This window comes from Podarcis erhardii, assembly GCF_964252035.2.
Source record: "Podarcis erhardii genome assembly, chromosome: 3".
NCBI classification, from domain to species: Eukaryota; Metazoa; Chordata; class Lepidosauria; order Squamata; family Lacertidae; genus Podarcis; species Podarcis erhardii.
In genome coordinates this window covers 102,848,969-102,915,876 of record NC_138507.1, presented here as the reverse complement: position 1 = coordinate 102,915,876, position 66,908 = coordinate 102,848,969, and the positions used below count along the sequence as shown (strand labels likewise).

General features: G+C 43.0%; 1 protein-coding gene across 5 annotated transcripts; it reads right to left on the bottom strand.

Moving 5' to 3' along the window:
• Positions 1-10,737: 10,737 nt before the first annotated feature.
• On the bottom strand, positions 10,738-59,194 carry PPM1B (protein phosphatase, Mg2+/Mn2+ dependent 1B). 5 transcript variants are annotated; one of them, XM_081854844.1, is made up of 7 exons: positions 58,840-59,188; positions 36,934-37,070; positions 33,025-33,893; positions 32,244-32,361; positions 20,809-20,920; positions 20,068-20,125; positions 10,738-12,604 (listed from the first exon to the last, which is right to left on the bottom strand). In XM_081854844.1, the coding sequence occupies exons 3-7, from the start codon at positions 33,868-33,870 to the stop codon at positions 12,575-12,577; spliced, it is 1,164 nt and encodes a 387-aa protein (XP_081710970.1). In that variant the 5' UTR covers positions 33,871-33,893; positions 36,934-37,070; positions 58,840-59,188; the 3' UTR covers positions 10,738-12,574. The 5 variants fall into 5 exon arrangements, with proteins under 5 accessions (XP_081710970.1, XP_081710967.1, XP_081710968.1 ...); XM_081854841.1 differs by lacking the exon at positions 10,738-12,604 and adding an exon at positions 13,246-14,273 and having other exon boundaries at positions 58,840-59,193; XM_081854842.1 differs by lacking the exons at positions 10,738-12,604; positions 58,840-59,188 and adding exons at positions 13,246-14,273; positions 58,525-58,663.
• Between the last annotated feature and the right edge of the window lie 7,714 nt (positions 59,195-66,908).

Here is a 66,908-nt window from a genome sequence, read left to right as displayed (position 1 = left end):
TGATTCTATGATTCTATGATCCAGCAGGTTCTATTTTGGAATATTTTTTATTAGGAATTTCAACATAGCAATTTATCAAAAATACATCATCCTCTATTTTTCCCCTCCTCCCTCCCCCAAAAAGAAAAACACAACCAGACTTCCCTCAGCTCCTCTCTCTGGTTTTTCAGCACATGTTATTCTCTGCATATTATAAAATTGTAAAGATCCTTAATTTATCTATCTATATATTACCAATAAGGGACGTGGGTGGCGCTGTGGGTTAAACCACAGAGCCTAGGGCTTGCCGATCAGAAGGTTGGCAGTTCGATTCCCCGCGATGGGGTGAGCTTCCGTTGCTCAGTCCCTGCTCCTGCCAACCTAGCAGTTCAAAAACACATCAAAGTGCAAGTAGATAAATAGGTACCACTCCAGTGGGAAGGTAAACGGTGTTTCCGTGTGCTGCTCTGGTTCGCCAGAAGTGGCTTAGTCATGATGGCCACATGACCCAGAAGCTGTACACCGGCTCCCTCGGCCAGTAAAGCGAGATGAGTGCCATGACCCCAGAGTTGGTCATGACTGGACCTAATGGTCAGGGGCCTTTACTTATATTACCAATAAGAAATTTGTGTATGTTTATTCAAAACCTGCCAAGGAGTCCAGTTCATTTTGTTGTTTCTTTAAGTACTTTGTAAAAGGTTCCCATTCTTCTTTAAAGTCATAGTTGTCCTTATCACGTAGTATGTGTGTCAATTTTGCCAATTCCGCATAGTCCATCAGCTTCTCTTGCCACAGTTCTTTGGTCGGGATTTCCCCGTTCTTCCATTCTTGGTTCAGCAGGTTCTTCTTATAGCCTTATGTTCTTAGACATGTGAGTTTGGCAGCAGGGTGAGGAGGCCACGGCACCCTAACTCTGCCTCTCCCTTCCTGGATCCACAGAAAACTCAAGCCCTCAATAAATTAAGCCAGCAAACCGCAAAAACAATTGTGCAGATAGAATGCCGGCAGCAGTGTGTGGGGGGGGGGGTGGCTTTCCACTTGAGTTTTGCACAGTCTGTCACATGTACAAAATGTGACCTACCAGTTGGGCAGAAGTTGTGGGTGTATCCAAGGCGCAAAGAGTTCCTGGCTCTCCAGGAACAAGTTCGTTCCCACAAGCGGGACCCAAGCACAAGAGCACTCTCCCCTCCTGCTTCATCTGGGGAAAATTCTGCATGCATAACTTTCCTTATACGTAGCTCCACAAAGCTAAAAATCAAAATAAAATCTCCCTGCAAGGAGTAAAGTAGCATATCAAGGAGATGGCTGCAGTGAAAGCAAGCTCTCTGCTATACTAATTTATCACATGTAAGGGGTTTTTTATATGCAGAAGCATGTTCTTTTTTTCCTTTTTTTTAAGTGCAGAATTGTTCCAAGGTTCTATTGTGCTTATTACTCAGACCGTGCAAAGGTTGTTTATGCCCTGAATGTTTTGATGGATCAGAACTTTTTCTGAATAGCAAACACGTTCCCCTGCCAATAAATGGCTGCTCACATTTGCCGGCTGCCTCCCTTTCCCCTTTAACTATTCAGTGCAACTGCTACTAGAGGGGTGGCTGAATCTTGCCCTGAGGGGAGGGGAGAAGCAGCAGTAACGGCTCTTTTCTAAACAAACAGGATGTCTTTTCCATTATTTCATAACAGAGTTGTTTAACAAACACAGGGAACTCTGGGAATTGCGGCTGTGAATAGAATAGGGGTCTCCTAACAATGTCTCAAATCTTCCATTCTTGGGGAAGGTGATTGAGCGAGCGGTGGCCGAACAACTCCAGGCACGCCTGGAAGAAGCGGACCATTTGGATCCCTTCCAGTCGGGATTCAGGCCTCATCATGGGACTGAAACTGCCTTGGTCGCACTGGTTGATGATCTCCGGCGGGCTAGGGACAAAGATGAGAGCTGTTTTCTAGTTCTGCTGGATCTCTCAGCGGCGTTTGATACCATCAACCATAACATCCTTCTGGACCGTCTTGAGGGGCTGGGAGCTGGGGGCACTGTCATACAGTGGTTCCGCTCCTTCCTCCTGGGCCGTGTTCAGAAAGTGGTGGGGGGGGATGAGTGTTCAGACCCCTGGGCTCTCACTTGTGGGGTGCCTCAGGGTTCTGTCCTCTCCCCCATGCTTTTCAACATCTACATGCAGCCGCTGGGAGAGATCATCAGGAGGTTTGGGCTGGGTGTTCATCAGTATGCGGATGATACCCAGCTCTACCTCTCTTTTAAATCAGAACCAGTGAAGGCGGTGAAGGTCCTGTGTGAGTGTCTGGAGGCGGTTGGAGGATGGATGGCGGCTAACAGATTGAGGTTGAATCCTGACAAGACAGAAATACTGTTTTGGGGGGACAGGAGGCAGGCAGGTGTGGAGGATTCCCTGGTCCTGAATGGGGTAACTGTGCCCCTGAAGGACCAGGTGCGCAGCCTGGGAGTCATTTTGGACTCACAGCTGTCCATGGAGGCACAGGTCAAATCTGTGTCCAGGGCAGCTGTTTACCAGCTCCATCTGGTACGTAGGCTGAGACCCTATCTGCCTGCGGACTGTCTCGCCAGAGTGGTGCATGCTCTGGTTATCTCCCGCTTGGACTACTGCAATGCACTCTACGTGGGGCTACCTTTGAAGGTGACTCGGAAACTACAACTAATCCAGAATGCGGCAGCTAGACTAGTGACTGGGGGCGGCCGCCGAGACCATATAACACCGGTCTTGAAAGACCTACATTGGCTCCCAGTACGTTTCCGAGCACAGTTCACAGTGTTGGTGCTGACCTTTAAAGCCCTAAACGGCCTCGGTTCAGTATACCTGAAGGAGCGTCTCCACCCCCATCATTCTGCCCGGACGCTGAGGTCCAGCGCCGAGGGCCTTCTGGCGGTTCCCTCATTGCGAGAAGCAAAGCTACAGGGAACCAGGCAGAGGGCCTTCTCGGTAGTGGCGCCCGCCCTGTGGAACGCCCTTCCAGCAGATGTCAAAGCGATAAACAACTACCTGACATTCAGAAGACATCTTAAGGCAGCCCTGTTCAGGGAAGTTTTTAACGTGTGATATTTTACTGTATCTTTGCTTTCTATGGAAGCCGCCCAGAGTGGCTGGGGAGGCCCAGCCAGATGGGCGGGGTATAAATAATAAATTATTATTATTATTATTATTATTATTATTATTATTATTATTATTAATGTTCAAGGGACGTGGGTGGCGCTGTGGTCTAAACCACTGAGCCTCTTGGGCTTGCCGATCAGAAGGTCGGCGGTTCGAATCCCCACGATGGGGTGAGCTCCCATTGCTCAGTCCCTGCTCCTGCCAACCTAGCAGTTCAAAAGCATGTCAAATTGCAAGTAGATAAATAGGTACCACTCCAGCAGGAAGGTAAACGGTGTTTCCATGGGCTGCTCTGGTTCACCAGAAGCGGCTTAGTCATGCTGGCCACATGACCCGGAAGCTGTCTGCGGACAAAGGTCAGCTCCCTTGGCCTATAGAGCGAGATGAGCAGGCAACCCCAGAGTCTTCCGCAAGTGGACCTAACGGTCAGGGGTACCTTTACCTTTAATAACGTTCAGCACCCTGGGGGCGGGGGAACTACAGTTCCCAGAATCCGGGGGGGGGCACAGCTGTTTAAAGCGGTATGGTGTGAATGTGGCCCAAATATTGTCACGGTTCAGTGGTAGAGAATATGCTTTCTAGGCAGTTCAACCCTTGTTATTGCCAGCTAACAGGCTTGCCTAGCAGGTGAGGGGAAAGATGCACCTGACAAGACTGCCCATCACAGTGGACCATGTTCGGGTAGATAAGCAAAAACAGCCCGACCTAGAATAAGACAGTTTCCTGCTTAGTTTGGTGAGAAAGTTAAGTAAATCTCTCCCTCTGAAATGAACGGAATTCAAGATACTGAACTTTGGCTGGATTATGATGCCAAAAGAATACCCCTAAGGCAGTTGTATGTGCTTTGTAAATGATTAAACTTTTCATCCAAAATGGGCTGGTTAATCAGAACCACTAATCCCCCTTTTGCATCCGTAGTGGTGAGCACCTCTATCTTCTCCAGCATCCCTGCCATTATTCTTTCCTCTGACATGGTTAAATTACATCAGAGACTTTTCACTCTGCCTCACAAACCTCCTGCTTTCAGAGACCGGCCTTTCAGCTGCAGCTGAATCAGCATTAATTGAATCTACTGATAGCATAACAATTCAGTCGATAGTTAGGGAAACATGCAGGTGAGAGACAGGCATTCCTTAGCCCCATGCCTAAGCCCACACAACACCAAAGGCTTACAGTCAATTATTTGGCAGGTTTCAGAATGGTCAAATCTTTTGAGTTCAGTTTCTCAATCTTTTTTCAGTCTTGTGTGCAGTTCTCCACATTTCCACATCAGTTTGTAGCAATTGTGAACACAGGGCACTGTACGGTGCTGAGTAGTTTTTAATTCTCTCTTTAATGATTCTTCTATACAGCTTTATTTTTATTTATTCTCTCTGTGTTTTGCTCTCTTAATGCTCTCCACTTCTTTCTAGTCGTTTCTACCCATCCCCTCCTGTCACTTCCAATCTGTCCCATTCACCTTCTACCATCCAGATCAACAGGTTCTCAAAACATCCAAAGTAGTTGGATGTTGGGACAGTTTGGAACAGGCAAAAGCTCGCATCTCTTCTTGCAGCACATAGTTAACCTGCGGAACTCGCTGCCACAGGAGGCAGTAATGGCCACCAACTTGGATGGATTTAAAAGAGGATTAGGCAAGTTCATGAAGATTAAGGCAACCAGCAGCTACACTATTCTCTAGCCTCCACTGGCAGAGACATTATGCCTCTGAACACCAGTTTTCTGGGGATCGCAAGTGGGCAGAGTTCAGCTGCACTCACGTCCTGCTTGCAGGCTGACCACAGGTGTCTGGTTGGCTGCTGTGAGAACAAGATACTGGATTAAATGAACCATTGACCTGATCCAGGAGGGTTCTTATGTTCTTCGAATTCAGGAGCAGCTCATGCTCCTGCTGTTCTTCACAGACATGCCATGGACCACCTGAGTGAAGCTCCTGGACCACAATTTGGGAAATCCTGGCATAGAGAACACACCAGTAGACAGGAACTTTATTGTCTTAGACAAGAACTGACCCAGGAAAAGCTTCTGATATAACTAAGCCCAGTGCCTATCTAGCAGATATTGCTTGTCTGTCAGGGGAAGGTGACACAATTTGCTTCAGGCGGCAGATCTGTTCCTTTCCCTGCCGTTGTGCTGTCGCCGGCACCACTGGAGCAAAAGCAGCATTGGGGCACTTTGCCTACAAGGGCAAAACATCTCAGGATGGCCCTGCTCTCTAGTGATTAAACCATGCCTAGGTTTGTGTGTTTAAGAAAGCAACAATTTAAATATATATAGCAATGTTGTAAAGATAAAGGGACCCCTGACCGTTAGATCCAGTCGTGACCAATTCTGGGGTTGCGGCCCTCATCTCACTTTATTGGCCGAGGGAGCCGGCATACAGCTTCCAGGTCATGTGGCCAGCATGACTAAGCCACTTCTGGGGAACCAGAGCAGCGCACGAAAACGCCATTTACCTTCCCGCCGGAGCGGTACCTATTTATCTACTTGCACTTTGACATGCTTTCAAACTGCTAGGTTGGCAGGAGCAGGGAGCTCACCCCGTGGCAGGGATTCGAACCGCCAACCTTCTGATCAGCAAGTCCTAGGCTCTGTGGTTTATCTCTAAATCTCACGGGCATCCAAATAGCTCAAGCAAGTGATGCCTTGAGTGGTAACACTGTCACCTGTGTTTACAAGACGGCCTAGCATAGCCTCAGCAGATGCACTTGGGTTTTCAGGTACTACTTATGCATTTGGTTATTATACCTTCTCAGGAAAGGGAAGTTATCATTAGTTTCTGTTCTGCACCCCATGTTGGGTTGTCACAAAACATAGCTCAGTTGGTAGAACAGGCGACTCTCAATATCAGAGCCATGGGTTCAAGCCCCACATTGGGCAAAATGTTCCTGCACTGCAGGGGGTTGGACTAGATGACCCTGGTGGTCCTGTCCAACTCTACAAATTCTGATTCTATGAACTCTGTGTTCCACGTTTTCCTTGCAAAGTAATTGGGAGTCTACCCTGCCTTCTTCAAGTTGGGTAGGAAGTCTCTATGCTGGCACTAATTATGGTAGCTCTTGCAGAGATTTGTACCAGTTATAGAAACTCTAATTTGGAGAGGTATCTCCAATTCTCCATACCCTGGCCAGGACACTTCTAAAAGTCAAATATTTGTTAATTTATTTGATGAGATGGCATTCCACAGGATGGGGACTACTAAGAAGGCACATCTGACATAATGTGGAAAATGTACTCTGCTGAGCACTCTGGTTCGTCCGAGGTTATCTGTGAGAAACTGTTTGAGACATCCAATCTGGAAACTACGTATTTGGGTACTGAGTGTTAGGTGGAAGTCCTCTCCTGGTGGTGTTTTCCGCCCCCAAGCTGAAACTTGATCCAGCTCTTAAATATCTATGCAGATGCACGCTTCCCTCAGCTGCATATTCGTGCATTGCAGGGGGTTGGACTAGATGATCCTCGGGGTCCCTTCCAACTCTACAATTTTTATTTGTGCACAGGTAGGCTCATGTGATTCCCTTATGCCATGATGCTTCATCTTTTCCAATTCCATCTTGTGAAGTCAAGGTGTTGGGGATTCCAGATGGTGATGCCAAACCACACAATGTCAACATTATCACCTGTTCGCAGACCAGTGTCTCCAAACACCCCTCCTATTGTTTTCAGTAGTCCCAGTCTGGTAGCTGCTCCATGACCAAGGGGATTACCCAACTGATGACTTCCCATCCCGTATGCAGTGAACACAAATTGCCCCTTCCTTGTATCCAAGGCACTGCAGGAAACCATCTGAGCTGTGCAAAACTGCTCTGGAGAACCAAGTGGTCTGCAATGTTGTGTGCGTCTTCCTCAGAAACAACTATGAATCTATTTTGAAATTAATGATTGTGAGTACAGACTTAAGACACAGGAGAACTTGCCTCTCTCCAGTAAGAGAACAGAGACAGGAAACTCCAGGCTCTATTGAGATACCACATACTGTGGATTGGAGCAGAGGCTGCACATGCAGGGCTCACCCGCAAACATCCCTGGGTGTGTGGTCACCTCTTCAGAGCTCCTGAAGGTGGTGTCAAAGCTCCTTCTGTTCTGGTGAATTAGAAACCTCTCTGCAATCAAGAAGCCTGATCCAAGCACATTCAACAGAGCACACATAGAAAGCCCTTTCAGACAGCAACCCATGCACCTGGGGGTGTTGGGAGGTGAGCTTGCAAAGGCACAAGCACACTCCAGTGCCACCTGCTGTCTATGGCACAATGACATTATCCAGAGTCTTCTTGCTCTCTATTCAGATTAATTCAGAAAAAATAATAATTTATTTTCTAGTGTTTGGAAGGCAACTAGCAATTGCAGGACAGATCCCATGACAGAAAAGTAATTGGTTCAACAACTACAAGATGTTTTGTGAAAGGCTCTTAAGGAAATCTGAGCATAGAGCATCAACAGATCATAATGAAGTTGATTGTCAACTTCCAATGAACACTTCAAGACTTCCCTTGCCAAAGTCTTGCCAATTTTCATCATTCTTCTGTGCAATAATTCTCTGCTTAAGTGAGACTATAGTTACATTACGGTCTGGAATTTTAAAGGGATGCCCCTAGATTTCTTTTTAACTAAAACACAATATTGATTCCTCAGTATGTTTGACTTGAATATGACTCTGCTGCAGCCACCCAACTTCAAAACTGCTTTATGTGATTGATCGATGACATTTGTTATTTGGTAGCTTTGGAGATAACATTTCACCGTATAAGGAATATGACTGGATCATCATCCATGGCAGAACAAAATAAAGAATCTTGTTAAAGTGGACTGTGACATGTTACTTTTCAGAAGAACTGTGAACCTTCAGTGAGTTTGAATGGCATCAATGATTTTTATAGGCTACCATGCTGTTTGATGTAGTGCCACATTTGCCAAGGTGAAAACAATGTGAGAAACCCAAGTAGCCAGAAGGTCTGTTCCTTATTTCAGCAATGTGTACCTTGCATAAAACTCATCTTGTTGGGAAATACAAGGACCTTGGGTTACACTGTTGTGCTGAACAAATGATGGGCAACTATTCCTTTCTGTTGGAACTCATTTGATAAAATTCAAATCATTTAAAAAACAACACCATGAATAAAAACCAAATAGGAACAATTACAAGTAACGTTTATGCTTCTGAACAGACATGCACCAGTTCCACAAATTTACAGACACCCCAGGCATCAAAGAGAAACATTACAGCTTCATTAAATGGGGAATGCTACAGGATTTGGTAAATGAATAGAATTTTAAATCAACTAAATAGATTATATGTTCTGGTGGTGCTTACAGACCATCAAGAGCAGAAGATAGGCAAGCATTTGCAAAAAACACAAGAAGTAAAACAGTGCTAGCACCAGAGGAGACCACGTTAATGAGGATGGAGGAGTTTTCTAATAGGCCAAAATGAAACACATGTTCAGACAAAGCAACAAGACACAACCTTTTTCTTAACTGGGCCATTTCTCATCCCTTTGTATAAATGCAACTTCCATATATTGTAGAGTGAGTTCGGATGAAATGTAAAGCTGTCCATGCTTTAACCTTCCTTTTTATATGTTAGATACATACCACCATTTCTTCTTAAGATTTCAAGATGAAATTTATGACGGCTGTGTGGATTTAAAATAATAATAATAATAATCCAAAGCAAAAGCCAATCAAGAGTTTTAGAGCAACTCTACTGATCCAGATTGTTTTTCTAATAGTACTCTCTTTTGACACCCTAAGCAAATGAAGCCACCTGAACAGAGATGGAGCAGCTCAAGTCAGCAAGTGCTTCACAGTGGAGGCTTCACTTCAACCAGCAGTGCAATGGCTGCCTAAGATCCAAGCCACTTGGCTAACTGTTCCATATGGCAATTCAAACCACAGACAGCAGCTCATTGCATGAATCTTAAAACATTTTCAACAAGCTAATACAAATGAAATGGAATGGTGTGCACTGGTGCTATTTAAAAAGAGAGAGAAGCCCACCTGGTTCAGTGTGAGCTGCTGCACACAAACGCAAAGCACCATCCACAAAATTTGAATTGCAAGGTGTCATCACACAGTTGCAAGCTTGTGATAGTTACACCTTTGATTACAACAGAAACAAGTTCTAGCATTCCATGGCTGTTTCCTCTTTGCAAGCGGTAGACCTTACTTCCGAGTAAGATGTGCAGGATTAGGCTGCATACCAAACAACTTTTCACTTTTATTCTTGATCAATGGAGCTCATTACGCTCCAAGTCTCTGCACCGTTACTGGCAATTTAAAACCAAACACAGCAAGCAGAGGTGATAGCAGGCAGGAAGAGAAAAGGATTGATTTGGACATAAACCAAGACTTAGCTTAAGATCATGTTTCAGCGGAACTGATGGCCTGCCAATGAAGCAAACATATCCATAGTGTGGTTGGCAGAAAGCTGCTCTCTGGATGCAAATTAGTTGTGCGGAAAAACCCAGCTTTACTCTTCAATATGGAACAATGACTAAGAAATATTCAGGTGTTTTGATGCAACCCCCTTTACATCATCTTATTGGAAAAAGAAAAGAGAGTGGCGGAGCAACTAAGCTATAACTTAACTGGGGCTATGATATGGTGCTTCAAGGAAACAATTATCCATTATAAAATGCATTAGGATTTATCCTCATGTTTTAAACTGACAGCCCACCAAACAATTTGTACAGGTAAAACAATTTAGGCTGTAAAACATGTTTCTTGACTTTTCCCCAAACTTGGCCTACAAGATTTTGACAGTGAATTTTAGTTTATATTTGGCATGGTTATCTTGGTGAACAGACCAATCCTAGCAACATCCTTTTAAGTCTATTAGATATAAATATCAACAATACACAAGTGAACATTTTCGAGGTTCAGAAGAATGTGATTATATTAAACCTTTAGTGTTTACTGTGGAGTGAACAAAAAGGCATATTCTCAGGTATGGACATATAACAGTAAAAGCTATGAAAAAGAGTGAGGATCAACTGTCTGTGTAGCATCCTTCCGCTAAGGTTTAAGAACAGGCTGGCTTTAGCATCCATCAAAATAGCTTAGACCACACAAATAGGCACTTGCCTTCTGCCTTACATGTTGATGTAAATGGATCCAGCTCAGTTAGCAGAACACCTGTCAATAGCATTTCCTATGCAAAGGATCACACACTGCACATAATGGCAATAATTCAGATTTCTTTTCCCTTCCTGTACCTTGGGAAATCATTCTTCCTAAAGTTACGACCGTCTGAAAGTAAAACTTACACTTTGCTTGAGTAACACCAAACATTTTGCATAATGTTCAGTAATATTTTTGCAAATAGCACAGGCTGACTTCCACCAACATGTTATCAAGCACTATCACCTCAGCTTGTTTCACTTGCAGTTCAATTCATTTCTAACCTCCTGGACCAAATTTCAAGCAGCGATGATTCTCAAGAACTAGGTGCTTATACAGACTTCTGCAGTATTGATATGCAACTGTTCTTTGGAACCAAATATCACAGCAAAAGCCAGAGTTCTTATGCTCTTATAGGTCAACAGCATGCTGATCATACACAAAAAACCCAGTATTTACAATCACAGAAGCAAGTAATTGTTTCGTCACTAATTCCTTTCCCACAAAACTGCGCTTCTCACTGTTTTAGCAATCCTTTATTGAAGATAACAAGTTGGTTATGTTCACTGTATTGTATGAAACATCACAATATCATACTGGGAAGGTACTATCAGTACAGGATTGGACCAGAGCAGACAGTCTGAACAGTAAACCATTTTGCATTCTTCATTCCCTAGCTTTTAAACAACCCAAAAAAAAAACCCAGTAGGGACAAATACCTGTTAACATCATCATTTAGAACACTTTAACTTACAAGGCTAAAATCTAATGAATAAATAAAATATATTGTGGCAATAATCCTCTAGCCCCTCCCAACCGCCCCCCCTCCCCCCCAAAATCAGATACACGAAGAACCAAATGATCGGGAAAACTGGCTATAGGCACCAGGTTACAAGAGTGTACATGGATCTACACTCGAGTGTGTGTATGAGGGGGAAGCTACAGAAAAATACCATGAATTTCACACAAAACCAGTTGATGACTGTCGTTAGCTTAAACTACACACAAGGGCAACTACATCCTCGTTGAAACACAGTTTTAAACAAATAGGAAAATGTTTACAAGGCATCCACAGCATGTAAATCATGTACAAATGGATACATTCAATGTTTCCCCTCCCCAATAGCTTTTATTTATTTATTTTTTAGATAAATACTTTACTCTTCTCCACTTTCAGCATTAACTGGACTCAATACATGCACAACTCAAAAAGAATTAAGAAAAAAAAATAAGGTTATTGCAAAAATAGAATTAAACTAAGAATCTTCAAGTACCTTACATGACGGCCACTCTGTACCATGCCCATTGCTTATAAAATGAAAGGTCACTGAACCCATGAAAATATCTCTAATATTTTCTTAGATTTAAAATAGATAATTTTAGCTGTATTTATAGTAATCTCAAAGTGATAATTTGAACTTTGTAAATAATGCAAACAATTAAAAATTATACCCATATTACTCGACCTCTTTTAACAGCTGATAAGAAATCAAAGGGGGGGGGGAACTATAGAAAACCACATTTAGAACAAAATCACAATTTACATTATAATAAAGGCAAATATTCAGCATTAAAAAAAACCTGCAGCAATGAGTGAGATGTCAAAGCAAATTACAACTAACCATAAATTAAGTTGTTTGGTTTAAAAATATTTATTCTAGCAAGAGTTTATGGATGTGTTATACACATGCGCAAAATTCTTATTGGTTTTAGATGCCTAAAATCTTCTTATATTATTGCCAAATACACTTTATCTTAAGCAAGCAGTAGGCAACATATCACAATTTGGACACTGTAGGGAAAAACCTAACAGTCTGGTAATACAGGTAAAACTGGAAAATTTAAAATAAAATAAAAATACACATCCTATAGCATATTGCCCAACTGAAATGACTTTCCAAGCCCAGAGCTGCAAAAGCCTTCCATCTTGGTAAGGTGAAGTAAGTAAGTGTCTCATTACAATTATTTGCACTCAATTGTGCATTTATTGTAAGTTTTGTTAAAACATAGTGTGTCTTCAGAGTACAACTACAATCCCATGGTACTTTATGTACATTTAGTGATGTGCTCCCAGCATTATTCCTTCCTTGGTTTTTAGGGCTCAGGCTCCATAAAGATGTAACCAATGCGCCCAAGGCTGGTAAAAATACTGTAGTACAGGCAATGCTAAGAGTGGCAATATCAGAAAACACAAATATGAACAAATGATGGGAAATCCTAATAATTTCTTTCTGCCCATTTCACAAAATGTTGGAAATCCACCAGAATTTTTCCTTTGTATTGAAGAAAACTGATTAAAAGTTTTTCCCCCATTTTTCAGATTCAAAAGCATTTTTAGCAGATCTGTAAGGCTACCACGGATCTTCTAGATCGCCAGCACCCTACAGGAAAAGAAGAAGGAAACTGTTAGTGTTCTACTGGCCTAAAAATCCGCATTGTCCTGAATTGCAACAAGGAATAAACATAAAAGCAGGAGCTGGGACTTCTGGTTCCACAGTCTTACCAGACCATCATGCCCTCAGGTGGTTCAATCACTCTCCCTCCTCCGCTAACCCAGGAACATAATGGCAATAAAAGAAGAAACTGCCAGGAATACGAACCATTTGAAACTTGACCAAGCAAATTAGCATAGGCATCTGCTAGACAGTCAGTATAATTTTTTGGAAGTATGATAGCAACACCTGAAAGCAAGCCTTTCTATAAAGGTGAGCGAGCACAGCAATGGTCCTAACCCAAAGAACCCATAACCCAATACAAATTTTTGTACGTGTTAACACTATCATTTTTACATTCCAATGTGTAAACAAGTCAGTTATCCAATGGCAGAAAACATAATAAAAGTAGCAAATATTATTGGCCCAGGAGTATCACTTCTGAAATAAAATTTGTTCAGCGAGTTAAAACTTAATACGAATAAAGATCACTCTCATATGTTAACAAATTAGATATTACACATTCTGCTCTGTTTGATGGCAACTTGAACTACCCCAAACTGCTTAAATAAAGTCAATATGCATTCAGATTATTCCACACATATTTTATTTGGTCGTAGACAATAATAACTCATGTACTAAACACTAATGGTCAATACATTTTATCCATTGGATACATAGGTGCTATAAGTGCATCCTGAATACAATTTCAGAAAATCAGGTACAGATGATATAGTCCAAATTACAGCCTGACATAACACCGTATATTTTAATATAATGACTAACTTAACATGCCTTAAAACTTAAAGGGCTAATATGCCTTTGACATGACAAGAACTATTCACAATACAAACATGCAATATCTACATCACCGTAATAAGTAAAAGAAAGTGAGTTATAATCAACACACTGTAAATGCTGGATTAAGGTGACAATTTTAGGCTCTACCAATTTAATGAAAACCACAGAAGTTATAGCTTTCACTTGAATGCATTTACAATATGACATTCTTCTTAGACTATCAAATTCCAGCCCAATGCCATGAGACTAAAATCCGCAGAAACCTCTTGACCACTGTACAAGAATTTTGCTGCTCTGCTTCCTGCCATGCATGCAGAGGACAAGCAGTAACAATGCCTACGCCAGCAGCAGTTCTCGGGAAGAACTCTCCAACACACAAAACACACAGAGAGAAGAATACCTTTTATGCATTTAGCATGTACAAATAAATTTAAGAGGAAAGCTAACTGTCTAAGATGTAACAAATAGCAAGAGACCAAGACATTATAATCGCTAAACCATCAACTGTGTGAAAAAAATGAAGGTATTACAACTTTTTAGCACCCTGTTCATCGCCCATCTCAGAATCTTCTTGAGCACTCTGCTCACTTTCTGCTTTGGTGTCTGTCTCTTGGTCACTGGATCCATCAGAGGAATCTGAAGTAGAGGCTGTAGCCGATTCATCAAAGCCTTCTTCTCCCTGCATTCTAGCTAGCCTGTAACTAATCAGCACGTCCTCCAGAAGGTGGCGGTAGTTCCCCCTATGAGTAATTCTCACTTGTCTGAGAGCTTCCACCAACTTTCCCTGTGTTCCACCTTCTGCGGCTTCGCCAGGGTCCTTATTTAAGATTCAAGACCCCAGAATCAGTGGTTAAACTAGGATATTTCTCAATTTATTAATACATTAGACAAGCTATGAAGAATCTCTAGAGTTCTATGGTCTAGAAGTAAACTTTCAGCCAGTCTTAATGAGCCTTGGGGAGAACACTTATAGAAGTTAAGTGTCCTAAATGCTTATGGTTAAAGGAAGTTTATTAATTGTGAAAAAGCAATGTGGAACCAGACCTTCCTATTCTGCCATTTCATGGGCATTTTGTTCACTCAAGACAGTTGCAGATGGCTGGATAGCATATATAAATTTCGACCTTTAAATGTAAATTATATACCACTGGTGCTTTGAAACACAGCAAAAACAAAATAAAAAATTGTGAACAGCTTAAGTAAAATGAGTTCCTACTTATCTTGTTTATGAAAGAGATACTTTAGGTGTAATTGAGTAAGTCACATGAAGTTGCCAATGGAAAACTTATTGCCAATTGGGTTCACTCATGGGAAGACTGTAACACTTCTTTCAGAGTGAAGTACAAGCTAACTCTCCGCAAAAGTACAAATCTATCGAGAAATGCATCATGGCATTGTGAAAAGAACTTCGTTTTAATTTACAAATTCTTCAAAGTATATCCCTGGAGTTCAAGAACCAAAAGAAACTTTAATTTTAAGTCTGCTGAATGTTATGACTTTAAGATTTAGTATTCTTAGAACACTAAAACTAGATTCAGGGCTGGCAAAAAGTGGTACTTTACCCAGTTTTTTCAATTCACTGCCACTGGATTTGTTGGCAACCTTAAACTTAGGTCCTTTTAAGAGGGAGTTGAGAACCATCGGCGGCTACTAATCGTGATGGCTATATGATGCCTCCAGTATCTGGGGAAGCCTTTATTTTAAATATTAGTTGCTAGGCAACAACTGCAGGAAAGGGCTACTACCATCCTCTGGCCTGGATCCAGCATGGCTCTTAATGCTCATTATGTTTGATTACCTGTGCCTAGTAATATAAAGGATCTTTGATGAGACATACAGCTCTGGGATTGTCAACATAACACCCGTGGGCACAGATGTGCTCACCAAGACTCTCACTGGCACCTGCTGGCATCCCCACACTGATTACAGTGCTTATAGGGCTTAAAGGCTGCTTTCTATTGCAGACAACAGAATACTTCTTTCAAGCAAAGCTTTTGCATGGGGGGCGTTTGGAGGGTGGCACAGCTAGGGAAGGAATGCTTAACTCTCCTCTCCCTAGCTGTGACACCCCTTCACAAACACAATTAAGCTTTAAACAAGCCTCCTACAGGAACAAATGAAATGTTTTTTCCAAGCTTAACTGCAATGGGGGAGGAGTAACTGGGAGGCAGACAACTAACCCTTCTCTCCACAGTTGTGACCTCAAAAATTGCCCCAAGGGGGGAATCTTTCTACTTAAAGCCTGATTGCTAGGAGGGGGGAAGTGGGGAGGGGGTTGCGATGAGTGTGTGCTGCCCACAATAGTTTCTATAGTTTACAAATGTGCCCACTGGCTCAAGAAGGTTGGAGGCCCCTGTTATAGCCGAAAGTAGCAAAATACGCCTCTCAAAGCAGGCAAAGTGTCCTTCCCCAGTCACATATGTCATAAGGGCTTAGTAGTAAACCCTCTGGCTTTATCAACAAGGAATCATGCCCAATTCAAAATCACTGGTATTGCAAATTGGCCCATTCCAAAGAAATGGTACCTAATTCAGAGGCTTTTTCTTAGGCCTTTTCATTGGCTGATCCTTATACTTAGCTAAGGTATCCTCATACCTTAGCTAAGCCAAACACACTACACAAACTGATTAGGAACAATTGAGAGGCTATAGCAGCAGTGCTATGTCTTTAAGCACAGAACTACCATTATTGTGCGGACACAGTGGCAACCAATTCTGAAAACAAAAAAGGGGTGTGTGACACTATCAAGTACAGAACCTTCCTCTACCAACAGCTAACCTCCCAGATGTCCATCTACGGAAGCTCTTTTCTGCCAGCCAAGCACTTTTACCATCAGAGCTTCGCCCATTTATCCTTCTTGCTGTGCCCCATCTCCCATTTGCACCTCAAACTCACATTCTCATCATGACCACATGCAACTCAAAAGGTGTAGGATCATCACAGGAAGGCTACTGCACCTTGGAACACAAGAAGCTGATTATACTGTTCTGTTTCAGGAAACCTCAGTGTACTACCTTCATTCCTTTTGATGAGGTTTCTGCTGGTTGTGCCCAGAACAAGCCAAAATTATAGGGGAGGGACCTTAGCTGAGTCATAAAGCACATGCTCAGCATGCAATGGTCCCATCTACAGGGAGGGCTCGGAAAGACCAGTCTGAACATTCTAACAACTATTCCTTTGATGGTTCTTTCAGAAACTGTAGCTACCCAATTAGGTAAAGGTAAAGGGACCCCTGACCATTAGATCCAGTCGTGGCCGGCGTACAGCTTCCGGGTCATGTGGCCAGCATGACTAAGCCGCTTCTGGCAAACCAGAGCAGTGCACAGAAACGCCATTTACCTTCCCGCCACAGCGGTACCTATTTATCTACTTGCACTGGCGTGCTTTCGAACTGCTAGGTTGGCAGGAGCAGGGACCGAGCCACGGGAGCTCACCCCGTCGCGGGGATTCAAGTCCTAGGCTCTGTGGTTTAACCCACAGCGCCACCCGCATCCCTTGCTACCCAACTAGGAAAATATAAAATGTCAGCCATTGATACCACCTCCTCACATGAATCATGAGTCCCAAATACCTCGAGACTGAGGGTTGTAGCCAACTAAGTTTTACTCAGACATCCTTTAATTCCAATGACTCTACCAAGTTCATCACTTTCCATTAATTGCAATGGGCCTACTCTGAGTTTGACTAACACTAGATACAACCCTAACCTGCTCCGGACTTGGATGACATGAAGAACTATTATGCATTAATTTTGCATCCAAAGTGCTCCCAGTTTTCTACTGGTAAAGTCTAACACAAAACTAAATTCAGCAAATTACCCAATATTCATATGAAATTAGGAGAAAAAATTAGAACACAAAAAAGCAAACCTATGAAAAATCTGTTTCCAGGAAGGAAAACAGATTTTCTCAGATATGGATACCATGAGGACAGATAACCAGATATGTCAAATGTATTGTAAGTAGTTTGAGAACTGGCCTTGACAGATTTCTTTCCCTTTTTTTTACAGTGAAGTAGTATTCACAGAGTGCACATATATTAACGTGAATTGATACTATTTCTGATTTTGCCATGTTTTCTATATTATGGATATAAATGCCGGATATTTCTGAGTGTTGTGGGCCAATTCAGCCACATAAATAAACTTTCAGTAATGAAGTGGGGCATCTGTTAACATTGCATTAATTGCAACATAAGGAAGCCTCCACCCATTATTTCACAGAATTAAGCAAAGAAAATACATACTAGGCCTGTAAAAACCCACAGGGCAGGTGAGATTTTTAAGCCTTTATCAGAAATTGGAAACCTTGGATTTTAAATCTACTGCTTCTTGTATTTTTATTGTTGTTATGATAATTGCTTTTGTTTCTGATGTTTTCGATCTGTTTTATATTTGTTTTATGGTTCTCTTTTGTAGGCTATCTTGAAAATATGGATTAATAAAATTATGTGGGTTTTTTAAAAAAATAATGGAAGCCTTGCACTCTTTCCCAGTTTCTATCTCACTTATTCTACATTCAGCATGGCCCTATTCTGAGCCACCAAATATGGCAATTCAGCATAACACTGAAAAGCTCAATTAAGGTTCCTAAAAGAGTTAGAAGCAGCTGAGTGGGCCCATAACTCTGTGCAGAACAGTCTACATTAGTGGGAGAAACTACTGTTCTTCCTTCATAACTCTGAAAAAGCACATTCTTTGACTGCAAAAGGAACTACCGGTAAGTTCAATTAGCACCATCTCCAGATTCTGCTGAGACTTTCCCACAACTGCAACCCTGGTAGACAATGGTGAGCTAGATGGGAACAATGGTGTGACTCCGTATAAATCAGTTTCATTTGCTTTGGGAAACACAGCAAACACACCTCCTATGCTATTATGAGAGTGCAAAAAACAGAAGTTCTAATCTACTCTATCCCTGAAGGGGAAATGTCAATGACTACATTATTAGTGCACAATAATGTATTCATGTGGATCAATCTGATAGCACACTTTTTAATATCTGAAGGAAAGAAAAATGGGAAAACCTCACCAACAGCACTTCAAGACCAAGGCTGAGAACAGAAAATCTAATTCAATTGAAATTTATGGGACTTTCTTCCAAGTGAATTTATTAAAAATTTATGTTAAAAATGCTTATTTCAACAAACTAGAGATTGTGTACTTTTAGCACATTTTAATTAAGCTGTTCACGTTGGCACATTTCTACAAGCCAGTTTTTGAGAAACACACCTTTTACTATGCATCATCTAGGTTATTCTGTATTCTTCTCTGCAGTTATTACAGGCATTTACAATTCACATTTCCATATGAAAGTTTAGCTAACTAAGCACAACACCTATGCCAAAACTAAAACAGAACACAGCATACCAAATTCACTCTTTGGGGCCTAGATTACTCTGCTGGGAGTTCTGAATACTCATGGCTCAAAGCTTAAGCTATTTTACATCACATAGTAAAGTTAGCTTACTGAAATAGCACAGTGTTATTAAATGTAGGTGGAGTCAGGAAATAAGAAACTTGTGATTCCTTGCAAGCCTATACACCTTGCCAAGCATATCTCTGGCAGGGAAATCTAGATATGCTAAGAAAGCCTGGGAAAGTATTTTGAAACCTGTATACTAGTAGTGAAATTAAGATTCCTAGTTTGCCAATTCTAAGTAGAAAACAAGAGAGTCCAACTGGCTTTCATAGAAAACAGTTGGATTACTGGGAGAAAACTAATTAAGTATTCAAACCATAGCATCAGGTCTTACCTAAATTATCTCACTGTACTATTCCCACAGAAACCAGTGTTTCATATCGCTTAATCATAAATAGCCCCTCTCTTACTGTGTGCATAGAAGGCAGAGAGCCTTTATTGTGGTGGCACCTCAATTTTGGAACACCTTCCCCCAAGGAGGTATGATTGGTGCTGACACTACAATCTCTCAGTAACAGGGTGATATATAATAATAATTTTATTATTTATCCCCTGCCCATCTGGCTGGGTTTCCCCAGCCACATATTTGTTTATACATTTTACATTTATTTTATGCCCTCTACTTAATAGTTCCTATTTGTGTGTTTTTTAATTGCTTGAACAAATGAGTTGTTGTTGTTGTTGTTGTTGTTGTTGTTGTTGTTGTTGTTGTTGTTGTTGCTGTTGTTATACACTATCTTGGAATCTACTAGTTTAAGGGTGGTTTAGGAATTTAAAATAAATAAATGTATCCACTTGATCACCCTATTGCCTTTCTACTAGGCAAGTTGGCACAACAAATTAAATTGTACCTAACAGGATGACCAGTTGCATATTTGATAAAGGTCTAACAAATGAAGAAGTCTCAACATTAGGTGTCACACATTTATGTCCGTCTCTCACCTATTTACTGTAAGCATATAGTATTAAAGAAATGCTTATATTGGTGACCCTGCATTCTGGTATAGAGCAATAGCAGCAGTTTGCTTCTTCAGAACAAGATATCCCAGGAGGATCCATTAACCCTTTAAATTCAATGTATTTTATGGTGGCATGGAACAATGCACTTGCAAACACAGTTATAACACCCCCCACTGAAATATTATAATTTACTTGCATCAATAAATGCTAGCAATCAAATGCAGAACTTACCCCATCATTCTCTCTGTGTGGGTTCAGCCTGTTATAAACAGCTTCAATAATATTTCGCCTAGACAAAGGTAAAATTCTAAGTTATGTTTTGAGCAGGTTTTCACATACAAAAGTAAACAAGCTGCTCTATTAGTCAAGATGGCTAAACAGTGGGAATCTATTGCTCTGCTTATAGGCTTCCCAATTGGCGGCCAGAAATTCTGCCAATGGCACTGTTTCATGAGCTGTTGTGTAAATGTGCAAAACACTGGCTACATGGAAGACATTCAACAATTTGCCATCCCCACCTGCCATTCTGAAAGACAGCTCCAAAGCACTTTTGCCGAAGTGGCTCTTAGGTTTACAGTGTGGTCTTGGGCACACTCTTCCCCCTCATGCCTACCTACCACACAGAGCGTTAAGCTAAAATGCATCTCTGCCATGTCTTGAAGAAAGGGCGGGATAAAAATATAACTGAAACTGTTGGCTTCTGCAAGTAGTTAAAAAAAGATGCAGCAATAACTATATGCCCATGCCATACATTTAAATCAGTCACAAAAGAAGATTAAAATACATGCATGTGTCAACAAGCCCAGCCCAGCTTTCCTCCATTCAGATGTGTGGGAGTGATGATTGAATTACACTTTTATGAAATGAATAGCATGTAGAAGACAGGCTGAACAATTTAGCAATATAAGATGTAAGCCTGTATACACCGTTTCAAAGCCATAATTAAGAGTTTTATTGACATTCTGCACTTACTTGCCAGCTAGACCACCTCCTGGTGGTAAGTTTGGAATATTCTCTGCAGACAAAATGCGCATTACATGAGCAAGATCCGGCATTCCTTCTTCGCCCGACTTCTCCATAATTTCTAGTTAAAAGAAAATGCTCAAATTATTACAACCAAGAGGAGACACAGAAAACCCTACACGTGATACTCAATGCAAATATCTCAGACCTGGTACAAATACACGTGCACATCAAGAACTATATAAAAATGTTACCTGCATGAAAGTGTAGCAAAATAATACACTCAATAAAGTGTTTCGCAACATGTAGCAATTGTTTTCCATATATTTAAAAAAGGGGTGGACAACTTGTTATTTTAGTATCAGTCTGAAAGGTTGGCTGTGTTCCAAACCAAAGAGATTACAGCAAAACTTCAATTCATCAGCCTATACTGTGGGATGGTATGTGTATATTCCTTACTTTTGGGCACTAGTTTCACACATGCCCTAGAAAGCAAGCTTTACAAAATGACCACTAAGGGTGTGGGTGTGTGGGTGGAGGGTGTGGGTGTGGAGAAGAGATGCTGAGCACCTAGTATACGGAAGGCAATAGTTTTGTGTTCATGCCCACTTAGAAAATTGAGGTAATAGTGCACAATCCAACACTGATTAGGTTGGAGAACAGAATCAATAGGAATATTCCTGTTTTACTGCTCATATTAGAGGGAGAAAAAAATTACCAAGGTCAGCATAATTCTCCAACTTAGAAATGCCTGACTACACAGCTAAAGTGATCTCAAGTAGACATTGTTGGGCTTCTCATTCCCTATCTAGAGAATTCAACTTTATAGTATTTTGTACATGGCTGCAATGCAGTCATGGTCTCTCCCAAATAATGGCAGATGTACACACAGGCACATACAAACACTTCTCCAAGGTGTTCTATTTGCTATGGAAACTCTTGTGTGTAAAATCTCATTTGCACAGTTATTATGATCCTGACATATTTTTAAATTATACAGTAATCTAAATAGGAAATTGCGTATTGGACTAGCAGTGCAACTTCTAAGAAACATGGAGAACAAGACACTCTGAAGCTTCACAGCTAGATCTTCTCTCACACGGATTCCATGTCTGGAGTTTTAAAATTTCATCTGTCCCAAGCAAGATTGCCTATCTAGTTTATCTAGTAATATTTTTCCAGTTTTCATTACCATTTAGAGAACTGCATTTTCATTTCATCCTTCTACCTTTTTCCTTCAACCTTCTTTCAGAATTGCTTATTTATTTTGACATCCAGCTCTCTGGCTCCATTCATCCGCTCTACACTTCCTTTTATCATCACTGCCACTATGATGCTTACCTATATTCCAACAATACCTTTCTATCCTCAATGAAAAATATGAGCTAATATATTAAAGGATGCTATTCTTCAATGAAAACTGACAGAAGGTTCAATCAACCGCCTGGTGGCTTTAGGTGGGAAATATATTCAACAGAAGACAATGTTGTATAAGCAGTTTTCAACTGGCTTTTTCTCTCTAGCTCCACCTTCATTCCACCCCCACCCCCCACCGTTCCTTCATCATATTAAAGAGCCCCAATAAAATACAGCCATTACCCTTGTAGTTACTCTAGAGCTTACTTGGACTCCCATGATCAAGCTATGCTCAACTATAGAAGTCTTAGTGCAATAATTCTTATTATTTGCCTTCACATTTCATCCACATCCAGTTCAAAATCCAGAAAGATAAAATAATAGCAGTTAATGTGCTGATTTATAGAATAAGGAAATAAAACAAAAGAAAGCTGCAAATCAAGAGTGGGTCAGTTAGACCAGTGTTTCCCAACCTTGTGCCTCCAGCTATTTTTGAACTACAACTCCCATCATCCCTGACTAGCAAGACCAGTGGCAAGGGATGATGGGAATTGTAGTCCAAAAACAGCTGGAGGCACAAGGTTGGGAAACACTGAGTTAGACATTCTTCCACAACAAAAGGAAGTACACATGATTGCTGACTACTATTTATAAAAGTGCATTTAAGCTGTAGTTATTTTCTCTTCACTGTATCTTTACACCATAGACACACTTCTCATCTCTTTTCAACAGGTTGACTATATTCACATAAATGTACACAAAACTGTGGAAAGAATAGTTTTGTTGTTTTCAAGGGTGATGTGCAAGTTCCAAAAAAATCCCTCAAACATTCCTCCCACCAAAACTTGGTAACATGTGAATTCTTGATTAAACCTGAAAGATTAATTTAAACACCCAACGCAAATAAAAAAATCTAAGTTACTCTATGAAGCTTTCTAACACATTCCCTTGTTACATGAAGTCAAGAAATCATATTGCCCCAAAGGATTTTCTGCAATCCTGTTCTGTGAAAAATTATGCAAAACTACAATCTCTACATATCTTGGACCACAGTTCCAATTCAAGCTACTTAATTAAGAAAACAATAGACATTTGTCAATGGCCAGAGTATTTATTGGAATTAGGCGAAATCTGAAGTGAAAGAAAAAAGTAAGGGAAAAATAAGTCTGCTCTTCTGAATTCTCTTCTGTTTTCTTTATATTCTTCTATCTTGAAATAAAAGTCCTTCAATACTCTAACTCTCATTTCTTGTCAAGTATGTGTCACTTAAAGTTGTTACAGTTCATCCAACGTACAGGACATTGAATGACTTGGGCAATTCCTGTAGAGAAAAAAATCAAAAGCAGCACACATAGGGTTGAAAAAATATGGGTAACTTATTATGTTGAGTATTTCGGCTTAACACTATACATGAGCTATCCTGTATATGAAATTGTCTGTGGTAATAAAGACACCGCCCCTCCTTTTAATCAGTTTGATGCATCATGATCTATGGTACATTTTGAACATATTGCATCTTAGAAGTGGCCAGACAAAGGTAATTATTCCACTGAAAGAAATACAGTGGTGCCCCGCAAGACGAACGCCTCGCAAGACGGAAAACCCGCTAGACAAAAGGGTTTTCCGTTTTGGAGGCGCTTCGCAAAACGAATTTCCCTATGGGCTTGCTTCGCAAGACGAAATGTCTTGCGAGTTCCTGCGGGTTTTTTCCCCTCCCCCCCCTTTTCCTAAGCCGCTAAGCCGCTTATCAGCTGATCCGCTAAAAGCCGCTAATAGCGCTAATCCGCTAAGCTGTCAATGGGCTTGCTTCGCAAGACGAAAAAACCGCTATACGAAGAGCCTCATGGAATGGATTAATTTCGTCTTGCGAGGCACCACTGTAACGTATTTTATTGCAATTACCAAACAGTAGTTCTTCCTGAAAAACATAACAAGCTAGGCTTTTAAACTTCCGAAGTTATGCGGCACGTGGGTCCGGTTATGAAGCAGAGTACAGAAATGATACTAAAAATCTCCTTACTTTTTGCACCAATGGAATGGATCCCCCTAGACTGGGGGCAAGCTCTAGCAAGCTTCCCGATAGTACAAGCACTTCATGAAAGGGCCCTTCACAAAGTCCCTCTTGCAACAAGTTTTGTAGTATAAAATGTAATGCTACAAATCCCCACAATGTGGGACCAAGCAAGCACTGATTGTAGCAAATGTATTTAGACATGTAAATGCCACAAACATTTGAGCCCATTAAGTTTCTTGGTTGTTAGGAAAAGCACCTATAAAGCTCAGAAGCATGGCCCAACAACCACTACCTTTGGAGAAGAGTTAAGTAGGGGAATGTGCTGTCAGTGTGGATTCTTGCAGAAGTTTACAGAACTACAGGCTGTTAAGTGGCGTACTTGCTCACTTCAGGCCATTCAACCAACTTTACCACAAATGAAGTAAGGTTAACTTAAATATGAGTACTTTTAATCAATAGGGAAGTGCTCAGCCATCCTCTTGTAAGTATACTAGAGAAGCCAAGCTTCCAACACCACTCTTTAAGGAAACTAGTGTCCTGTAAGCAGAGGAGTAGAAAAACTAGCACAATAGCTTCCATGAGTTGCCTTTACTGTTTTGCAAATTTAGTAGCAATTATTTTTTCCTCTAACTACACTTTCATATTTTGAGTTCTTTCCTCTGAGGATGCAACTTTCACGAAGAATGTAAGTTACCAAACAAATATTTAAAGATAAAGAACTTCCAAATTTAGTATTAATTGGAAACTGCTGGTCTATGGCCGTAATAAACTGATGATTGCATTAACTGAATTTTGTACAATTTAGTTATAAACTATTTAATGCCAGTTCTATATGCATGTCTTTCAGGTTCAAAATACTTATTTTACAAAAGGTGGAAACTGAACCAATTCAGAAAGTGATAGATATATTAAAATGCAAGATTCCCTCTGAATTCCTGATTATGATTTACATTACTTTCTTTGTCTAATAAGACAAAATGCATGAAACTCAACTTACCTTTATACTTAGCTCTCAGATTTTCCCCTTACACACAAACCATTCTGGCTAAGCCTCTCACATAAACTTCTCTATACCACAATAATCTTAACTTCAGTGTACCTGCTAATAACAGAGTTTATATTGGGAATAAATAGATAATATGTTTGGCAGGTTGTTGTGAAAGATTTTCATTCTTCTCAAGATTAAAGAACCACACTGAAATGTCAAGGAGGTTTTTGTGGAGATCTAGTCACTATATACCACTGTGCAACTAATTTTCATTTTGCATGCCATTTGTAAACATATTCCATTGCAGAGGTTGTTCTTGGGAACTTACAGGCCTGAAATTATTCAGTTGCCCTACCCCTAACTACCCATAATAAAAGAAGTGCCAGCTGGATCAGGCCAAAAGGCATCCTATGTTCTGCGGCCAACCAGATCTCCATGAGATACCCACAAGCAGAATCTGAGTACAGTGACAGCCTCTCCACTTGCAATTCCCAGCAAATGGTGCTGTGAGGCATGATGCCTCCAACAGTGAAGATAGAACATAGCATTATACCCCATGAGTCCTGTCTCACTCCAGCAACTACTATGAGGAACAGGAGAATGGCCTCTGTTTGAGTGGAACAATCTAGGGGTAAGCCTAGGAACAACCACATACAGTAGCACTTAGAGGAGGGGAAACATAGGATGCAGCATGGGATGGGATCCTCTCCATGATGCTATCTTTTTTTTCAAATGGAAAATAATCTAGCCTGAATGCACTATTTTCCAATCTGCCAGACTTCCCCCTTGCTTTCATATAGACAAAATAACTTTCTTCCCCATTTTACTGCCCATTCACTCAGTCTGGAGAATCCTTTTGAATCCTGTCATAATCTTTCTGTATTAGTGTCTCTGAACAATTTTTACTATCATCAGCAAACCTGGCTGCCTCTCTGTTCACACCTAATTCTAGATCATTTTTGAACAAGTTAAAAAGCACAAGTCCCAATACTGACCCTTAGGGGACTCCACTTTCTTCATTTCTTCATTTGGGAAGCTGTCCAAGTAGGTCTAAGTTAGGTAGCTTCCTGCTACCTAACCAAATCCTGATCCACAAGAGGACCACTCCTCTTATTCAATGACTGCTAAATTTACTTAGAAGTACCTTCCTGGAAGCTTTTTGAAAGTCCAAGTACACTATGTCAAGTGCTTGTAGACACTCAAATAACTCTGATAGATTATTAAGGCAGGACTTGCCCCTGCAATAGCCATGCTGGCTCTGCTTCAACAAGACTTGTTCTTCTATATGCTTTATTTTATATTTAACAATACTTTCCACCAGTTTCCCCAGAAGAGCCATTAAACTGTCACACATCGTTTACGTGCAAGTTCTGTTGGTGGCCCTACCCTTGACATCTATGCATTGAGCAATGACTAGAGACTTCCAGATTCCCCTGTGTAGACATCCACACTCAATGAATGGATATTGGGCGTGGTCAGACTTGGGAACCTTCTGGACATGGGGGTAGGACACTTCTACTAATCTAACATATCAAGCAATTAACATGTATTATTTGTGCTTCCCCTGCAGACCAGGATTTAAGGCAGGGATTGCTGGGCAGGTACAAACCATAGTTCTCCAGGCTGAATGCAACAGCACAAGCCTCATTCTTATAGTACCAAACAGGGCATGGTTCTGCATGTGAACTGACCTAGATAAGACACACAATCTTATTTTCTCAACAACATGCAAAGGTGCAAAACCAGGTAAGCTTATATACGACTTTGTGACACAGTGGTCGATAAACAATATAAATTATGCTAGACAATCAGGTACATTTGGGTAGCCATAGGGCCCTCCAAGTGATGTTGGACTCAATTACCTTCAGTTCCAGCCTGCAAGTCTCACCCAGAGAAGGACAAACTAGCCAACCCCCTTTGAAAAAAATTTGAAGATAGCACCCAGATTAATATGCTCCAAGAACCAAAACCAAGTAGACAGATCAAGTAGGTGGCTGACTATGCTGAACATTTAGTAAACTTAGTATATTCAGCAAAAAGTGCTTAACATTGAGGCAAAATACTGCACGGTGGAACCTTTGTGTGGGCAAAACTGATCCCATCATGAGTCACACTGAGCCACATGAGTGAGAAACCTGAACCAAATGTCAGTGGTTTGTAAAGATGACTTGTTAATTTGAGCAAGCTAAATCTAAGGGTAACCCCAGGAAGTGTTATGTCTATTATTTTGACTGCATTTTAAACAGAGAATATATTTATCCATGTTTTATGTCTGTGCTAATAGGATTCTACTGTATTTGCAATGCCTTATGTCTACAAGCAACAGATATTTATTGGAATTGGATTGGGAGGGACCACAGATTGTGTACCCACATCTGCTGCTGACAAGCCTATCCACCACCATCAAGACAACTCCACCATGCTTCTAGCTAGTCCACTCTCCTATTCACTAGCCATGCTTTCTTTTCTGATGTCAAAGTGGCAGCAACTCAAGTACACTCTGGCATGCCCACCCCAAATATCAGTTTGAGGAGGGGTGGGACTGTAGCTCAGTGCTACATCATCTGCTCTGCATGTAGAAGATCCAGTTTCAATCCCTGGCATTTCTGGATGTAGCCAAGAAAGATTCTTGTCTGAAACTCTGGAGAGTCAGTCTGTGTAGGCAATACTGAGCTAGAACAGTGGCCTCACCTGGTATAAGGCAGCTCCCTATATCTTGAAGGGGCCTTTCACAGAGCAAGACACTGTGATCACCCACAGTGCATCTGCACTACTGCTGCTTTGCCATAACAGTGGGAAATGCTGTTTAAAGTAACTTTAAACATTTATGGTTAATTTTAAACAGTATCTGGCACTATTGCAGCAAAGCAGCAGTGTAGGACCCCTTCTTCTGAGCACTGAGATCAGAGGTGGTTTTAGGGCAGCACAACCACTTCCCCAGAGTGGAGAGGGCGGCCAGTAAGCACTTGCCCAGCTACGGGAAGGTGGTGTAGGGGTCCTGAGAGGGTCCTATAGTTTCCTTCCTAAAGCCTAGTTAACACTTACCCAGCTTTGGAGAAATGGGAGGGCCCAAGGACCCCACTGGAGCCCTTGTGCCCCCTTTCCAAAGCCTGCCCCTGCTGAGATTCCCAGGACTGTAAGCTGAAGAGAAGGAGACCACAGTGGGAAGTGGACAGCTAAATTTCATATTGACCTAATCTTAGGCTGTGAATTTTCCAGCTGAATTAGTCTATATATTTTTCCAATGCCATTTCCATTCCTGATTCAGACAAGACTCAAGGTGCCCTGGTAATGGTATAAACACATACGTCTATAGTTCAGGAACTGCACAAAGGTAAGCAACTTGGGCTTATTAGGGAACACCCATCCAGATAATAATTTTCCTTTCCATTCCACCCAAATGCTACGTTGTATTTTCTACAGCATTATGACCAGACTGTTTAATAAATTAACAGCTTGATTACCTGCAAGTGTCCCTAAAAAAACTAATGTTTTTAAACAGTAACTTATCTGAATGTAGTAATAATAATAATAATAATTTATTATTTATACCCCGCCCATCTGGCTGAGTTTCCCCAGCCACTCTGGACGGCTCCCAATCAGTATTAAAAACAATACAGCATTACATATTAAAAACAGTACTTTTTAGTACTTGAAAAAGCTCATCCATGCACTGTTCTAAGAACTATCCTAGACAATATTAATGCTAAATAAAAGATTTCATTTAACCCTTGGAATAGGTACTGTCATGAAGACATATTTCATCATCCAGTTGATCATTATTCACCCCATTCCAACTCACAAAACTCTTTCACCACACTGTTAAGGACAACAAACACATTTAATTTTGTACCCAGTCAGGATCTGCAAGGAAGCTTGAGAAGCTAATAAAAAACAGTTTACAACCAACCATTAGCTCAGACAATGCCAAGTATTGTATCCAGGGGAACTTCTAGGAGTTAAATGAAGAGATTCCAAGAAAATGTTTGACAAGAAAGTCAATTCTGCAAGCTTACTGGGCGATGCTTTCAAGATACATACTTTAACAGTACATTGCAATAGTTAAATCAAGGAAGCAAACAGAAAAAAACCCTGAAAGCCCCATACACAGATGACCCAAACAATTTTGTTGATTGTTCAAATAAGACAGTGGCCCTTTGAATTCAATGTTGCATCTGCCTCTTCAGTAGGTGCTTTATAGCATGAAGTGTGGAGCGTAGCCAAGTACCATAAACCAGTTCCCCCCATTATCAATACAGACAGGAACCAAGCCATCTAACTAGGGATCCCATCAGCCTATCCTGGTCAATAAGTGAGAGCAATGCCTGCTGAAACCTTCATGGTCAATAAGGGTGAAGATCTCTAATAGCTGGGGGGAGGGAACTTTAATGCCGGTTCATAATAAAGACTGAAAATTTATGTAAAAAGAGATCATACATATTTACAGTAATCTATAAGAGGTGCAGACTTTAGCTTCACATGGTGCACTTTTCACTGTTTGGTCACAGAGTTTTAATCTTTCTGGGACTGAGTACAAGCAAGGTGTGCAGACCTGAGTTATTAAACATGGTTACGTGAGCAGAAACATATACTTGGTTGAAGATGCTGTCAACACATCTCCACATCATACTCCATTATCAGAGGTGTTGCGGACAACTTTTCAGAGCATTATTTCCATGGAAGATTTTATGTTTCATAAGTTCATTACTGCAAATACAATATTAGGCAAGACTGGCAATTTCAAAATTGTAACTATCATTTTTTTTAGGTCCTCATGCCTTGCAAGTATGCCTAGTTCTTTCGTTTTCAGTTTAAATGGTTTTCAGTAGCTTTTGGCCATATCCAATGCTGCTGTCCCACCAGCACAGCACACTTTCACTTGCGCAAAAGAACTTTTCACTCTTTCCTGTCCCCTACAACTCCCCACACCGCCTCAAAATCTGCTCCAGAGGATTGGATGACCCTCCAGAGCAGATTTAGAGGGTGCATGGAGAGAGGAGAGGAAGTTCCACTGCACAAGTGCAACTCCGCAAGCAGAGCACTGGATAAACTCCCCCCCACCTTAAATTTAAACAACAGGGGGGAAGTATATGTTATTGTACTTTAAATTTTTACAATTATAGTATCCCAATAAGGAATTATATGTAATATAATGTTTAAACTACATTAAGTGTGTTTTAATTTCCTGCCCTCGAATATTTCAGGTAAAATACTTCTGCTGTATTGGGGCAAAATATAGTATGGGGTATTATAAAGCTTTGTTTACAAGTAAAATACACGTAAAATAAATATGCTAAGTAAAATAAATACAAATAAAATAAATATGCTAAACTGTATCCTATTCTAGGACATCAGAATAGTTTTCCAATGCAGACTGGCAATTCTCTGATGCAAATTACCATATCCAAATTAGCCTAATTTGCCTAGGAATATATTGCAATTCAAACCTTTCCAGAAAACTTAGTTATGAGTCACATTTATCAGTCACTCTGGTTTAAATGGAGAGCCTACAAAACTTCACAAAACTTCACAAAAGAGAACTGAGGGGGAAAAGTTGGTTATTGATTTTGTGGGTCAGGAAGCAAAAGTAGAGCAGCATCAAATTAATATGAATAGGTGGAACTAGAATGGTAAATTTACACCGGTATTCCTTTCAAAGTTTCCAAAAAATGTATAACTGCAATATTCAAAAGTCCATTATGCAAAATAGTAGTTTCTATTCTCAAGGTCTGAATGTTATCCTTCCATTTCTCCCAAAATATATGAAAGTAAAAGATACTGAGGTCTTTGAAAAGCAATACCAGCTTCCCTCAGAACATTTAGCACTGGCATTTATATGAGGTGGGAAGCCTGTAACCTTCCAGATGTTGCTGGACTAAAATTCTCTAGATCCATGACCATCAACTGGGGCTGATAGGAGTTCCAGTACAGCATCACCTGAAAGGGCACAGGTGGTGCATCCCTGACTTATACCCAAGCCCCTAACCTCCTTCTACCTTGAAGATACTTCATTCCTTGCACCCTCTTATATGAACAGGATGTCAGCTTCATAAGGAACACTTCAAAAGGAGGTGGGGTAGGGGGAAGTGGCTTACCTCTGAAGTAATTTATACTGAAAACAGCCTGTACTCAAGTAAAATTGGTACCATATACTACCACAAAAATATACCATTAAACTAAGGTTTCTGGCTATTTCTCATCTCCCAATTAAACTTCACGTTGATTTAAAAACATTTAGGCACACAGATATTTCATTATTCAACTCATTATGTTCCTGAGTAAAATCTCAGGTTTGTAAACACACACCAAATATGCACCAGGACTTTCGAGTATATTTTAACCTTCCAGGCAGCTATTCTTATGTAGAGAGAGCTTGCAAAATATGAACAGTGGTGTTGCCAGTTCAGCATATCAAACCACATACACCAATCCAAATTATCCCATAGCTAGAGTAGCTGAAAAATATAAGCCACTTTGCCTGCTCTGTAAAAGAATTTGCTATACTTAGTAAGAGATTATGTTTTATTCAAAGATGAGCTAACATTCCTAACTTTACAATGTGAGTGGCACCCAATGGGTTGGTCCAAGAGCAACGGAACTTTCCCTCCCTCTTTCTGGCAGCCCCCTCCCCCTGTGCACCCTAAAAATCTGCTTGAGGATTGGAGAACTCTCTGAAAAAGATGGGGAGGGAGGTGCAGAAGTGGGAAGAGAAGAAGACCCAATGCATCTGCTGGCACGATAGGAGAAATTGTACCATGCTTTAAAACGTTAACACCTTGCACTACTAATAATTGGCCAGTGGGCAGATTTGCAAAATAATGCATATTCTTCAAATAAGAAACTGAATTTTGGAGCTGAACTATCTGTACAAGCCCAGACAAAAAGACCAGCAATTACACTGTGTTACTCTCTGGATTCCTGTGGTTCAGATGTACATTTATGACCAAAAATTCTCTTTAGCTGTACTAGTGCTATACTCCAGTGAAATTTTGACGAAAGCTCTTTAGTTGCTTCTGGGAGCTTGGGTGTGTGTTTGTGTGCATCACCAACTAAAGGAAGCTTCTAATTCAGAATGCAATTTCTTACCTTCCACCCGTGATTCCAAGTGCTTATCCAATTCTGCATCTCTTTTCACTGCATCATCTGAGACCTTAGGAGCATTTGAAAAGCAAACTAGAACAATACTCATGTTATCACGGCTTCCCTAAATTTTGGGAGGAAAAAAATAGTACAAATTTGAGATTTAGCTTCACTCTTTCACAACTTCAGACCACCTGATTATTCAGTGTAAATTTTTAAAAATCTTAAATACTACTGGTTTGACATACATTTCTTAACTCAGATTTTGTTTAAGTAAGTATATGTTCCTAAACATATGTTTCTCATGTGACCTATTGTGGTTAAGAATGTATTTTACTTTATTCCTTGATATCTATTTCCACCTTAATTTGCACAACCATTAGTAGAAAAGAAATGCTGCACCATTCATTGACATTCCTTTTAATATATTGATAATCAAAGTTCATTTAAAAACATTTCAGAATACTCAAGGATAAAACTGCTCAATTCTGGCAATCCAAGCCTTCTACATTCATCTTCTGAATACTGAGAAACACTGTCAAAAATAATCATTTTCAAATGTACTAAGCTGCACTACTGAAGTTGGATTTTATCAATCCTCCTTCAAAATCATAAATCCATAGCTGGGTGATCTCCTAACAAGCTTGCAATTGCATGAATTTGCACTGACTTATTCTTTACTGGGAAACTATCCTTTCAATGCTATTTTACTAAACGAAGTTTTCTGATTTTGCAAAAAAATAAAAACTTTATTCAATTATTTGGAGAGAAAGAGTAAGTTGCATACCTTGTGTAAACAAGTATCCACTACCCAATTGCACACTTTTTCCAGATCATCCGATACTTCAAGCCTAGACTTAACAAATTCACAGAGCTCCTCATTGCTCATTACATCCCAGATTCCATCACAAGCCAAGACAATAAACTCATCTTCTTCTGCTCTTACAATTTCATAAACCTCAGGTTCCGGAGAAACAAGTTGTTCTGTAGGACCTTTGCCATCCACACATTTGTAGTCATAGTCCCCCAGAGCACGAGAAACTGCTAACGAGCCATTAACACGCTGGATCATGACACTCCCTCCTGCATTCTGGATTCGCTCTTTCTCCCTTGGATTGCAAGGCTTGTGATCCTGTGTCGAGAAGCAGACTTGTCCATTCCTATAGAGAACAGCACGTGAGTCTCCACAGTTGATAAAGTAAATGTGCTCAGGTGAAATCATAACTCCCACAGCTGTTGAGCCACTCCTGTCCATGCCATTTCTGAGGTCTGAAAAATTGCGCATGTACTCATCAATTTTCAAAAAGCCAGTTCTGATTCCACTCTTTACATTTTCCACTGAAGGTTCAAGAGCAGAGCCGGGCTGTTCTGCTCCCCTGAAGTCTTCATTGTTAGTGATGTGTTCTAATAAGTGGTTTGAGCAGTAATTTGCCACACGAGATCCTGCATGACCATCATAAACAGCAAAAAAGGACCAGTCCTCTAAACCATGAGGAATTCCTACAACAGCTGTGTGAGCATCTTCCATTTCCACTCTCCATCCTTGCATACTGCTGAGGCCATAGCGCAGTCCATTTCCTGCCCCATGAGCATTATGCTTCTCAGTTTTTGGTTTATCCAAAAATGCACCCATGTTTACCTAATTTGCAAAGAAATCTGCAAAACAAAATTTGACCATCAATACAAGTATAGAACTGTTTGAATCATTCAACACAACCTGACCATGGCTGCCAAAACTATGGTGAACAATAGATTGGCATGGCAGACAGAAAGACTACTAATATCTGCTGTTTATTGTCCTTACCCTTTCCTTTTAAGTATTATGAAAGCTATCTACTCATGCAGACCTCTAGGGACTGTAGCATCAGACTGTAGGTGGGAAAGTAACGAACATGAAAGCTCCTGCATATAAAAAAACATGTTGCGCACAGAGAACTAATGTCTGCAACCCTGTACCCCAACATACTGGTTTCCATGTGTAAGGGGAGGGTGCTTTATTTGCTTCTTTAAACAGAAATTAGCAAATATGCTTACTTCTCAGTTACAGCCAGTATAAAGTTGTATAGTTAAGTGTTACTCCATTGGACTCTTATGAATGCACAGATTGTCTCATGGCTTCCTTCCCTGAATCAAAATTGTATGTCGTTTACCAATTAAATGCACCCATTATATAGCTGGATTACAGAAATTTATTGATTACGATAGTGCCATGCCATTCTAAACCAGAGCTTCCATGGCCTATACTAGCATACAGATGTTTGATTAATTCATTTGTATTGAAATGTTAACACAAAGAAAAAACAAAGTAAAAAAATAAAATAAAAGGTCTTCCAACATAAACACAGAATCTTATGTTCCAATTTAAAAAGCAGCTTTTGCTTCATGTACATCTACAGGTATACAATGAATGTTGTCACATCTATATTTTTTTAAAAAAAATATTTCTTATTTGCTTTTCTGTTATATCTCACCAAGAACACATACTATGTTACAGTCATGCATGAACACATACTATGTTACAGTCATGCACAAAATGTTAGGAAAGACAAGTGAATAAAAATAAAACAACATAATTACATTCTTTCAAGTTATTTAAATCCTATATCTCCTCACTTATAATTCCCTTCCACTCTTTCCATGGTTTCCTATCTGACCTTTTAACTGCATTTTCTTACTCTTCTAAATTATTTTCATTATTTTACATCATCTCATGTTGTAACATATATTGCTGAGTGTTTTTTCAACCTGTTATGATTATTTTCTTGTTATAATACTTTTCCATATAATCTGTATGTAATATCCAATCCTCTTTCAGTCTCTTATCTTTATTTATTAATCTGTTTGTCATACTGACAAATTTTATATATTCTAGTATTTTGAGGTGTCATTCTTCTCTTGATGGGACAATACCTGTTCCACATTTTTGTTCAATTAGAATTTGGGCAGCTGTTGTTACATACATCCATAAGTTAATTTGTTTTTTGGGGATTTCTGTCATTATTATTCCCCAAAGAAAAGCTGGGTCCTTGGGAAACATTCTTTAAAAAAATTTCTTGAGTACACTATCTCCCAAAATTCTTTTTTTACCCTACACAACCACCATAAGTGATAAAATGGTATGTTAAAACATCTATTTTACCCTAACACAACATAAAGTAGGTAGCATTTGCTACATTCTATGAACCAGTGATGCAGAGGAATAATAGCACAATTTCAAAAGGGTATTCTTAACAGCCCACCACACGACTAATATATTAAGAGTCAAGCAGCTTTAGAATGAAATCTTTGGAAAAGGATCACTACCGTTCAGCATTAAAATACACTTCAGAAAGCTTCACAGACATTTTAGTTGTGCTTCATTTATATACGTAGGATTGCTTATGTGCAAAATGTAAGCATTTCAGTTCAGAACACATATATGAGATAAACTATTACTTTCATTTATGAGCAGGTAACTGTGAGCTAGTACCAACGGGTCATTTCACATGTAATCTGGTTTGTTGTTTGGGGAATGAGCCTTATGCCAACAAGCTACCCTTACTACATGGTCTGCTTTGTTGATTCCTTGTTTTTTAGGCAAACCAATTTACCATTCTACCTGAACCAGCAAACTGATTTCCCTTGCCCTTCAAACTAAGGACTGCCACCCTGCTTTGGAGGTCAAAGGCAAATCACAACTTTTCAATTCAGATACAATGGAAAACAATGCTTTAAGAGGGGCAAGTCTGAGGTTTCATTAATGATTCTGAATAATGGAGAGAGAACTTTGCCAACTATCTTATTCAGCAAGTTGAGTATCAATAAAACTTTAGGGAAGTAATTGCAATTCGAAAGGCTACCACAATCAAGTTATATTTTGCAACTTGTTATCAATTCTACTGGGCTAGTGTATGTGGGATGAGTTTTCCCAACAGTTCTGGCCACATACCATGAAGCATATGGCCAATAGTGGCACCCACACTGGAGGTCACTGGATTATGAGAGCACAAACAATTTAACAATGTGGCATGGATCTAGATAATAGTTTGAGAAGACACTCCTGGATCAGGCTAATGGCCCAACTAGCCTAGAATCCTGTTATCACAGAGGCAAACGAAATGTCTCTGCAATCAGGACTTTTAGTGCAACAGCACTCTACACACCTGAGAATCCCAGTAACTGGTATCTAGAGGTATATTGCCTCTGACAGTGTAGGCAGAGCATAGCTATAGACATTTGGATATACAAATGTCTGCAAGTACACTTTTATTTTATTTCTTTCCAACATTTCTGATAATCTAAATCCAGGAATTGCTTGTTGCCTGGAACTGCCAACTTTAGCTCTAGGGAACAGGATTTGTAGTGCACAGGTATAAGGCATGAAAAACTCTCTAAAGCAGTGCTGGGCAACTTCATAATGAATATATGCATGTAAGAGAATATACTTAAATGTGTCACAAGCCAGCTAACGGTGCCCTATATTTGATTACAGAAATTGTAAGCTGCTACTACTAAAGGCATACCACTAGCTGACCTCCATTTAACAGCCTGAAAATGAAGGATCACAGATAGAATGGATGTTTAAAAGGAAATTGATTTTTTTTAATCAGGTATCTATTCTAAACAAATAAATACTATTAATGAATATGGTTCCAACATGTAGAGAGACCAATTATGTGTTTCATTGCACTGCGTCTACAGTAAAAACAGTATTTACCTGTCAACTGCAGCTCTGCCAATTTTTGCACAGATCTAAAACCTTAGGGTTTACATTCCTTCAGCCAACAGGAACTGATTAAGCTTGAAAGGCTTCAGATAATGCAGGATGCAACATTTATTTTAACTCGAAATTTCCTAAGAGAAAAAGTAGTATTAATTAGTACTTCTAGATTATACAACGAAACTAGGAAACTAAGAATGTAGTAAAATGCCCTTATGTCACTCTTCTTATAGTACATGCTTCAGAAACACATACGAAACCAGGAATTGTTTACCCATTTATACTGTGCTTAACATAACGCTGAGCTTTAGAAAGTGACCACTTACAGGGTTGCTTTACTCTACAATAAAGCCTGAAAATTTACTTCATTGACTAGTTCAAGCATTTTGGCACCAGACTTATGGAAACAAAGCATTTAGCCTGTTGAGAAGATCCCATTCCTAATAATCTGAACACTGTTTAGACAAGACTGCTAGATTGGAACTAGTTTTGAGGGTTGAGGATAGCCTTTTCTTTTAATCCTGTTAATAAATAAGTACAAAACAAACGTGACAAGACAAACTTGAAAAACAGTTCAGAGTAGCCGGCCATGGATTCCCAGAGGCTGCAGAGTCGCCAGCCATGGAAGTTCAGAAATCAAGTCTCCGGCCCATAAAACATGAGAATTACTAAGACAGTTTATCTAGTCAAACACTACGGGCTCCTGGCAACACATATTCAGGCTTCTGCCACTATACAATTATAGTGAGGAGAAATATGTTACTCCTGTCTTGCTGAACCACTGGAACTACTATTTCGACAACTGTTTTATGAACAGTTAGGCCAGTGATTGTAAAGGCTAGCATGGTAATTTTTTGCAACATTATGCAACTACCTCTGGGGTTCTAAAAGATATTTCTATATAATCTAAGCACTTTCCATAAATGTTCACTTGCTGGTTTTTAATAGAAAACACATGCAGTTAATGGTTATTTGTGCTTAAATTTATGTGGGTACAAGAAATTACATTTTACAATCCTGCATCTTTACCAGTGTATGAAGCCCATATCAAACTAAAATATTCACCTCTTATTAATGACAGAGAAAGTGAAGGAAGACCAACTAAATGGTTTCAACACTTATATCATGTAGCACTGATTTTAAAATATGGATATATTCAGGAATTGTCAGAAGCTGTAGATTTAGACAATATGAATCATTGTATATCAATAACAATTTGACACAGTAGTCCCTGGCCATGAACATACACAGGAGAGACTTAAAAGAACCAATTTTTAAGAGTTAATTATTCCAACTTTAGCAAAATATTAGATGACTTTTGTTGAAGGAAAGCTGCTATAAGCAGTTTAAATGCTATCTTGTTCTTCACTGCCTATCGCCTATTTATAATCCTTAATGTCAGGGTTTTAGGGAGAGAGGAGACAGAGAGCGAGGGCGAGGAGGAAGAGGACGACAACGAGCCGAGGTTGTCCCAAAGTCCGTCTAGCGAATCAGAGGATTCCCAGAAGGGAGCCCCCCTGGTCAGGCCAAGGGGCAATAGAGAGGGAATCAGTCAGAGAGAGGGGAACGAAGAGGGAATCCCCAGTGGGAGTGGCAAAGCGGGACCAGCTCCCCCGTCGGAACGGAGTAGAGGGGGGGGAGTTGCCAGTGTGTCAGAAAGAGCAGGACAGGAAGGAGGAAGGGGGAGGAGTTCGGAGCAAGACGTCCTGCCTGAAAGGGAGGAGTGTAGTACCGAGAGCAGCGTAACTGTAGAAAGGAAGGTCAGAGGCAACGTACGCGCGCCAAGTTCAAATATAGAGGCGCGCGGAAATGAGGAGAGCTCTGAGGAGGAGCCTGGTGCCAAAGCACGAAGGAGGGGGGAGCAGGCGGGAGAAGACTCAGCCTCTGGGGAGTCCCGGAAAGAGGGAAGACAGGGGGGCAGGAAGACCCTGCGGAAAAGGAAAGAGAGGAAAAGGTGGAGCAGTACAAGCCTCTTAAATTGGTGCAGGGGAGGGACGGACTCAGAGGGGACTTCTAACATCTAAGGGTAACAGATGCGGAGCCACGGAGTTTGGATGTAATGACGACAATGATCTTCAATAAAACCTTTTGTATATAGCTTGGACTGGACTTTGGTCTCTTGTGAGCTGGGACCCAGGGTGGCTCTGACAGAAAGTCCCCTCCAAAGAACGCAAAATTTTTTTTTTGCAAAGCTCACGAACGGTGACAGCCATGACTGCGGAGGAGCAGTTGACAGCGCTGCGAACTACAGTTTCCGAACTCACTGCTGCAGTCCTTGCGTCTCAGAAGAAGCATGACGAAATGGAGAAGCGCTGCCAGGACCTGCAAACAAGGTGGGAACGTGCAAGCAGGGAAGGGTTCCCAGGGTCCAGATCAGAGGGGATTGGACTTGGACGGAGGGGGGGCAGCCTAGTCACCCACTTCGATGGGAACCTGAAGCACTACCCCAGTTTCAGAGCAGACGTTTTGTATGCATTGCACTTGCTTCGTCATGACTTTAAAGATGAGGAGGAGAAAGTGGGGTTTATTGTTTCTCACTTGCATGGGCCGGCCAGAGACTGGTTGCGCAATTTGTGGCGTGAAGATGGCCCTGCCCGCCACGATGCAGATGAATTCATTAAAGCGATGGATGCCTGCTTCCAGTCTACTGTAGATGTGGATCTTGCACGCAGGGAAATTTTTGGATTGCGGCAAGGCAAAGCCACTGTGCGTCAGTACCATTCTAGATTTTTTGCTTTACTGACTGCGCTAAGCTGGGAGAAGGATTGTGCACCTGTGAGGGATTTGTTCTGGGAGGGGCTCAGCGGTCCCATTAAGGATGAACTTGCCAGGGGAGACAGACCCCAGACCCTGGAGGAGCTTGTGCAGAGGGCTTTGGCGATTGGGATACGGCACGAGGGACGTCCTTGGCACACTGAGGAAGAACGTCAGGTGCGTCCACCAGCGAGGACGTCTTCTTTCATCCCCAGGGAGTTCAGTCAGTCACATCCTTCGCCACTGGGAAGGCAGGGGGAGGAGCCCATGGGACTTGGTGGTGCTAAGGCTCAAGCAACAGCCAGAGCCCCAGCTTCCGGTGCAGTGAGGGCAAAGCCTCCTAGAGGGACCAGGAAGTGTTACATTTGCGACAGTGCACAGCACATGGCGAAAGAGTGTCCCCAGAGGCTGCAGAAACACACTGCAGCTTTAGCAACTGTTGCAGCAGAAATGATGCAAGCAGAGCAACCTCAGGGAAACGACAGTGCCTGGCTGGAAGCAGAGCTGCTGGGGCTCAGCCAGGCGAATCTGTAGAGCAGTCCCCAGCGCTTTTGCAACGCACAGACCCTTTACCACCCAAGCCAGCGGTGCAGCTCACTGCAACACTTCAGTTGCCGAATGGAACCACCCTGGAAGTCCCCATCACGATTGATTCTGGGAGCAACGCAGATTTTGTGGGGACGCACTTTGTCAAGCAGCATCGCATAGCGCTTCTGCCAGCGACAACACCTCTGAACGTAGTCACGGTGGATGGCAGGAAATTGCTAGGAGGACAAGTTGTGCAACAGACGCCTCCCATGGTGATGAGGATTGGAAATCATCGAGAAGTCATCAGCTTCAATGTCACCCGCCTTTCAGACACGCCTATAGTATTAGGCATGAGTTGGCTGGAGAGACACAGTCCTGCTGTAGCGTGGTACCAACGCCAGATCACCTTTTGCTCATCGTACTGTGCTCAACATTGCATCCAGTCCAGCCAGGAGGAGGGAGCTGAGCAGCAGTTGCAACTTGGCATGGTGCAGGCAGTACCCCGCAAGTACGAGGGGTTCCTGGAGGTTTTCTGCGAGAAGGAAGCTGACCAGTTGCCGCCCCACAGGCCTTATGATTGTGCCATCGACCTGGTGCCAGGGGCGCAGTTGCCGACTGCAAAGCTGTATTCCATGTCTGAGGACGAGATGCAAGAACTCAGGGAGTTCATAGAGCACAATTTGAAGCGCGGATTCATCCGAGAATCGAAAGCGGTGGGGGGCAGTCCTGTTTTCTTTGTAAAGAAGAAAGACACGCCCCAGAAAAGACTCATTGTGGACTATCGATTCATAAACAGTAAGACCAAACCCAAGGCCTTCCCCATGCCCAAGATAGATGATCTCCTGGCAACCGTAAGGAAGGGGAAGATCTTCACCAAATTGGATCTGCGTGGAGCGTATAACCTCATACGCATCCGGGAGGGCGATGAGTGGAAGACGGCCATGTTCACGCCTCTGGGCACGTACGAATACAGAGTTATGCCATTTGGTCTCCAAAATGGATCTCACGTCTTCCAAGCATTTATGCATCACGTGCTAGCGGGACTTCTCTACAAGAAATGCGTGTGTTTCCTCGACGACATCCTGATCTTTTCGGAAACGGAGGAGGCCCATGAGAAGGACGTAAAGGAAGTCCTGCAGAGACTACGGGAGAACAAGCTCTACGCCAAGTTAGAGAAGTGCCAGTTTGATGTGACGGACGTGGATTTCCTAGGCTACAAGCTGTCCGACAAGGGGCTGGCCATGGACAGCGCCAAGGTCCGCGCGGTGTTGGACTGGAAGAGCCCTCGCAATCGGAAGGAAGTCCAAAGATTCATCGGCTTCGCCAACTTCTACCGCAAATTCATCAGAGGTTTTGCAAAGGAGACGGCAGCGATCACGGACACTCTCAGTTCCAAGAAAAAGAGGTTCGTGTGGACGGAACAGGCGGAGCGCTCTTTTCAGAAGCTTAAAAGCCTTTTCGCCTCCGAGGAGCAGCTGCTGCACGTGAATCCAGGCAAGCCCATACGACTAGAGACCGACGCGTCAGACAGAGCGGTTGGAGCCGTACTCCTGCAAGAAGATCCACATGGAAACTGGAGACCCGGTGCCTTTTACTCCAGAAAGCTCAGCAAAGCGGAGCAAAACTACACCATATGGGACAGGGAGCTGTTAGCCATTCACGCAGCTTTCAAAGCGTGGCGACACTTCCTCATAGGAGCCAAGCACACAGTACAGGTCCGCACGGATCACAAGAACCTAGAGTATTGGCGCACGGCGAAGCTCCAAAGCCAGAGGCACATGCGCTGGGCGGAATTCTTCGCGGATTTCGACTTTCGGATAGAGTACGTCCCAGGAGATTCCAACGTTATAGCCGATGCGCTATCCAGGAAACCGCAATATCTCGATGAAGCGGCGCCTGTAGCAGCCAAGCACATTTTCGCACCGCAGGCGTGGTCGTGCGCTGCCGCCACAGTAGATCTGGACGCGGTGCGACGCGCGTTGCAAGTGGATCAGTTCGCACAGTCCAAGATGGAGGAATTGCGCAGAGGTGTGCAGAGTGGCGAAGAGTTCCAACTACGCGACGGGCTGCTAACTCGCAAAGGTGCCCTCTACGTGCCAAGCGACGAGCTTCGCGCAAAGGTTCTGCAGCAGTTGCACGACGCCCCCAGTGCGGGCCACTTCGGTAAGGAGAAGACAATAGAACTGGTGGCAAGAGACTTTTGGTGGCCCCGGATGCGTGGAGAGGTAGCGGATTACGTCGCCAGGTGTGACACTTGTCAGAGGTTCAAGCCAGTACACCAGAAGCCAGCGGGGCTGTTGGAACCGCTGGAAACGCCACAGCAACCGTGGGAGAGGGTAGCTCTGGACTTCGTTACTGACCTGCCCAGCTCCAGGGGGAAGACGGCGGTACTGGTGGTTGTGGACCTGTTCACCAAGATGGCGCACTTCATTCCATGCGCAAAGGTGGCGACGGCGGAACAGACTGCCAAACTCTTCATCGATCACGTGTTCAAGGTGCATGGGCTGCCGCAGTCCATCCTGTCCGACAGGGGGCGCCAGTTTGTTTCCAATTTTTGGCAGAAGCTTTTAGGTATCCTGAACGTCAAGATCAACCTCACGTCGGCGAGACACCCACAAACCAACGGCCAAGCTGAGAGGGTCAACGCGATCATGCAGCAGTACCTGAGATGTTACGCCAACCAGCGACCAGCAGTTTGGGTGGACTACCTGCCGATGGCAGAGTTTGCCTATAACAACACGAAGCACGCGTCCACGGGGGTGACGCCGTTTTTCGCGAACAATGGTCGTCACCCCAGAACCTTCCCGGGGTTCGTGGCACCGGGAGAGGGGGTGCCGCAAGGAGCCGACCAGTTTGCAGCGGAGCTGCAGGAGGTGCACGAAGAGTTGCGGAGACATTTAGAGCTGGCCAAGCAAGCATATAAGGTGCAGGCTGACAAAAACAGGAGAGAGGGAGAGGAGATCCAGGTGGGGGACTGGGTGTGGTTAGCGGCCCAAGCGATGCCAGCCAAGTCGTTGGCCAAGAAGAAGCTGGGGCACAGGCAGTTAGGGCCGTACCAGGTGGAGGCTAAAATCAACCCTGTAGCCTTTCGACTAGCCCTCCCCGAAGGTTCCAGAGTGCACCCGGTCTTTCATAGATCGGTGCTCACTCCCTACAAGGCACCGCACAGGTTTCAGGAGTCTGACACAGTCACGCAACAACACACTAAGTCACAGGAGAGGGAGAGGGCGCCTAGGGCCGAACCACTCAACGAGGTCACAGAGATCCTGGACTCGAGATGGGGGCAAGAGGGAGTAGAATATTTTCTAGTCAGAGAGGGTGCCCCAGTCAGTGCCAATGGTTGGGTGCCGGGCTACGCCTTAGACGAACCTCTTTTAAAAGACGAGTTCCATGCCCTTTTCCCTCATAGACCCATGCCAGCCGAGTACTTTGATGACTGGCTCTTTACGCCCACATGTTCAGGCAGCACTTTCCACGGCTTTTCTTCAGCTGAAGAAAGGTCGCCGGACTCCAACTCGCCCAGGGGATCGTGTTCGGGGGTGGACACAGAACCCTCTTATTGGTGGGACGAGCAACCAGAGGAGGACTGGCGCAGGAAATGGCTGACGGGACCTTGGCAGGCAGCACCGGACCAGGTACCAATGGAGGAGGGAGAAGAGAACACCTTGGGTCAAGAACCCGAATTCGAACACTCGTACAACGAACTGCAAACAGAGGAGATGGAGGTGCAGAATCTGTATCCTGCGTCCGCCTCCGAAGAGCGGCAGCTTCCACAACCTGCACCCGATGAGCGGAAGGGGGGAAGGGGGGCTTCGAGGGGGGGATGGATGTCAGGGTTTTAGGGAGAGAGGAGACAGAGAGCGAGGGCGAGGAGGAAGAGGACGACAACGAGCCGAGGTTGTCCCAAAGTCCGTCTAGCGAATCAGAGGATTCCCAGAAGGGAGCCCCCCTGGTCAGGCCAAGGGGCAATAGAGAGGGAATCAGTCAGAGAGAGGGGAACGAAGAGGGAATCCCCAGTGGGAGTGGCAAAGCGGGACCAGCTCCCCCGTCGGAACGGAGTAGAGGGGGGGGAGTTGCCAGTGTGTCAGAAAGAGCAGGACAGGAAGGAGGAAGGGGGAGGAGTTCGGAGCAAGACGTCCTGCCTGAAAGGGAGGAGTGTAGTACCGAGAGCAGCGTAACTGTAGAAAGGAAGGTCAGAGGCAACGTACGCGCGCCAAGTTCAAATATAGAGGCGCGCGGAAATGAGGAGAGCTCTGAGGAGGAGCCTGGTGCCAAAGCACGAAGGAGGGGGGAGCAGGCGGGAGAAGACTCAGCCTCTGGGGAGTCCCGGAAAGAGGGAAGACAGGGGGGCAGGAAGACCCTGCGGAAAAGGAAAGAGAGGAAAAGGTGGAGCAGTACAAGCCTCTTAAATTGGTGCAGGGGAGGGACGGACTCAGAGGGGACTTCTAACATCTAAGGGTAACAGATGCGGAGCCACGGAGTTTGGATGTAATGACGACAATGATCTTCAATAAAACCTTTTGTATATAGCTTGGACTGGACTTTGGTCTCTTGTGAGCTGGGACCCAGGGTGGCTCTGACACTTAAGATCTTAGCTGATCTGGATTTGGCATCAACAGGGATTCTATATTTGTTTTGAACCCATCCAATGAATTGGAGATACTAGTAAAATATACTGCACAATGACAAGTATGACTGGATACAATATGTGAGGGAAAGTCTTGGAGTTAATAATGTGTAGCTTTCCCATGCACTGTCATTCATAAAAAATGAAGACTTGCCCAACATAGTGTTCTAAGAATATTTTGGACTGTAGCTTTCATTTACAAAAAATGTTGGGGGAGTATCTGCTTCTGTATCCATTTCCTCACATGATTCTCCACCCCCTATCACAACTACCACAATGCAACACAGTTTTCCTCATATGGGAAAACACAATGCTGCACTTGGGCAGGCTTTTTGCGTGCTCTTTTCCTGGCCTTAATGTTAAAAGAGAAGACAATGACTATAGCAGCTGTAGGATTATTTCTTCCGATAGGATCAGGAATCTGCTCCCTCTTGAGTTTGCCTTGTACCCACACGGGGACAAGAAGCAACAATGAAGTAACCCAATGGCCAAGGGGTGGAACAGAAGTATATCAGCACCACCATGTGATTCTGGAATAATCAGAACAGCCACAAGACCATGTGTCAAGTTCTAATCCTGAGTAGTCCAAAAGGATACCGTGGTTAATGAAAACAAACAGGTGTCCAAAAAACTAATAGTGTCATACTCCCCTACCCACACATACCCCTTTCCCTTGGCAACCAAGGTGGACCTTGGCCCAAAACTAGGTCTGAATCTTACTGCAAAGGGTTCAAATAATCAGTATAATCCAAACACTGATTTGAGTTGTCCAACTACTACTTTACTGAACAACAACATGCTTAAGTGTCCACGATTAACACTCCTAGATTAAGGAATCATAGAATCAGAGTTGGAAGGGTCCCAAGGGTCATCTAGTCCAACTCCTTACAAGGTAGCAATGCAGTGAATCTCAGCTACAGGAATCACAACTAAAGCATCCATGACAGATGGCCATCCAACCGCTGTTTAAAAACCTCCAAGGAAGGAGAGTCCACCATCTCTCGTGGGAATCTGTTCCACCACTGAACAGCTCTTACTGTGGCTTCACCACTGACTTCTTTAGAACTCCATCTCTCAAGAAGACATTTGTTATCTCCAATGATGTTCTTGAAGTCTTTCCCTGGTACCTACCAAAGCTACTCAGAGAACATTCCCTTCCAACTGCCCCTTTGGTGGTAAGGGTGCTTACTCTTTTCTCCCTTGAAAAGTACATAGAGCTGAAGGAGGAAGTTGGAAAAGTAACTCTATTTAAGGTTTATGTTCTTCAAGGTTCAGATAACAGTGGTAACTCAGGTTACATACGCTTCAGGTTACAGACTCCACTAACCCAGAAATAGTACCTCGGGTTAAGAACTTTGCTTCAGGATGAGAACAGAAATCGTGCTCCGGTGGCGCAGCGGCAGCAGGAGGCCCCATTAGCTAAAGTGGTGCTTCAGGTTAAGAACAGTTTCAGGTTAAGAACGGACCTCTGGAACGAATTAAGTACTTAACCCGAGGTACCACTGTATTTCTACTGGATCAGAGATGCCTTGGAAAAGTGAAGTTTGAGGTGGCACTAATTGGGAGAAACAACTGACCAGAAGGAGTGCTGTCCACAGCACTCACCTAAATGTGCCCACAGATAAACAGGTTGATGGCCCCTGCTCTGAATGCTGGTGGATTACATTCTTGTCCATCAGCCATGCTGGCTGGGGATGATGAGAGCTGAAGTAAAACATCTAGAAGACCAGGGGTTCTCCAAATAAGCTCTCCTCATAACCAGATGCCTGCCTATAGTGAGAGAAGGGATTAAACTTAATAGCTATGCCCATCAATTGGCATACTGGAACAATCAGCACTCAAAAGGACTTAATTTATAATTATAATTTATATATTTTATATATAAATTATATAATTATAATTTATATATATAATTATAATTTATATATATAATTTTAATCCCTCCTCAGGATAGGTCCTGATTCTACAAGCCCCAGACCCCCAACCTATATTCTATGTGTATCCTAACCTCACCTGAAGTTTAAGGATTTACCAACTGAGAAAACTGCCAGAGACAACTTATCTTTCGCACAGATTGGTAGCTAGGATCTGGTTCCAGCCATCGTGTGACCTGCCACTTGTTTTCTGGCTGTACCCCCAACACAATATAAAGGGGATATTTGCATTTAACCAGCAGTGCATATAGGGCCAGGGGCCAGGGCCAAGAGTAGTTGCACTTCCAATTCATTTCCTAAGTGCATGCAGTTTTACGTGAGTCCTATAATTCACATGATTTAACTATGGGTTATCTATAGAGAAACCACTGCTGGTAGCTCAATTAAGGAGATAAGAGTTCTTCATCCTCTACCACTGCAAACTCTACCTTTGGTTCTTTGTTCTATCATCTTTAACTCCAGCTACAGTGTAGCTCCTGGTACATGCACCCAGATTTTTTTTGGGGGGAGGGGGGAATCTGTGAAGAATCTGAGAAAAGAGGTGTAACGCTAGCTGCACTCTTCCTCTTGCAACTATCATCCTCAACTATTTGTTGCCTGAGCAGGTCCTTTATTATTAGCATCTTTTCATCACAGGTGTCCATTCTCCACATTCCGTCCCCCCCCCCCTTGCACCTTGCACAACTACAGCTCTAGGTCTGCAAAGTGATTTAGCCTTATGTCATGGCATCTTGAAAGGAGAGCTCTGACAACAAGAACCATGTCAGGTTCTAAACAAACTAAATAGCAGCACTGTCAAGGTTATCTCATTAAAATTTTACTTCAAACATTGTTTCTCTTTAGGAACAGGGATTACAGGTGTAATCACACCTAAAGTAAGGTGTTGCTGAAATGGTTTCAGTCTTATCTTCTCTGCTGAAGAAACATGTGAAATAGTAAGACTTCAATCTATTCATAACTCAGAATTTTTCCACTAAAATTTGTTGTTGTACATGCATAGCACCTCTGCTAACACTAGGCCAAGTAACAGTGAAAGGCCAAAAGTCATGCAGTAAAGCTTCATGACTGCCTGAGGGCTTGAACCCATCATCCAGATACCAGGGATACCACTATGCTTCCATAATACTGTGATTTACTATTTAGAGCCAAATGTGTGCTTTTTTCATTTAAAAAAACAACTGCAATTCTGCAAACTTTAGGAATCCCCCTCATATGCAAATAGTGCCGTTTTGGCTATATAAGGACCAGCACAAGGAGAACTGAGTTGGCTATTAAAAAGGCAAAATATTTTATAATGGAAATTCAACAAGTGATTAATATAACACCACCAAAACAGTTCCTTTTAAATTTCATGAAATTCTTTAATATGACTTTCCACAACAGCTTACAATTTAGGCCTAGTGCTCAATAATATAGCCCAGATAAGGGATACAGTGGTCTAAGGCAAGAAGTTTTCAATAGATAAGGAAAAGTAAGTCAGATTTTTTTTTTTTTTTACTGCTGCTGTTCAATCCTTGTTTAGTACAGAAGGTCCAACTTCAAACCAACAGTGCTAGAAAACTGTCCATGTGTTGAAATGACTGTTCACCTAACAAGCAATCTTTGTAAAGTTCTTATCTGGGGTGGAATTTGAACAAAGTACTCTACTTATGCACCAAAGTTAGCCAAAAGCCCCCTCCTAGATTCAACTGCTAAGAAAACAGTTCAACCTAGGACTAGCACCTAGTTACTATGCAAATCCATCCTCCCAGTATTTTGTTAGAGAAGTGGCTGAGCCACATATGCATTCAGAACAGTTTTAGTTGCAAAGTCTACTGGAATATGATGGGAAATTAGTCTGGTGTTAAAGGAAAATAATATGGTAGGGAAAGATCTGCAAAGTTACCTTTTTATCAGAGAATCTGAGTTCTGTTGGTGGGAAGAAGAGCAAGTGGTACAGTGGGAACACCACATGGATCCAATCAAAAGACTCAAAACATACAAGGTTACTGACTACCCACTTCTGTGATTATGTTAAATACAAAGTCAGAGCCAGGAGGATGCATGCGTTCTGTATTTTATTTTTGTTATTCATTCAGATACTGTAAATATAAATATATTACTTAATTATTCCTTTTAGTGGTGGTGTTTCAATATGCAATAAGGGTTTATCCTTTGAGTTTTTTGTTGTTGTTGTTTGGCGCCAAGCAGAGAGATTTGATTTCTAAGAGACTTTAGATCCCCTCATTCTAGCACAAACTCAAGTAGTGGGTTTTGATTAAGTTTTTAAGAAAAAAGGGTGGGATGAAAAAATTTCACTTCACAGGTCTAGTAACTTGTGACCTCAACATACAGTGGTGCCTCGCAAGACGAAATTAATTCGTTCCGCAAGTTTTTTCGTCTTGCGAGTTTTTCGTCTTGCGAAGCACGGTTTCCCATAGGAATGCATTGAAAATCAATTAATGCGTTCCTAGGGAGACCGCCTTCAGACCAGGTCCGGGGACAGTCTTTCCCCGGACCTCTTCTGAAGGCTGGTGGGGGGGGGGGGACTTTTCTCCCCACCGCCAGGCTTCAGAACAGCCTTCTGAAGGCTGGCGGTGGGAAGAAAAGCCCTTCTCCCGCCGCCAGCCTTCAGAAGAGTTCCTGCAGGGCTGCCTAGGCTGCGAATAGCAGCCTGCTGCCGGGTGCGAGGGACGCTCTGAAGCAGAGCGCCCCCCGCCCGGGGCAGACATCTGCAGCTTGGGGAGCCCTGCCGGACTTCCCCACAGGGCTCTCCAAGCTGCGGATAGCAGCCTGCTGCCCCGCACGAGGGGCACTCTTAAGCAGAGCGCCCCTCGGGCGGGGCAGACATCTGCAGCTTGGGGAGCCCTGCCGGACTTCCCCACAGGGCTCTCCAAGCTGTGGATAGCAGCCTGCTGCCCCGCACGAGGGGCACTCTTAAGCAGAGCGCCCCTCGGGCGGGGCAGACATCTGCAGCTTGGGGAGCCGTGCCGGACTTCCCCACAGGGCTCTCCAAGCTGCGGATAGCAGCCTGCTGCCCCGCACGAGGGGCACGAGGGGCACTCTTAAGCAGAGCGCCCCTCGGGCGGGGCAGACATCTGCAGCTTGGGGAGCCCTGCCGGACTTCCCCACAGGGCTCTCCAAGCTGCGGATAGCAGCCTGCTGCCCCGCACGAGGGGCGCTCTTAAGCAGAGCGCCCCTCGCACGCGGTAGACATTCACAGCTTGGGGAGCCCTGCGGGGAACTCTTCTGAAGGCTGGAGGCGGGAGAAGGGCTTTTCTTCCCACCGCCAGCCTTCAGAACAGCCTTCTGAATGTTGGCGGTGGGGAGGAAAAACCCTCCTCCCACCGCAAGCCCCGGGAAGAGAGGAGAAGCTGCGCGCCTTCTCCTCTGTTCCCGGACCTCCCACCGCAAGCCTTCAGGACAGGTCCGGGAACAGAGGAGAAGGCGCGCAGCTTCTTCTCTCTTCCCGGGGCTTGCGGTGGGAGGAGGGTTCCCCGCTGTCCCCGGAGATTTCCCTATGGGCTTTCGTTTTGCGAAGCAAGCCCATAGGGAAATTCGTCTTGCGAAGCCGCTAAAAAATCGGAAAACCCTTTCGTCTTGCGGGTTTTTCGTTTAGCGAGGCATTCGTCTTGCGGGGCACCACTGTATCTAAAATTTCACTTACAGGTTGACCTGGAAGCATACAAATCCTTTCCTACCATATCCTTCAAATAGAAATACAGCATCTTTCTAAAGATCACCAGTCTATCCGCTTCCCCTCCCCCAGCCAGTGAGTCTTCTGTGGCTCAGTCCTCACTGGGCCCTTTTGAGGTTTTTCTTCTTTCAATTTTTTTTCTAGAGCTTTGGTGCAGGAGGTTATATTTCTTTTAATTCCCCCAAGCCTGCTGATCTCTCCTGTTGTGCATGGATGGTGTTATTTTGGCTAAATAAGCACCTACCTGCAATTATACAGGTATTGATGTTAAAAAATAAGTTATAATTGTCATTTCAATATTAAAATAGTGATTTTGACTTTATTGTATACACAATAAAATGAGCTCTATTGTACTCAGAAGCAACCAGAAGCTTACTTTTTTCAAGTGCCTCCAAAGCCCCTGCACATGTTCTTCGGATGCTTTGGAGCACGTTTATAAACCTGGCTGTTTCCAGCATAAGCTGTCCCAGATCCATGCATTAAATATACCCTGACTTTTTTTATTTAAGTACACCCAAGTGTTTATTAATACACATTTATTAACACACTATTGCCATTACTAAGCTACATATTTAATTTGTATTTTTAACCTGCATTATGAGCTTTCATAAAACCTCTTTAAATAGGCAGCAGCAGCATCAGAAACAGGATCACAATAAAATGATGCATTGTCATCTACATTGGGTAAATGATAAAGTAGCCCAAAGACTGTATACAGGATGATGCCTATAGCAGGCAAAGGGCCAGTCAGGAAACATGCAGTATTTTATGTAAATGTCACTACATGACAGTATGCATTATAATTGGAAGCAGTCAAATTCTCAATTTCCAAACATATTAGAGACCTAACAGCTGTTCTAGTTCTCACCTAGTCTCTTGTGTGCCAAAAAAATCCCTTCTCTTCAACTGACAGTACAGACCAGACTTTTTCTCTCTCTCACTCACTTAAGCAAATAGAAATGTCCTTGTGATGTCGAACTAACAAGTTCACTTTAGAGTTCATATCAGAACTCATAGTTGCAAAAATCATCCCTGGATAGGTAGGGGAGTTAGCTTAAACAGTACTCAAATAATCCAAAGCATGAGAGGTATATAACAATATTACAAATTCAGTAATGCAGATAGCTGAACAAGGACAATGTAGTGAAAAATACAATTATTTTCATTGACTTGGAAATTGATGAAATTGGCATTGCATAACAAAAAAAAGTTCCCCAAACAAAGTTTATTCCAAGCAATTTGTGACAGATTAACCCAGATTAGATTCTGATATTTAAATCTATGAACACATCTGGTCCACACCTCATTTGCTATACTTTACTGTTAAGGTACTTGCAAAAACCACATTTACAAATAAAGCTGGCTTCCAAAGCTTTCACATGGTGAAGCTGAAGAGAGCAATAAGCAGGTTTACCAGGAGTTATGGCACAGCAGAAGCTAGGCCACTATGAGATTGGGGAAGATAACGGACAATGATTTAGCATTATTAAAGGAACAGTAGAAGACTATTTCACAACAAAACTATTGGCACAATCCAGTAAGTGGCTGGAACACTTGGAGCAAGATCCTATATAAGGCATTAATTAAGAAGTCATAACTTGGGGACTCTATTTGCAAACAGGTTGAGATGTTAGCTGCTATGGATCCCCCCCATATATTTTCTTTATTAATAATTATATACAGTCTTAACATCAGAAAGTTTTACAATCATTATAACCCAAATACAGTCAAGAGTATATCTCATATGTTTTCAGTTGTGCCAAATTCTTCACAAAATCCCTTGTTTTGCTCTTCATTAATATTATTCTCCTTTTTCAGACTCCATCATTTTAACCTCTTAGGTCACATATATATCCTAGTTGCTATAGATTTTTATGTTCAGACTCCACATTCTATCATAGGTTAGAAGGCTGAGAAGAGTGCTAAAATAGTAGTACTTCTGCCATATTAGAAAATACCACAACTGACTCTTTATTGCACAATCTAGAATGAAGCTGAACCACTGGTGAGAGGTAAAAGACAAAGAGCCTGCAGAAGATTTCAACAAGAATCAATCTTTAAAGAGAAGATTGGATTCCTTCCCCCGCTGCCGCCTTTAACTAGCTAGCTATGAATTAAATGTCACCCTGTTACCAGACATTGGAAAACAACCTACCAGCATGGTAGGGCCAGTTAGACTAGGGGGTAGAAGATCCAGGTTCAAATTTCCAATCAGCCATAAAGCTCAATGGGTAACTTTGGACCAGCCACCTTTTCTTAGCTTAGCCTACCTCACTGGGTTGCTGCAAGGATAAAATGGAGATGGGAAGAGCCATGTATATCAGCTTGAGCTCCTTGCTGGAAAGGTGGTGTATAAATATATTACACAAAGATCAGCAGAAAAATCATTCCACACACACACACACACACTCTTAGAGAACTAAGTTGTATAAATTTCCAAAAGATTTGGAAAGGCAGAATACATATCAGCCCACTGTTCCATGCAACTCAGTTAATTTAACCGTTCTTCCATGCCAAGTTTCATATACAGTTCTCCGAAATATTGTTCAAGTACAAAATATGGCCTGGTTAGCACATACTGCTAAATCAAAGCTTGTTACAAGATCTGCAGCCACAGTCTTCTGCTGGCTTATGGCTTGCTTTAACTATAGCCTATTATGTTATGCATGAACCTAACATCCTTCTTTAACCATGGCCACCCCAACCTACAAAGGCATGAGGCAATAGCAGGCAGAAAACAAATCAGACTTTGGAGAATCGGGTTTGTTTGACAATTTGTGGTTAACTAGTGGTTTGTTAAACAAATCATGTATTATGTGCAAGCTAGGTCTATGGCTATAAATACATATAATTTTATTATTGCTGACTTCTCATATTTCAAGTCAAATACTGTACATACCATGTTGCTCCCTAATATGTAGCCAAATTTCAATGTGTGGCCAAGTATCTCAATATTTGAAAATGCTTCTTAATATTCGGGCTAAAACTTTATGAATATGAGAAGAACAGGCTTTTACTTTTTACTTACCTTCCCAACTGTCCAATTCCTATTAATATATTTAGCATATATTTTATTCAAAGTTCACCTTTACTCTCCAACTACTACACATAGTGTTCTCATTTACCATTTATTGTATCATGGTTGCAACTACATGGTAAACTGAATTTGTTTAGCATCTGGCCAAGCTGTAATGCAAGCATTAGTAACACATGGAAAGCAGGATAACAGAACCATAAAGCACTTTCCTTGCCATGAGGATAGATATCACACTGCAAGTGGTCAACTGAAATCACCAAAGGACCACAGAATCTGTCATATTTCTGGCCCACTTTATATATAAGCTACTTATGCAAATGTATTTACTAGTCCACTAAAAATTTCAACTGGTACATTTAGTAGGTATTGTATGTCATGCATTCATTACACAACTTACCGTATTTTTTGCCCAATAGGACACACTTTTCCTCCTCCAAAAATGAAGGGGAAATGTGTGTGCGTCCTATGGGGCGAATGCAGGCTTTCGCTGAAGCCTGGAGAGCGAGAGGGGTCGGTGCGCATCGACCCCTCTCGCTCTCCAGGCTTCAGGAGAGCCCCGCCGCCAGCCCCACAAGCTCAGGGGACAGCGGGGAGGCGGAACGCCGCCATCCCGCTGTCCACCAACTTGGTTAGAAGGCTGGTGGGGGGGAGAAGCCTGCTCCTCCCCGTCGCCAGCCCCGCAAACTCGGGGGACAGTGGGGAGGCGCAGTGTGCCATCCCGCTGTCTCCCGACCTGGTTTGGAGGCTGGCGGAGGGCTTCCCCCTCCCCCAGCCCCGCAAGCTCCCAGAGCGATGCCAAAGCTGCACGCAGCTTTGGCATGGCTCTGGGTCCCGTTCTGGGGGCTGGGGTCGGAAATATTTTTTTCCCCTTTATTCCCCCCCCCCAAAAATCTAGGTGCGTCCTATAGGGCGAAAAATACGGTATTTCACATGGAGACTTGCCAAAGCCTGAACCTCTTTGAAACACTGGAAGGTATTTCTATTATTTATAATCCAAAGCATATTGTGCTTTATAGAGTAATATAAGCAAGGCACAGGTCTCTACACCAAGGAGCTTGCAATCTCAATTTCAACCACAAAAAAACAGGCAAAGACTGCATAGATTAAAGGATGACTGAACAATGGGCCATCTACTTTCAGTAGCTTTCAATGAATAATATTAATCAACACTGAATTAAAACTGATACTTAGCCTTTAGGCTCTGAGAAATTGGCAATGCTTTTAAAGGATACAGATGAAGTACAAAATTTATTAAACATGGAGCTAAAAATAACTTCACCCTTAACATTGGTCACTAAGTAAAGGTTTGAAGTGGTTGGGAGGAGAGAAAATGTATGTTAGGGTTCAAGGCTGAGGGATGGAAGGGGTTGGAAGGAACCAAGCTTCTGAGCCATTTCAATTTTCCCTCTGCTTCAAAGATAAAACATTCATAAGCGCTAAAATGGTTAAGATAGTACTTAGGTTTTGGCAGAACTCCACAGCAATTGACTTTCATTGCTTGAGAGTAGCCACATTCTTCTTGTCCACATCCATGCATCTATATAACATTCACACATATTATCAGGATGGTTCATGGATTCAAAAGAGTTGGAAGGGACCCTGAGGATCATCTAGTCCAACCCAAATATGCAGCAACTGTGGCATTATCAGCACTCCAGTGGAACCTCGGGTTATGTATCATCCTCCTTATGAATGCTTCGGGTAACGAGCTCCATTAACGAAAGCATGCCGCATGTTAAGAACAGTTTCGGCTTAAGAACGGACCTCCGGAACGAATTAAGTTCGTAACCGGAGGTACCATTGTACACTCTAACCCACTGAGCTATCCAGGCTGAAGTGAAAAAAGCACAAGCTCAGCTGAACACAGACATGAATCCTGGACCCTTAGTTTTAAAGTCAGTGTAAGACCTAATTTTTCAGAATTTCCCAGGTAAGAACCAGCACTAGGATAACTCAGGCCAAAACATATAGCTACAGATCCCCAGTTACCTGCTTGTTTAGGGCACATCAACTGCACCACATAAATGGACAATTGTTAGAATTTTCTTCTCACTTCCATTGCAATGATCTCCCCCTCCCCCCGCCCAGGTGGAAAAAGCTATGCAGCTTTGTCTGCCTATATTTCTCAACTTTCCATTATGGAAGGAGTACACAGAATAGAAAAGAATAGAGCAAAAAACAACAGTGCTACCATGATTGTGTAGAACAGCCTCTCCTATCCATTTACAGCTAGAAATCTATAGTAGTAGTAACAGGCAACTGAGGAAGGGGGCGTACACAGCTGGCAGCAAGGGGAAGGATTAGGCAGGCTTGGTAAATAACTTTGCCTAAGCCTGTTACCCTTACCCAATTTCAGTTGAAGGTGAATACCGGAATAGCAGCAGTTACCCCAGCAGTGTTAACCCATGGGCCTGTTTCCTGCAGCCCATGACCACAGAGACAAATCACAAAGGAGGGAGCCATACAATCTACAAAGTGGGAGATGTTGGCTAGTGACTGTTTTTAAAACCCTGGGGAGGTAGCTGATAAACCATAATTTAGCAAAAGCCACCAGACATGAGCAGCGATTTGAGCCTGGCTTTCCATGGCTAAGCTGAACACTCTTAATCAAAATGTCTGAAAACATTAAAGCCAAGTTGTTTAATTAAAAACTAGTCTTCACCTCTTTAGCAACCCTTCCCAAATATTCCTGTTCCATGGAAAATTGCACTTCCTGTCTTTCCAAATGCGTATTTCTATATAGTGAGCTGTTAACTGCTAACACATATTTCCCATACCGTTATCTGATCAATAAGAGAGCAGTCTATTACTACTACTACTACTGCAGTTTATTGTCCACTTTAAGACTAGGTTGATCAGGTGTGTCAACCAAAAATTGCCTCCACGCAACCAGGCGCATCCTCTACTGATGGTATATTCAGCCCTGCACAGACTTAAAAAACATAAGCAGTGGAACATAAAGCTCAACATGGCCAAGTGGATCATGGCTATTCTCTTAAAACAAAACTGTCAGCTGTGGTGAGTTACACAGTCATTCCTTCATGTACCAAATAGTGCGTGATGTTAGAACCTTGTCCTAACCCTTTGGGAGCAGGTAGAGTAGGAAATTAGCAACTAAAGGATCACTGAGGTCAAATCCGAGTGGTACAAGAGGGCCCCTCCACTGTTCACTCAAGAAGGAAAACTGCTGTGTTGAATGATAGTCAATGGGGTAATGGGTTGTGCTAGCAGTATACCAGTGGAAGGGGAAGCTGGTCCTCTACCTTGCTCAAAGTAGGCCTCCAGTAAAGAGCAAATGAGTGCTTAACAGCTGGGCATGCACCCAAGTTCTGAGTAGAAGCCACGGCACATGTGACTGTCTAAAAGTGTTTGCTACCTGTCACAATCTAATTGTAGGTCAAGCCACAAAGATGCTTCATAGCCATTGACGGTTTTACATATGGCCAGATACCCAAAACAACCCTACACCAAGAGTTTAAAAAGGTCCAACAGGCAAATGCACTCAGTTCATCCTTTCTGTGGCAGGTCCCCATCTATTATACTTTATTCAATTTTTTTACCCACTCTTCACCCAGGTTATGTTATCCTGTGGGGACAGGATTCTAGTCATCCAGCACTGGACCTACATTTACAATGATATGAAGGATGTTTGCACAAAAACCTAAGTGTTTTGGCTTACTCCCTAGTTTGTTCTACAAGAGCTTCCATTAAGATGGCTCCATGTACGAAATGCACCTCTCTATACAGAGCAAATAAACAGATTCACAGGTCATATTCCTGACCTAATATCTTAACATTCATACAACTAATGTAGGCCTGCAATACTTGATGCCTCCATCCTCTACTGCTAAAAAAGGCATACAAGTGCAATGATAATTCCCCAGCCCCCAAAGAGCCCACAGTCTCAGGGCATTTTAAATATACTCCAGTCTTTTACTAATCTTGTAGGTTTGGGCTACATTCTTTAACCTAAGCAATTCTCATAGCTGAGCATAATAAATCCAACTCCTAATTTTCAATCCACCACACTAGTTTTTCAACCCTGACCCAAATCCAAAATCCTGCACCTTTCACTTGACCTATCTTCAAATATGCGGAACATGATGTAAGCCTACAGAGTGCCTTCCTTAAAACATACTTATACTATGTTTTCACTTTTAACACATAACTATTATTTATATGAAAATAGTGAAGACTAAATCAGCCAACAAATTTCATAAGCCGAGTCAGAACTTTAACCCCAGGTCAGTCACCTACAGGCACAAGTATCCCCCACTGATACTTCCCATTGCTACATCTGACATGGTCAGGATCAAAACTATAACCAGCGTATGTCACTGGTAACCCAAAAAGCCAGGTCCTTTCCGCAAAAGGTTATCCTCATACTGTGCAGAAAGCACATTAACACGAAAAACTGCCCACTTCAGCTAATCTTAACGGTCTGCAGCAAGTCCAAAACTTTCAGGCGTTTGGACATGGGTGCTAACAACATTTTTATTTATTTATTTTTTAAGCAGGCTGAAGGAGGAGTGAGTTCTAAAAAACACCCCATTGCAGTGTGTTTTGGGATCGTGGCCGGGAACTAAATAACGGGGCCTTAAACAGACAGTGATTTTGGGGAGGGTAAGATGGGGAGATCGCCGTCAATGCAGGCCTCTCTCCTTCCCGGGGTTAACTCAGACAATGGCGAGAAGACCGTCGTCGTCGTCGTCCCCCCCCACCTCCCTCCCCAGTCGGCATCCCAACCTCTCCCCGATCAAGCTCAGGCCTCTCTCCTTTTTCAACAGCCCGACTCCACGCCCAATCCCAAATTGAACATCCCACACCGAGGCCCGAAGCAGAAGCGGCGGCAGCAGCTCCTCCCTCCCCTCCCACTCAGCCCGATCTGCCATGAGACGCGAGACGAAGAGGTTCTCCCCCCCCCCCGCTGCCGCCCGCCCAGCCACCCGTTTCCATCCCGCCACCCCGACCAACGACCGCCGGATCTCCTCCTCCTCGCTGCCCTTCTCTTCTCCCCGCTCCCTCCTCTTACCCGGAGCCTTACAACGCAGCCACAAATCCAGCCATTCCTCCTCGGCCGCCTCGCCTCGCCTGGCCCCTCCCGCTCCGAACTACGCAGTACGCAGAAGCCCCCGCCGATGCCGCCCGTAACGCCAGCGCAGGCCTAACCCCCGAGTGAAGGCCCGAGCCCAAGCCGCCCTCTTCCCGCCCTCCTCCCGCCGCCAACCCGCGCTCGAGGCCTGCTGCCTGACGAGGCTCCCGTCCTCCTCCTCCTCCTCGCCGCCAGCCTCTCCCCTCCCTTCCCCTCCCCCGCTTTCCCTCAGGCGGAACCGGCCTGGGCCTGTACCTGGCGCCTCAAGCTCGCCGCTCGGTTAGAAGCCCCCCCGTTGCCCGCGCGCGCAGGCGGCCTCCGTCTCTCCCGACTGGGGTTGAGGTTAGGCCACAGCTCGAGGAGCAGCAGCAGCAGCAGCAGCCGTCTCTCCCGCCTCCGCCTCCTCCTCACGCAACGGCCTCTCCCTTCGCGGTCGTCCGCTGTGGCAGTCCGAGCGCAGCCAGCAGCACGGACATGTTGGGAGCCCCCGTCCCAGCGGCCGCTAATGGGCCGTCCCTCCCCGCCGCGCAACGTCAGAATGCACCGGGCGGGGGGAGGGGAAGAGCGCCCCCTCCCTTCACACAAGCGCCTCAAAGTGGATTCGGTCCTGCCGGCACGCACACGCAAAAGAGAAGGGTGAGAAGCCCTCTGCCATTGGTCGCAGAAGCCGTCATTTAATGCGCGGCTCTCGGCTCGCATCCCCATTGGGTTTCCTGCCTGTCAGGTTCTCGCTTCTTGGTTGTCCATTGGTTCGCTCCCTTGCCACTTACTCGCCAGCTTATTTCCACAAATGCCCGTTGGGTGTACGCCTCTGCCTCAGCTTTGTACCTATTGGCTGCTGTCGTTGCCAATCAAGTCTGCCAAGCTCGCCGTCCTCACCTATGCGCAATATTTTTTTTAAAAAAACATAGGCTATGCAGTATGGAATGTCACTGGTCGAAGTAAGTGCCAATTAACTTCTTCTCCCGCCCCTCCCTACTGCTTTCTCTTACCAAACGCTAACTTCCTCCTATTCCCCCCACACACCTCCATTGTTCCCCTCTTACTATTGGCTGCGAAAGTTGCCTATCTTCGCCAGCTTCCGCGTCCTTCATAATAAGCTTCTCAAATAGCCAAGGACGCAGGCGTGAATCCCTGCACATCGATTGGGGGGAGGAGGGCGGGGTATGAGAACGAAGGCGGTGTTTGAAAAGCAACCGAGCAAGTAGCCCTTCCCTATTCCCCCCCCCCCCAAGGCCACAATAGACCCTATACGCTGTGATTGGCTGAGCGCTGGAGCGGCCTTCTCTCCAGTACTTACCAGGAACGGGAAGGACGGCGGAGGAGAGGGGGGGGGAGAGAACAGAGAGAAAAATGCCCGTATGTTCTGTCGTATTACATCATCGCCAACCAATAAGAAAGGTTTAAAAAGGCCTTTAGGTAAGAATGCGCAAAGGCCGTGCAAAGGCTGAGGAGCAGCCGAGATGGTCTGTACTTGAGGCGCCTTCGAAGACACACAGATTCACAGTGCAGCTTTACGCATACATAATACATGTCTCACGGACATGCTCCCTCCCTGAGAGGCTGTAACTGCAGCCCCTTCGCAAGGAGGCTTACTGCTGCCTAGGAAGTGACAAGACTTCAGCCTTCAACTGGGGGAGAGGCTTTACAAGGGCCGGCCGCCCCAAGGCATTTTGTCACCTGAGGCAAAGCAAACTGCAAAATGGCTCCCCCTCCTCCCCTCTGGGGAAGAAGGGGTGAGTGCAGATCTACATCAGGAACAAGAGAGGAATAAAGCTATATGCTGGGGTCCACTGGGCCCATTGATTCTGCCGTCCGAGGCCAACGCCTGACCTTGCCTCATAGGTGGGTCGGCCCTGATCTAGGATTGCCATAGGATTCCTCTTTTTTGGAAGATGAGCTTTTTTTAAAAGGAAACTAGGAAAATTGTTGAGCTGGAAAACACAATTTTTCTATTGGCTTGCCTTAGATCCAGGAGAAAGCACCACATTTTGGAAATTCCCCACGGATGGAAAATCCAGGTGTATGGCAGCCCTACCTGATCTCCATTCAGAAGTGATTCCTGGTATATGCAGCCAATCCCTTAAGAATGACCATGTAGGTTGGCAGCCTTGCCAAACCTTTATTAGGCATTACAAATATAGGCCATCATAAAATGTCCATATATAACATTTTAGAATATGTACAAATAAACAGCCATGTAAAAATATGTAATAACGAGGATTTTCATTTCAGTTTCTTCCCGCCGTTCACCATTCTTAAGAGATGCTATTGATAAAAACTCAGCCACCTTTGCAGTTACTTCCAGGTTCATGTCAGACAGATACGAATCTGATATTTTCATTGTGCCATGGTGTTAGACTACCCAGAAAAGGTGATAGCACACGTTTTGTGTAGCTGGTTGTATAATGGACAGTAAAAAAGAATGTGTTCTACTGTGTCCAGCACATTCAGAAAACATCCACAATGCCTATCATTTCTGGGGATGTTTAAATATCTGCCCTCGACCAAAGCTGAGGAGGAAACATTCAGTTGGGCTAATGTAAAGGCCCTGCATTAGACTGGAATTAATAATTTTGAAATATAAGTGACCCTGTTGGATTTAAACCATAAAACTTGGGGGAAGCAAATTTTATTTACAGCTGACTCAGTGTTTTTCAGTGTCCCTTAATATGATTTTAATATTATGATAAATATATTTCTCACTTGAATTATGCAAGAATTCCAAGTCAATGCCAATAGAGCTGATTTTGCTATGTAAGAGTTGGAACCATCTGAATTTATAAGAGTTCTTAAGTCAGAAAGCAGATCTGAAGGTTGGCAACAGAAATGGCAACACAACCGGTATTTTTTAGTGCTTGCCCACACCCAATATTCCCAATCGTGTGTATACCTAATTCTGCATACATCATCTCATACTTGATTGAACTTGGGAGCCCTAGGATATGTCTCAAGAAACTTGAGTATCTTATCTAAATCACTATTATATGCTTGTATCCATATTGGGATCCTAAAAAGTAACTGGTACAACACTTTAGCTTGAAAAATTTGAATAGCAGCTGCTATACATTGGTTACCTTTCTGAAAATAAAAACGAGCTACTGCTGAGGAGGTACACTTTGCCTGTTTTATAGCACTTGTGCGATGGTTTGACCAACTTGAGTTGCTCTGGAATAAAATTCTGAGATATCTGTGGATCTTTACTTGCTGGATTTCTTGTCCTCTTGTTTTCCATTTCTCTAATTTCCAGGAATTAGAGAAGACCAGATTTTTTTATCTTCTCATAATTCATTGAGAGTTTATTGGTTTGTTATCAGTGTGCTGGAGCCCACTTTTAGTCAGATTCATGACATGAATTTGGCCTTAGTTGGCAAATAACACATCTGGTACAAAGGAAGAAGGGTGGAAGGAGAAAGGTCCCAATAGTAGAGGAGGTATAATCTGTGACATTATTATGCCAAGCTCCAAACCCTATGCATGGAGCTCCCACTCCCCTGAAATATGTAAATCCCACTGAGTTAAAAAAAGGAATAAAAGTAAGTGTGCAGAACTATCCCCAGCATCACAACACAGTGTCTTTAGGCTACTGTCAGGGACTTAAAACCCTGCCAGGTCCCACCAAAGATGCATATTTTTAAAATGTTTTTAATCTTGCTATTATTTTTTACTAAATTTGATGTGATTATTAAAAGTTATGGGCAGTGTTAAGTTGTGGGTGAAAATATTAGCTGACACAGCGATTCTTCAAACAGCTCTTGTTTATTCACAGAACAGAACTGAAGGGTTCAGCCAACCTGCTTATATGGAGCTCAACTACAAAGCAACAGTAACAACTTTCTGTAACTAACCAATCACTGAATGTCACTTTCAATTCCTTATTTGCATATGTGGACCTGAGTGAAAACTACAGTATTCCCCCTGCTGGCCCAGGGTGAGAACTTCAGTACCTAACAGGCAGGATTCACCTAACCAGCGCCATCAGTGGAAGTCATTGCTCAGGGTTTTCTCCCTTCTTCCCCACATGCCGCTGCACCCCCTGAAACTGGCTTGGGGTGGTGGGTCAGGAGAACCCACAAAACAGCACTGGGGGAGGAGATGTATGTTAATCCTATCTGGCAAGGTGCATGCTTGCACAGACAGAATAATTGGAAGAGTGTGGCATTGATTCCCACTCTATAATTCTAGACTCACAGAGTGGCAAGCAGCAGGTCTGGGGATGCCACCCTTTTTTATTTCACACATTACCGCAGGGCAACGCCCATCATTCCTTTGGTCAGGGGTTGATGGGAGACTAACAACATATGGACAGCTGCATGTTCCCCACTGCTGCTGTAGTGACCTAACATCAGGGGCATTGTGGGAAATATATATAGTTGCTCCCCCAGCCCAGTTGCCATGTGTTTGCTGTCCTGCCCACCACAACTAGATAATCTCACCAGCAATGGGGGCCGCCTTATATCAGTGGGGCATCAACCAAAGGTATCCCCACTAGATGGCAATTTGTAGATGCTCTCCTCAAACCTGGAGCCAGCCCTGGTCTTAAACTTTGCCTTGATGCATTCCCAAATTGTATTTATGTAGCTTTCCTTTACCAAGTTGTCTAGGGAAAGAAAGGGGATAAAATAAATAGCCCCATGGCATAGTCTGATGGTACACGATACAAACTCCTCGTGAAAGAAAGGTTTGGGTCTAGCCAGTGCCTAAACTGAAGACACCTGGGAATCCAATATGGCTTTGGTAATGGAAGGCAGGATATAAATAAATAACCTTTTTTAAAAAAACAACCATAGAGTCTTGAAGTTGATGCTGAGCACTGGTAGAGGAGAAGAACCATTTATGCCACCTTGGAGAAAAGTTGGGATGTAAATGCAACAAAATGGTACAAGGCTAAAGTTTTGGCACCGCTCTATACATTGGTTTCATAGTGGTGATTAATAAACGATTGAAAAAATACAGAGGCAACACATTTTACAATCAGAGGACAAAAAAATCCTGGAAAATAGTCTTTGAGTGGGCAAAAACAAGAGGAAGAGCCCAGCGGAGAACATTGTGCTGTAACATTGTGCATTTACTGCTGCTATTAGTGAAGCTAGCATGGAATCCACTTGACACATGCAAGAAAGACACGTGTGCATCAACTGAACATTTCCAGAGCTCAAAAACCAAAGGTAAAAGGTGAGATAATAATGTGAAAGTGTTGTCAGCTCCAGTATCTTTCTGCAGTTACTGATGTTATTTTGTCAAGATGTATTTCACAGATCATTGACTTGAGCACAAAGCAGACTTAATCTGTAATCCAGGAGGAGATCTATCAGCTACTATCACTGCAAAGATAAATCTCCCCCCCCCCCCCACAGTAACAAAAGAACAACAACAAAACAGAAAGAAGGGGGACTGAGAAAAAGCTGGTTGGAAAACGTCTAATAATGTTTGTAAGCAAATAATTGAACATATTGTTATTTTTTACTGAAATTCAAATACACAATGTAAGCTTTATGTAGCAATTTTTTAAAGGTATTCTAACTGCATTAATTGGCCAGCTTGAACATTGTACGAATTGCAGATGAATGTGCATATAATTTGAAATGCACAGATTCTCGTAATCCAAATTCCAGAAAAGCATCTTTCCAAGTAGAGGCAAAACAGCCTCCTATCCAAACTTTCCTCTGTGTTCAGAAGCCAGAGTTCAATATATACCATCCATTGTCAAATATGACTGTGTTAATTAGCCACATGGAAAGGTTTGTGTATTCATGCTGCACCATCTGTGTATATACTGCCTTTCAGAGTATAAAATGCAATATGTGTAAATGGTTGGAGGTGGCAGGGGTTTCTGTCTGTTGCTTTTAGAACTAGACAGCAGTCCTTTAAATGTATGGTGTGTACACAGCCTTAGTCTAAAATGTGGTATCATTTTTGCTTGTATTCACCAGTACATATTCTACCTTGGGGGCCCAATGTTGTGGAACTCCCTTCTGGTTGAGATCATGCAAGTCTGCCTGCAAAATTTGGCACCTACTGAATACTTTTTTAAAAATTCCAATAGACATTTAAACTGAATTCTGATTTTATAGTTTTAACCGGTTTCTGTTTTCATTGGGCTGTGTTCCTTGGAAGAAAGTTGGAATATCTATATGTAACAGATTCAAATATGTTGCATTTATTTTATTTCCTTTGTTGTTTAACTGCTTGTTAAAGCAGTTCCCTCATTGCGAGAAGCAAAGCTACAGGGAACCAGGCAGAGGGCCTTCTCGGTAGTGGTGCCTGCCCTGTGGAACGCCCTTCCAGCAGATGTCAAAGTGATAAACAACTACCTGACATTCAGAAGACATCTTAAGGCAGCCCTGTTCAGGGAAGTTTTTAACGTGTGATATTTTACTGTATTTTTGGTTTTTATGTAAGCCGCCCAGAGTGGCTGGGGAGGCCCAGCCAGATGGGCAGGGTATAAATAATAAATTGTTGTTGTTGTTGTTGTTGTTGTTGTTGTATTTCTCTTTATGCCCGCTGTCCTGGAAATTCAGTTGAAAGGTGATGCAAAAATATTTATAATAAATATACAAATAAATACCAGTGCTGTGGGTGTAGCTTGGAAAAGGACCAGCCAAATGAACAGAGAAGGCCAAGGAGTGCTGCTTTGTTAACGGAAAAGGCCATTGCTATAATGAGTAGCGCTCATAGTGACACTGGAAATTAACTTAATAGCTGCACAGTTATTCAGAGTGCCTCTTAAAGTCAGCATCAGGGCCTGCTCCCCTCCCCTCCTGCCATAGAACACACACACGGGTGGGGGGTGGGGAGTATTTTAAAACTATAAACCGCCTTGGGCACCTTGTCAGAAAGGTGGAATATAAATGCAATAAACAAGCACACTAATGCAATAGAACTATTTGTAGGAGATTTTCAAAATGGACTGGGCATTTCATTAATCCATAGAGATTTGCAATGCTATTGTAGGAACATAGGAAGCAGCATTATACAAAGTCGGACCACTGGTCCATCTGGTTTGATATTGTCTGCAATGCCTGGCTGTTGGTTTACAAAAGGGGTTAGCAACCTAAGGCCCGTGGGCCATAAGCAGCCCACAAGGGTCGTTTAACTGGCTCACGAGCTGCCCCCAAACCGAGCTGCCTGCTCGACGAGTCCCCACGCACTGCGCTAAAGTAGCACAGGGCGGCACGGGGACTCACTTCCGCAGCACCAGAAATTGCATCTGCGCATGTGCAGATGCCGGAAATTGCGTCTGTGCAGATGCCGGAAATTGCGGGCACTCACGCACACACACGGTTTGGCCCACAGAGGAATCTCCACTAGAGTGAACCAGCCCAGGCGAGGTAAACCTTGCCAACCCCTGGTTTACAAGATTTCAAACACGTGCCTTCCCCAGCCAAGGATTGAACCTGGTTCTTTCTGTACTCTCTACAATGGTGGCTACAGCTCTTTCTTCATTGGATTCTGCAGGCAACCAAGCCAACATAATTTTATGAGTTTGGGATGCAGTAGGCTACATGCTTGAGTCCCTTTCAAATTCCTGGATCCAGCACTGATTCAATTCCTGGAATAGCTAGGCTACCTTCCTGGTGAAGTAATGGCCCTCTAAATATGGGCCGTGAAGGTAACAAGGGAAGCAAATGGGTGGGCCCCCCTTCCTCCACTCGCTGGTAGTTAGAAAGACAAAGATCAGAGTGGAGAGTTGAATTATATGAGCTAGCCTTTCTCAACCTGTGGGTCCCCAGATGTTGTTGAACTACAATTCCCATCACACCTAGCTAGCAAGGCCAGGGCTCAGGGGTGATGAGAGCTGTACTCCAACAACATCTGGGGACCCACAGGTTGAATCATAGAATCATAGAATCAGAATCATAGAGTTGGAAGAGACCACAAGGGCCATCGAGTCCAACCCCCTGCCAAGCAGGAAACACCATCAGAGCACTCCTGACATATGGTTGTCAAGCCTCTGCTTAAAGACCTCCAAAGAAGGAGACTCCACCACACTCCTTGGCAGCAAATTCCACTGTCGAACAGCTCTTACTGTCAGGAAGTTCTTCCTAATGTTTAGGTGGAATCTTTTTTCTTGTAGTTTGGAACCATTGCTCCGTGTCCGCTTCTCTGGAGCAGCAGAAAACAACCTTTCTCCCTGCTCTATGTGACATCCTTTTATATATTTGAACATGGCTATCATATCACCCCTTAACCTCCTCTTCTCCAGGCTAAACATGCCCAGCTCCCTTAGCCGTTCCTCATAAGGCATCGTTTCCAGGCCTTTGACCATTTTGGTTGCCCTCCTCTGGACACGTTCCAGTTTGTCCGTGTCCTTCTTGAACTGT

Excerpts from the sequence above, each read along its gene's own strand:
- PPM1B (XM_081854843.1), bottom strand. The coding sequence starts at position 33,870 with ATGGGTGCATTTTTGGATAAACCAAAAACTGAGAAGCATAATGCTCAT. Across the intron at positions 32,362-33,024 it reads TGGATACTTGTTTACACAAG|GGAAGCCGTGATAACATGAG; the intron begins GTATGCAACTTA and ends CCCAAAATTTAG. Across the intron at positions 20,921-32,243 it reads CTTGGAATCACGGGTGGAAG|AAATTATGGAGAAGTCGGGC; the intron begins GTAAGAAATTGC and ends TCTTTTAACTAG.